This window comes from Scyliorhinus torazame, chromosome 31 (assembly GCF_047496885.1).
Source record: "Scyliorhinus torazame isolate Kashiwa2021f chromosome 31, sScyTor2.1, whole genome shotgun sequence".
Taxonomy (NCBI): Eukaryota; Metazoa; Chordata; class Chondrichthyes; order Carcharhiniformes; family Scyliorhinidae; genus Scyliorhinus; species Scyliorhinus torazame.
The window spans coordinates 8,267,921-8,340,009 of record NC_092737.1 but is presented as its reverse complement, the minus strand read 5'-3'; the positions used below and the strand labels follow the sequence as shown (position 1 = coordinate 8,340,009).

At 53.2% G+C, this 72,089-nt stretch overlaps 1 protein-coding gene across 1 annotated transcript; it reads left to right on the top strand.

The window, feature by feature from the left end:
• The first annotated feature begins 38,232 nt into the window (after positions 1-38,232).
• Positions 38,233-55,396, top strand: LOC140404652 (monocarboxylate transporter 13-like). The gene is made up of 4 exons (XM_072493269.1): positions 38,233-38,437; positions 39,959-40,102; positions 46,399-47,187; positions 53,201-55,396. Exons 1-4 carry the CDS (start codon positions 38,233-38,235, stop codon positions 53,437-53,439), a joined length of 1,377 nt encoding a protein of 458 aa, XP_072349370.1. The 3' UTR covers positions 53,440-55,396.
• Positions 55,397-72,089: the final 16,693 nt, after the last annotated feature.

The window sequence follows — 72,089 nt, the reverse complement described above, 5'->3', positions numbered from 1 at the left end:
GTAAACGTGTATGCCCCGAACTGGGATGATGCCAACTTTATGAGGCGAATGCTAGGACGCATCCCGGACCTAGAGACGGGAAAGCTGATAATGGGGGGAGACTTTAACACGGTGTTGGAACCAAGGCTGGATAGGTCGAAGTCCAGGACTGGTAGGAGGCCGGCAGCAGCCAAGGTGCTTAAGGATTTTATGGAGCAGATGGGAGGTGTGGACCCGTGGAGATTCAGTAGACCTAGGAGTAAGGAGTTCTCCTTTTTCTCCTATGTCCATAAAGTCTATTCGCGCATAGACTTTTTTGTGTTGGGTAGGGCATTGATCCCGAAGGTGAGGGGAACGGAATATACGGCTATAGCCATTTCGGATCATGCCCCACACTGGGTAGACTTGGAGATAGGGGAGGAAACAGGAGGGCGCCCACCCTGGAGAATGGACATGGGACTAATGGCGGATGAGGGGGTGTGCCTAAGGGTGAGGGGATGTATTGAAAAGTACTTGGAACTCAATGACAATGGGGAGGTTCAGGTGGAAGTGGTCTGGGAGGCGTTGAAGGCGGTGGTTAGGGGGGAGCTGATATCAATAAGGGCACATAAAGGGAAGCAGGAGAGTAAGGAACGGGAGCGGTTGCTGCAAGAACTTTTGAGGGTGGACAGACAATATGCGGAAGCACCGGAGGAGGGACTGTACAGGGAAAGGCAAAGGCTGCATGTGGAATTTGACTTGCTGACTACAGGCACTGCAGAGGCACAATGGAGGAAGGCGCAGGGTGTACAGTATGAATATGGGGAGAAGGCGAGCAGATTGCTGGCACACCAATTGAGGAAAAGGGGAGCAGCGAGGGAAATAGGGGGAGTGAGGGATGAGGAAGGAGAGATGGAGCGGGGGGCGGAGAGAGTGAATGAAGTGTTCAAGACATTTTATAAAAAATTGTATGAAGCTCAACCCCCGGATGGGAGGGAGAGAATGATGGATTTTTTGGATCGGCTGGAAATTCCCAAGGTGGAAGAGCAGGAAAGGGTGGGACTGGGAGCACAGATCACGGTAGAAGAAGTGGTGAAAGGAATTAGGAACATGCAGACGGGAAAGGCCCCGGGACCGGACGGATTCCCAGTTGAATTTTACAGAAAGTATTTGGACTTGCTCGCCCCGGTACTGACGAGGACCTTTAACGAGGCAAAGGAAAGGGGACAACTGCCCCCGACTATGTCTGAAGCAACGATATCGCTTCTCTTAAAGAAGGAAAAGGATCCGCTACAATGCGGGTCCTACAGACCAATTTCCCTCCTAAATGTGGATGCCAAGGTCCTGGCCAAGGTAATGGCAATGAGAATAGAGGAATGTGTCCCGGGGGTGGTTCACGAGGACCAAACTGGGTTTGTGAAGGGGAGACAGCTGAACACGAATATACGGAGGCTGTTAGGGGTAATGATGATGGCCCCACCAGAGGGTGAAACGGAGATAGTAGTGGCGATGGATGCCGAGAAAGCATTTGATAGAGTGGAATGGGATTATCTGTGGGAGGTGTTGAGGAGATTTGGTTTTGGAGAGGGGTATGTTAGATGGGTGCAGCTGTTGTATAGGGCCCCAGTGGCGAGTGTGGTCACGAATGGACGGGGATCGGCATATTTTCGGCTCCATAGAGGGACAAGGCAGGGATGTCCTCTGTCCCCATTACTGTTTGCACTGGCGATTGAGCCCCTGGCGATAGCGCTGAGAGGTTCCAAGAGATGGAGGGGAATACTTAGGGGAGGAGAAGAACACCGGGTATCTTTATATGCGGATGATCTGCTACTATATGTGGCGGATCCGGCGGAGGGGATGCCAGAAATAATGCGGATACTTGGGGAGTTTGGGGATTTTTCAGGGTATAAATTGAACATGGGGAAGAGTGAGCTGTTTGTGGTGCATCCAGGGGAGCAGAGTAGAGAAATAGAAGACCTACCGTTGAGGAAGGTAACAAGAGACTTTCGTTACCTGGGGATCCAGATAGCTAAGAATTGGGGCACATTGCACAGGCTAAATCAAGAGATGGGATATGGTAGCACTGTCAATGGCAGGGAGGGTGCAGGCGGTTAAGATGGTGGTCCTCCCGAGATTCCTCTTTGTGTTTCAGTGCCTCCCGGTGGTGATCACGAAGGCTTTTTTTAAAAGGATAGAAAAGAGCATCATGGGTTTTGTTTGGGCCGGGAAGACTCCGAGAGTGAGGAAGGGATTCTTACAGCGTAGTAGGGATGGGGGGGGCTGGCATTACCGAGCCTAAGTGAGTATTATTGGGCCGCTAATATTTCAATGGTGAGTAAGTGGATGGGAGAGGAGGAGGGAGCGGCGTGGAAGAGATTAGAGAGGGCGTCCTGTAGGGGGACCAGCCTGCAGGCTATGGTGACAGCCCCATTGCCGTTCTCACCGAGGAACTACACCACGAGCCCAGTGGTGGTAGCTACACTGAAGATTTGGGGACAGTGGAGACGACATAGGGGAAAGACCGGAGCATTGGGGGGGTCCCCGATAAGAAACAACCATAGGTTTGCCCCGGGGGGAATGGATGGGGGATATGGAATGTGGCAAAGAGCAGGAATAACGCAACTGAAAGATCTATTTGTGGACGGGAAGTTCGCAAGTCTGGGAGCGCTGACCGAGAAATATGGGTTGCCCCAAGGGAATGCATTCAGGTACATGCAATTGAGGGCTTTTGCGAGGCAACAGGTGAGGGAATTTCCGCAGCTCCCGACACAAGAGGTGCAGGACAGAGTCATCTCAAAGAAATGGGTGGGGGATGGTAAGGTGTCGGATATATATAGGGAAATGAGGGACGAAGGGGAGACTATGGTGGACGAACTAAAAGGGAAATGGGAAGAAGAGCTAGGGGAGGAGATCGAGGAGGGGCTGTGGGCAGATGCCCTAAACAGGGTAAACTCGTCGTCCTCGTGCGCCAGGCTAAGCCTGATTCAGTTTAAGGTATTACACAGGGCACATATGACTGGAACACGGCTCAGTAAATTTTTTGGGGTGGAGGATAGGTGTGCGAGGTGCTCGAGAAGCCCAGCGAATCATACCCATATGTTTTGGTCATGCCCGGCACTACAGGGGTTTTGGGTGGGGGTGACAAAGGCACTTTCAAAAGTAGTAGGAGTCCGGGTCGAACCAAGCTGGGGGTTGGCTATATTTGGGGTTGCACAAGAGCCGGGAGTGCAGGAGGCGAGAGAGCCCGATGTTTTGGCCTTTGCGTCCCTAGTAGCCCGGCGCAGGATATTGCTAATGTGGAAAGAAGCCAAGCCCCCGGGGGTGGAGACCTGGATAAATGATATGGCGGGGTTCATAAAGCTAGAGCGGATTAAGTTCGTCCTAAGGGGGTCGGCTCAAGGGTTCACCAGGCGGTGGCAACCGTTCGTCGAATATCTTGCGGAAAGATAGATGGGGGAAAAAAGAAGGCAGCAGCAGCAGCCCAGGACTTGGGGGGGGGGGGGGGGGGGAGAGGAGGGATGGGGGGGGGGGGGGGTATAGCCTGTGACAAGGCAGTTGCCAATTAGGGCTAGTTTTCATTTTTGTTATTTAATATTTATTTATTTGTTGTTTTTTGTTTATATAAAAAAGGTCATTATTATCTGTATTGTTATAATGTTGTGTAAAGGATGCACAATGTACTGTGTTGGTTGACCAAAAATTTTCAATAAAATATTTATTAAAAAAAAAAGAGTATTGAAAGTCAAAGAGATCTAGGAGTACAGGTCCACAGGTCATTGAAAGGGGCAACACAGGTGGAGAAGGTAGTCAAGAAGGCATACGGCATGCTTGCCTTCATTGGCCGGGGCATTGAGTATAAGAATTGGCAAGTCATGTTGCAGCTGTATAGAACCTTAGTTAGGCCACACTTGGAGTATAGTGTTCAATTCTGGTCGCCACACTACCAGAAGGATGTGGAGGCTTTAGAGAGGGTGCAGAAGAGATTTACCAGAATGTTGCCTGGTATGGAGGGCATAAGCTATGAGGAGCGATTGAATAAACTCGGTTTGTTCTCACTGGAACGAAGGAGGTTGAGGGGCGACCTGATAAGAGGTATACAAAATTATGAGGGGCATAGACAGAGTGGATAGTCAGAGGCTTTTCCCCAGGGTAGAGGAGTCAATTACTAGGGGGCATAGGTTTAAGGTGAGAGGGGCAAGGTTTAGAGTAGATGTACGAGGCAAGTTTTTTACGCAGAGGGTAGTGGGTGCCTGGAACTCGCTACCGGAGGAGGTAGTGGAAGCAGGGACGATAGGGACATTTAAGGGGCATCTTGACAAATATATGAATAGGATGGGAATAGAAGGATACGGACCCAGGAAGTGTAGAAGATTGTAGTTTAGTCGGGCAGTATGGTCGGCACGGGCTTGGAGGGCCGAAGGGCCTGTTCCTGTGCTGTACATTTCTTTGTTTGTTCTTTGTTTGTTCTATGCTTTCGGCAATTGAAGGACTAGGGATCACCCAGAAGGCCCACGAGGTAAAGATCCAGGAGGTACAGAAAAGAGTTAGTGAGAATGAGGAAGAGCTCTTGGGCCTGGCGGTGAGAGTGGAGCAGCACAAGGCGCTACACAAGAGGTGGGTGGGATGACTCGAAGACCTGGAGAACAGGTCAAGGAGAAAGAACCTGCGGATCCTGGGTCTCCCTGAAGGGGTGGAGGGGGCCGATGCCGGGGCATACGAGAGCACGATGCTCGGGGCGATGATGGGCGCGGAGGCCCCTTTGAGGCCGCTGGAGCTGGACGGGGCACACCGGGTGCTGGTGAGGAAGCCCAAGGCAAATGAGCCGCCAAGGGCGATGGTGGTGAGATTTCACCGGTTAACGGACAGAGAGAGGGTCCTGAAATGGGCCAAGAAGGAGCGGAGCATTAAGTGGGACAATGCAGAGATCCGAATATACCCAGACTGGAGCACGGATGTTGCAAAGCGGAGAGCGGGTTTCAACCGGGCCAAAGCGGTGTTGCACCGGAAAGGAGTGAAATTCGGAATGCTGCACCCAGCGCGACTGTGGGTCACATACAAGGACCAACACTATTACTTCGAAACGCCTGAAGAGGCGTGGACCTTCATACAAACCGAAAAGTTGGACTATAACTGAGGGTTTGTGAGGGTGGGGGGCGGATGTTTGAGGTTTGATGTGTGATGGTTGTTGTATATAGGGGGTTAATCACGCGCAGGAAATGTTACATGGGCTGGGGGAGAGAGACAAGGCCGCGACAGGAGCTGCGCCAGAGGGGACGGAGCAGGCTTTGGAAAGCGCAGGGTTTTTCCCGCAGGCGGGAAGAAAGGCGGGAAGGGGAACGAAGGAATGCATATTGATTGGGAGACTCCCACACGGGGAGGTCAATGGGACGGCGGGGGAAGCCGGGGTTAGCAGGTGACATCTGACTTACGGGTGTGACATGGGGGGAGCAAAAAAGCTAGACATGGGTCTAGCGGGGGGGGAGGGGGGGGGAAAAGGGTTGCTGCTGCACTGGCCGAAAGGGAATGGGACACAGAAGAGGTGGTCGGGACGGGGGTCCCCCATCTGGGGGACTGGAGGGTGAGGGAGGCGCGGACACGGGACTGGCCCAGAAAAGGCTAGTCGGCGGGGGGGTGAGAGCCCCTCCAATCCGGCTGATAACGTGGAACGTGAGGGGCCTGAATGGGCCGGTGAAGAGGGCCCGAGTGTTCGCGCACCTAAAGGGACTGAAGGCAGACGCGGTCATGCTCCAAGAGACACATTTGAAGGTGGCGGACCAGGTCAGGTTAAGAAAGGGATGGGTAGGACAGGTATTCCACTCGGGACTGGACGCGAAGAATAGAGGGGTGGCAATATTGGTGGGAAAGCGGGTGTCAAAGAACAAAGAACAAAGAAATGTACAGCACAGGAACAGGCCCTTCGGCCCTCCAAGCCCGTGCTGACCATGCTGCCCGACTAAACTACAATCTTAAAGAACAAAGAAATGTACAGCACAGGAACAGGCCCTTATTGTCATTTGAGGCCAAGACTATCGGAGTGGACAATGGAGGGCAATATGTGATGGTGAGTGGTAGGCTGCAAGGGACGTGGGTGGTGTTGGTAAACGTATACGCCCCGAACTGGGATGATGCAGGATTCATGAAGCGCATGTTGGGGCGCATTCCGGACCTGGAGATAGGAGGCCTGATAATGGGAGGGGACTTCAATACAGTGTTGGATCCAGCACTGGACCGCTCCAAATCAAGGACTGGAAAGAAGCCGGCGGCGGCCAAGGTGCTTAGGGGGTTTATGGATCAGATGGGGGGAGTGGATCCATGGCGGTTTGCAAGGCCGCAGGCCAGGGAATTTTCTTTTTTCACCCATGTGCACAAAGCCTACTCCCGGATAGATTTTTTTGTTCTGGGCAGGGCGCTCATCCCGAAGGTGGAGGGGACGGAGTATTCGGCCACAGCCGTTTCGGACCACGCCCCGCACTGGGTGGAACTGTAGCTGGGAGAGGAGGGACCAACGCCCGCTGTGGCGGCTGGATGTGGGACTGCTGGCGGATGAGGTGGTGTGTGGGAAGGTGAGGGGGTGCATCGAAAGGTACTTGGAGGCCAACGACAAAGGGGAGGTGCGGGTGGGGGTGGTGTGGGAGGCGGTGATCAGTGGAGAGCTAATCTCCATCAGGGCTCACAGGGAGGAGACAGAGGGCATGGAAAGGGAGAGGTTAGTAGGGGAGATTTTGAGAGTGGACAGAAGATACGCAGAGGCCCCGGAGGACAGATTGCTTGAGGAAAGACGACGGCTCCAGACGGAGTTTGACCTGTTGACCACAGGGAAGGTGGAGGCACAGTGGAGGAAGGCGCAGGGGGGCGACCTACAAGTATGGGGAAAAGGCCAGTCGGATACTGGCACACCAGCTCCGTAAGAGGATGGCAGCGAGGGAAATAGGGGGAGTCAAGGATGGAAGGGGAGACACGGTTCGGAGTGCGACAAAAATAAACGAGGTATGTAAGGCCTTCTATGAAGAGCTGTACAGATCCCAGCCCCCAGCGGGGGAAGAGGGGATGAGACGATTCCTAGACCAACTGAGATTCCCGAGGGTGGAGGAGCAAGAGGTAGCTGGTTTGGGGGCACCAATTGGGTTGGAGGAGCTGAGCAAGGATTTGGGGAGTATGCAGGCGGGGAAGGCCCCGGGACTGGACGGGTTCCCGGTGGAGTTCTACAGGACGTACGTAGATCTGTTGGCCCCGCTACTAGTGAGGACCTTTAATGAGGTAAGAGGAGGGGACCCTGCCCCCGACAATGTCGGAAGCGACAATTTCTTTGATCCTAAAGCGGGACAAGGACCCACTGCAATGTGGATCGTAAAGGCCGATCTCGCTCCTCAATGTGGATGCTAAGTTGCTGGCAAAAGTGCTGGCCACGAGGATCGAGGACTGTGTCCCGGGGGTGATCCACGAGGACCAGACGGGATTCGTAAAGGGCAGGCAATTAAACACTAATGTGCGGCGGCTCTTAAACGTGATGATGATGCCATCGGAGGAGGGAGAGGCGGAGATAGTGGCAGCTATGGACGCGGAGAAGGCCTTTGATCGAGTAGAGTGGGAGTACCTCTGGGAGGTGCTGCGTAGGTTTGGGTTCGGGGATGGGTTTATCAGTTGGGTTAAGCTCCTTTACAGAGCCCCGATGGCAAGTGTAGTGACGAACCGGCGGAGGTCGGAGTACTTTCGACTGTACCGAGGGATGAGGCAGGGGTGCCCCCTGTCCCCCCTGTTGTTTGCATTGGCGATCGAACCATGGGCCATGTCATTGAGAGAGTCTAATAAATGGAGGGGGGTGGTCCGAGGGGGAGAAGAGCATCGGGTGTCGCTATATGCGGATGACCTGCTGCTGTACGTGGCAGATCCAATGGAGGGGATGGTGGAGGTCATGCAGACTCTAAGGGAGTTTGGGGAGTTTTCGGGCTATAAGCTCAATGTAGGGAAGAGTGAGCTATTTGTATTACAGGCAGGGGACCAAGAAAGAGGGATAGGGGACCTACCGCTGAGGAGGGCGGAGGGGAGTTTTCGGTATCTGGGGATCCAGATAGCCAGGAGTTGGGGGGCCCTACATAAACTGAATCTGACGAGGCTGGTGGAGCAAATGGAGGACTTCAAAAGATGGGACATGTTACCGCTCTCGCGGGCGGGTAGAGTGCAGTCGGTCAAAATGGTGGTCCTTCCGAGGTTTCTATTTGTGTTTCAGTGCCTTCCCATCGTGATCACCAAGGCCTTTTTTAAGAGAGTAGGTAGGAGTATTATGGGGTTTGTGTGGGCGAATAAGACCCCGAGGGTAAGGAGAGGGTTCCTGGAACGCAGTAGGGACCGAGGATGGTTGGCGCTGCCAAACCTAGGGAGCAACTACTGGGCAGCAAATGGGGCGATGAGGTGGGTTATGGAGGGAGAGGGGGCGGCATGGAAGAGGATGGAGATGGCATCCTGTAAAGCAACGAGCCTGGGGACGTTGGTGACGGCACCGCTGCCGCTCTCGCCGTCAAAGTATACCACGAGCCCGGTGGTGGCGGCAACGCTAAGGATCTGGGGCCAGTGGAGACGGCACCGGGGTGCAATGGGGGCATCGGTGTGGTGCCCGATCAGGGGTAACCACCAGTTTGTCCCGGGGAAGATGGACAGGGGGTTCCAGAGCTGGCATCAGGCGGAGATTAGAAGAATGGGGGACCTGTTCATTGACGGGACGTTTGCGAGCCTAGGGGCACTGGAGAAGTTTGAGTTATGCCCGGGAAATGCCTTTAGATATATGCAGGTGAGGGCTTTTGTGAGGCGACAGGTCAGGGAATTCCCGTTGCTCCCGGCACAAGAAATTCAAGACAGGGTGATCTCGGATGTATGGGTCGGGGAGGGCAAGGTGTCGGCAATACACCAGGAGATGAAAGAGGGGGAAGCACTGGTAGAAGAGTTGAAGGGTAAATGGGAGGAGGAGCTGGGGGAGGAGATCGAGGAAGGTCTGTGGGCTGATGCCCTAGGTAGGGTTAATTCCTCCTCCTCGTGTGCCAGGCTCAGCCTGATACAATTTAAGGTGGTTCACAGAGCCTACTTGACGGGGGCGAGGTCGAGCAGGTTCTTTGGGGTAGAGAACAGATGTGGAAGGTGCTCAGGGAGTCCGGCGAACCATGTCCATATGTTCTGGTCATGCCCAGCGCTGGAGGGGTTCTGGAGAGGAGTGGCGGGAGCAATATCTCAGGTGGTGAAAGTCCGGGTCAAGCCAAGCTGGGGGCTAGCAATATTTGGAGCAGTGGACGAGCCGGGAGTGCAGGAGGCGAAAGAGGCCGGCATTCTGGCCTTTGCGTCCCTAGTAGCCCGGCAAAGGATCTTGCTAATGTGGAAGGAGGCGAAGCCCCCCAGCGTGGAGGCCTGGATAAGCAATATGGCTGGGTTCATAAAGCTGGAGAGGATTAAGTTTGCCTTGAGAGGGTCTGCGCAGGGGTTCTACAGGCGGTGGCAACCGTTCCTGGACTATCTTGCGGAGCGTTAGAGGAAGGTCGGTCAGCAGCAGCAGCAACTTGGGGGGGGTCACGTCCTGGGGGGGTGAATGGGGGACTGCCTGGGAGGGTGGATGAGCAAGAGATAACATGAAGGGTTGGGAAAACTGGCACGTATGGGAGAGAGCCAGTGTACAAAGCTATGTAAACATATCATTTTGCCATGTATATATCTTGCTCTGTGCGATTTCTTGTTATTTTGTTACGGGGGGGGGGTTATTGTTTGTAAGGGAGAAAAATTGTGTTAAAAAACTTTAATATATATATTTTTTAAAAATAACATTCCAAATATACTAAATAATCACGGGGCAGAAGGGGGCAGGAAATAAATGCAATAATTATCACTAAAGAAAAAGTACTAGGAAACTAACGAGTTTAAAGATCAGTGCGCCCCCTGTACCTGATGGGTTACATCTTAGGATATTAAAGGATCTACAGAGATATTGAATGCACTGGAAGTAATCTTTAACAAACCTTAAATTCTGGAAAAGTCCCAGAGGGTTGGAAAACCGCCAATGTAACACCTTTATTCAGGATAGATGAAGCTGAACCAGTAGATGTAATACATTTGGATTTCCAAAAAGCATCCGAAAAGGTATCACACAAAAGGCTACTTAATAAGACGTTGGGGATAGTATATTAGCATGGATAGAGGATTGACTAACGGATAGAAGACAGAGAATTGGGGTAAGAGAGGTATTTTCAGGATGGCAACCTGTAACTAGTGATCAGAGCTGGGACCACAATTATTCACAACATATATTAATGACTTGGATGAGGGAAATGAATTGTTGCTCTATAATGTTGGTGAACCACAAGCCTTCCCTGATATCGATCAAATGACCACACAACCAGTTAGTTAGTTCAAAAGGTGTATTTACATACACAAGAGTTATCTCGACATGCAAACACAATATCTACTACGAGTTAAACTACACCTATCAGCTACAATCATCTATATAAGGCCTTTATCTAGATTTCACTTGGCTGGTTCGAAGAAAATGGCTCTGTCTCTGCTGGGCTCATCCGTCAGGTAGCGATCGTTGGTCTTGAACTTGGCTGTCTGTTCCTGCTACGATTGGGTTGGCACAGGCCGGATCCAAAAGAGACAGAACACGTGGCTGTGTCCTCTTTTATCCCTCTGGGATTTCGCGCTCTTTGGGGCGGTCCTTAACTTGGACCCAATAGTTCGACAGGTCTCTGATCACTGTCTTCAATTTCGGCCGATAAAGGGGCGGGTGCCTAGGTGGCTGGGCGGGTCCTTAGCGGTCATTTACCTTGGCAGTTGGGCTTTCTGAGTAAGGGGAGTGGCGCCGATCAGTCTGTGGCTGTACCGGTTGCTTGATTGGAGTTCTATTGTCCTGGGAAAATGGGTCATTAAAATGCAAACGAGCGGGGGTTTCGATCAGGCCTGGTTACCTGTGTTTCAGATACACATAGGTTCTGTATCTGTCTGAGTCCTGGGTTGGCCATAATTCCCATGGTCCTTTGCAGGTGGCCATCTTAGATGGCTACAGAATGTACCATTGCCAAGTTTGCGGATGACACAAAGATAGGTGGGAAGGCAAGTAGTGAGGATGACAGAAATATTCTCCAGAGAGATATAGACTGGTTAGGTAAGTGGGCAAAAACTTTGCAAATGGAATATATTGTCAGAAAATGTTAAGTTATCCACTTTGGGGGTCCTTGTGCATGAATCACAAAAAGCTAGCATACAAGTTCAGCAGTTAATAGGGATGGCAAATGGAATGTTGGCCTTTATTTCAAAGGGAATAGAATATAAAAATATGGAAGTGCTGCTAAAACTATACAAGGCACCAGTTAGACCACACTTGGAATACTTTGAACAGTTGTGGTCCCCTTATCCAAGGAAACATACACTGGCATTGGACGCAGTCTAGGAAAGGTTCACTCGGTTGATCCCGGGTAGGGAGGGATTTTCTTATGAGGAGAGGTTGAGTAGGTCGGGCCTGTCCTCATTGGGAGTTTAGAAGAATGAGAGGCGGCCTTATTGAGACAGATCGGATTCTCGGGGGGTTTGACAGGGTCGATGCTGAGAGGACGTTTCCCCTTGTGGGAGAGTCTAGGACCAGAGGGCAGGATCTCAGAGTGAGGAGGGGTCACCCATTTCAGACAGAGGTGAGGAGGAATTTCTTCTCTCAGAGGGGAGTGAATCTGTGGAATTTTTTCCTGCAGAGAGCTGTAGAGGCTGGGTCGTTAAGTATGTTCAAGGCAGGCAGCACGGTGGCACAGTGGTTAACACTCCTGTCTCACGGCGCTGAGGTCCCAGGTTCGATCCCGGCCCTGGGTCACTGTCCGTGTGGAGTTTGCACATTCTCCCTGTGTTTGCGTGGGTTTCGCCCCACAACCCAAAGATGTTCAGGGTAGGTGGATTGGTCATGCTAAATTGCCCCTTAATTGGAAAAATCAGTGACGGAATCGAGGGTCACGGGGATAAGGTGGGAAAGTGGAGTTGAGGATTATCACATTAGATCAGTCATGATCTCATTGAATGGCAGAGCAGATTCGATGGGCCGAATGGTCTACGTCTACCGGTCTTTTTTTTTAATCCATCCTTTGAGTTGCTGGATTTCATAAATGGGGTTAAGAAACTCTACTCCTATATTCTTTAGAGTGTAGAAAAAAAGAGAGGTGATCAAATTGAAACATTTAAAAATTCTTAAGGTGCTTCACGAGGTTGGTGATGAGTGGATGCTCCCCACCCTTCCCCCTTCCCCCCACCTGAAATGGGAAGTCAACAGGGGAGGTCACAGTCTCAGAATAAGAGGTCGGCCATTTATTACTGAGCTGAGGAGAAGTTTCTTCACTGTAAGGGTGTCTTTAAGACAGAGATAGATAGGCTTTTGATTAAAAAGAGGATCTGGGGTTGTGGGGAGAAGGCAGGAGAAACATTTTTGTTCTTTATTCGCTCACGGAATATGGGCATCGCTGACTGACTTTTTATTGCCTAAATCTGAGGGCAGTTAAGAGTCTACCACATTGCTGTGAGTCTGGAGTCACATGTAGGCCAGACCGGGTAAGGACAGCACATTTCCTTCCCTAAAGAACATTAGTAAGCCTGATGGGTTTTTACAACAATCAACAATGGTTTCATGGTCATCATCAGACTTTTAATTCCAGGTTGTTATTGAATTCAAAATCCACCATAGAATCATAGAATTTACAGTGCATCTACCCTGGTGGAATTCAAAACTGAGGTGACCAGAGCATTACCCTGGGTCTATGTTACTAGTCCAGTGACAAACCACTAAGCCATTACCATTATCGAATGGCGGAGCAGACTCGATGGAATGAATGGCCTAATTCTGCTCCTGTGTCTTATGGAATGATTGAAATCTGCTGCTGTGGATGCTCACTCATTGAGATTTACCAGAATGTTGCCTGGTATGGAGGGAAGATCTTATGAGGAAAGGCTTAGGGACTTGAGGCTGTTTTCGTCAGAGAGAAGGTTAAGAGGTGACTTAATTGAGGCATACAAGATGATCAGAGGATTGGATAGGGTGGACAGTGAGAGCCTTTTTCCTCAGATGGTGATGTCTAGCACGAGGGGACATACCTTTAAATTGAAGGGAGATAGATATAAGACAGATGTCAGAGGTAGGATCTTTACTCAGAGAGTAGTAAGGGCGTGGAATGCCCTGCCTGCAACAGTAGTGGACTCGCCAACACTAAGGGCATTTAAATGGTCATTGGATAGACATAGGGACAATAAGGGAATAGTGTAGATGGGCTTTAGGGTGGTTTCACAGGTCGGTGCAACATCGAGGGCCGAAGGGCCTGTACTGCGCTGTAATGTTCTATGTGTGCCAGACCCAGAGCAACCGATTGCTGGATGCTGAGGGCATTGGATTTTTTTAAAATTTAGACTACCAATTTTTTTTTCCCAATTAAGGGGCAATTTAGCGTGGCCAATCCACCTACCCTGCACATCTTTGGGTTGTGGGGGCGAGATCCATGCAGACACAGGGAGTATATGCAAACTCCACATGGACTGTGACCCGGGGCCGAACCCGGGTTCTCGGCGCCGAGGCAGCAGTGCTAACCACTGCGCCAAGAATACAACTTTCATCTTGAATTGGTTTCAAAGCTGCTGAGGGCATCGGTGATCATGGATGCACAGGAGGTGGATAGACACGCCTGTATGTACTTTTGAGTGGCAGGAGGGGCTAAATGGTCGACTCATGCTCCCATTTGTTTCATTGGTTCCCCGGCGCGGCCGCCAGGGGGCTCCAAGGTGGGCAGAGCTGCTGAGGAGCAATGGCGGCCGCTGCTCCCACACTGCCCCGCGCCGGGAAAGGCCTCTACCCAGCCACGCGGCCGCGCTGCATCCCGGGAGGGCGGCGAGGGCCCCCCTCCCCGTGCGGGCCCAGAGCGCTTGCTGCACCCGCGGCGGCCTGTCCTCCGTCCTCGCCGTTATTATTATTCACCTCCTCGCCGGGCGAGACGCTGGGCTCCCTCTCTGTCCCGAAGAGTCGCCTCCTCTTCCCGCCATTCGGTTTGAAATGAGAAACCCAAGATGGCGGGTCCGCGCGTGCGCACTGCCCGGGAGCGTATCGGTGACGTCATTGGCGCCTGCGCGGTTGCCAGAATGGGGGAAGTTTGAGGAAGAAAGTTAACTCTTAAATTACCCAGGGCTAGTTACCCCTCCCAATTCAAATGTCTCTCCATCCAAACTCCAGGAGCAGTTGGGTTTCCTCAATTGGGGAGTCACTGAATATATTTAAGAAGGAAGCGGATAGATTTCCAGCGATTCAGGCCACTCAGCCCATCGAGTCCCCACCGGCCCCCCAAAAGAGCACCCCATCCCCACGCACAGCCAAGCCAGCCCGCCTAAGCTGCACATCCCCGGACACCATAGGGCATTCCCTCTGCGCACACCTGGGTTTCCTGAACTGAACTGGCCTTTGGGAAGGGGTCTGTGCCCGCTGCTGTTTCCTCCCCCTCCGCAAGGGGCCGCCAGCTCTTTTGTCCAACTCCAGCATTGAGGCAACTGTCATGGAGCTGTAGAGTTTCACAGCTTGGAAAGAGGCCCTTCGGCAGGTCATGTCTGTGCCGGCCATCAAGCCTGTTCCCATTTCCCAGCACTTGGTCCACAGCCTGTTTGCTGCGGAGTTTCAATCGCTCATCTAAATGCTCAGAACATAGAACAGTCGAGCACAGTACAGGCCCTTCAGCCCACGATGTTGTGCCGACCATTTATCCTAATCTAAGATCAACCTAACTTACACCCCTTCAATTTACCACTGCCCATGTGCCTGTCTAAGAGTCACTTAAATGTCCCTAATGACTCTGACTCCACCACCTCTGCTGGCAGTGAATTCCACACACCCACCACCCTCCGTGTAAAGAACCTACCTCTGACACCTCCCCCATACCTTCCTCCAATCACCTTAACATTATGTCCCCTTGTGACAGCCATTTCCACCCTGGGGAAAAGTCTCTGGCTATCCACTCTATCAATGCCGCTCAGCACCTTGTACACCTCTATCAAGTCACCTCTCTGCCTTCTTCGCTCCAGTGAGAAAAGGCCTAGCTCCCTCAACCTTTCTTCATAAGACATGCCCTCCAGTCCAGGCAGCATCCTGGTAAATCTTCTCTGCACCCTCTCCAAAGCATTCACGTCCTTCCTATAATGAGGCGACCAGAACTGGACACAATATTCCAAGTGTGGTCTAACTAGAGTTTTATAAAGCTGCAGCAAAACCTCGTGGCTCTTAAACTCAATCCCCCTGTTAATGAAAGCCAACACACCATACGCCCTCTTAACAACCCTATCGAAATGAAAATGAATGAAATGAAAATTGCTTTTTGTCACAAGTAGGCTTCAAATGAAGTTACTGCGAAAAGCCCCTAGTTGCCACATTCCGGCGCCTGTTCGGGGAGGCTGGTACGAGATTTGAACCGTGCTGTTGGCCTGCTTTCAAAGCCAGCGATTTAGCCCAGTGTGCTAAACCAGCCCCATTCAACCTGGGTGGCAACTTTGAGGGATCTATGTATGTGGACCCCAAGATCCCTCTGTTCCTCCACACGTCCAAGAATCCTGCCTTTTACCCTGTATTCAGCATTCAAATTCGACCTTCCAAAATGAGTCACTTCACATTAATCTAGGTTGAACTCCATCTGCCACTTCTCAGCCCAGCTCTGCATCCCGTCAATGTCCTCTTGTAACCTGCAACAACCTCAACACTGTCTACAACTCCACCAACCTTCGTGTCATCGGCAAACTTACTAACCCACCCTTCCACTTCCTCATCCAAGTCATTTATAAAAACCACAAAGAGCAGAGGTCCGCGAACAGATCCCTGCGGGACACCACTGGTCATCGACCTCCAGGCGGAATACTTTCCATCCACTACCACTCGCTGTCTTCTCTCGGCCAGCCAATTCTGTATCCAGACAGCCAAATTTCCCTGTATCCCATGCCCCCTAACTTTCTGAATGAGCCTACCATGGGGAACCGTATCAAATGCCTTACTGAAATCCATTTACACCACATCCACTGCCCGACCTTCATCAATGTGCCTCGTCACATCCTCAAAAGAATTCAATGAGGCTTGTGAGGCATGACCTGCCCCCCACAAAGCCATGCTCACTATCTTCAATCAAACTATGTTTTTCTAAATAACCATAAATCCTATCTCTCAGAAACCTTTCCAATATTTTGCTCACCACAGACGTAAGACTGAGAGCTCTGTAATTCCCAGGATTTCTCTATTCCCTTTCTTGAATAGGGAAACACCATTCGCCTCCCTCCAATCATCCGGTACTACTCCAGTGGAGAGTGAGGATGCAAAACTCATTGCCAACAGCACAGCAATCTCCTCCCTTGCTTCCCGTAGTAACCTTGGGTATATCCCGTCTGGCCCGGGGACTTATCTATCCTGATGCTTTTCAAAATTTCCAGCACATCCTCCTTCTTAATATCAACCTGTTTGAGTCTATTAACCTGGGCAACAAGGTCCCTGTCTCTAGTGAATACTGAAGCAAAGTATTCATTTCGAGCCTCCCCCATCTCTTCAGACTCTAGGCACAAGTTCCCTCCACTATCCCTGATTGGCCCTACTCTCACTCTGATCATCCTCTTATTTCTTACATAAGTGTAGAACGCCTTGGGGTTTCCCCTAATCCTTCCCGCAGGGCTTTTTCATGCCACCTTCTAGCTCTCCTCAGTCCATTTTTGAGTTTCTTCCTGGCTACCTTGTAACCCTCTAGAGCTGAGTCAGATCCTTGCTTCCTCAACCTTACGTAAGCTTCCTTCTTCCTCTTGACTAGAAGCTCCACTTCTCTTGTCATCCAAGGCTCCTTCACCTTCCCATTCCTTCCTCGTCTCAGTGGGACAAAACTATCCAGCACTCGCAGCAAGTGCTCCTTAAACAACCCCCACATTACTGTTGTGCATTTCCCCAAGAACAATTGTTCCCACTTCATACTCCTCAGCTCCTGTCTAATAGAGGTATAATTATCCCTCCCCCGATTAAATACCTTCCCATACTTTGTGTTCCTATCCCTTTCCATAGGTAAAGGTAAAGGAGTTGGGGTCGCTGTCACCAAAATGCTCTCCCACTGAGACATCTGACACCTGGCCTGGTTCGTTGCCGAGCACCAAGTCCAATATGGCTTCCCCCCCTAGTCGGCCTATCTACATATTGAGTCAGGAATCCTTCCTGTACACACCTGACAAAATCTTCTCCATCCAAACCATTTGCACTAAGGAAGTTCCAGTCAATATTAGGGAAGTTGAAGTCACCCATGACAACAACTCTGTTACTTCTGCACTTTTTCAAGATGTGCCCCCAATCTGTTCCTCTATCTCTCTGCTACTATTGGGGGGTCTATAGAAAACTCCCAATAAAGTTACTGCTCCTTTCTTGTTTCTGACTTCCACCCATACTGACTCAGTAGACAAACCCTCCTCAACTACCTCCTTTTCTGCAGCTGTGGTGCACTCCCTAATTAACAGTGCCAGCCCCCCTCCTCTTTTACCTCCCTCCCTATTATTCTGAAAACATCTAAACCCCGGAACATCGAACAACCATTCCTGCCCCTGTGAAATCCATGTCTCTGTAATGGCCACAACATCGTAGTTCTAAGTACTGACCCATGCTCTAGGTTCATTTCCCTTATTCCTGACACTCCTTGCATTGAAACAGACACACTTTAACCCATTCCACTGAGTGCAACTTTGCCCTATCAACTGTCTGCATACTATTTTTGCCTGTTCAACAGCTACCCTATCCTCTGATCCATAGCTCTGGTTCCCATCCCCCTGCCAAACTAGTTTAAACCCTCCTGAAGAGCTCGAGCAAACCTCCCACCCAGGATATTGGTGCTCCTCCAGTTTAGGTGCAATCGGTCCTTCATGTACAGGTCCCACCTTCCCCAGACTCGGTTTGATTGGATTTGGCTGCTGGCCAATGAATTGGCCCAAAAGGCTGTGCTCTGCCCGGTAACAGGTGGCAATTGAATCCTATTCCACTGGCATGTTGTTCAGAGTCCCGAGGTTTGAGTTTGGTTTCAGTTTTGATTCTGACAGCACAGTGAAGGGATCCAGCTGATTCTCTCCAGAAAGATCCAGCTAACTCTTCAGAAGGCCACTGTGAGGGCTGACTCTCTCCAGGAAGTCTCTGGGTGCTGTTTTCCTGGAACTACAGAGGCTGAAGACAAACCATGAAATGAAAGCACAGTTTGATGAGAAATAAGGGACGAGATTCTCCGACCCCACCGCCGGGTCGGAGAATCGCCGGGGGCTGGCGTGAATCCCGCCCTCGCCTGTTGCCGAATTCTCCGGCATTGGATATTCGGCGGGGGCGGGAATCGCGCCGCGCCAGTTGGCGGGCCCCCCCCCCGCGATTGAAGTCCCGCTGCTAAAATGCCTGTCCCGCCGGCGTAGATGAAACCACCTACCTTACCGGCGGGACAAGGTGGCGCAGGCGGGCTCCGGGGTCCTGGGGGCGGCGCGGGGCGATCTGGCCCCGGGGGGTGCCCCCACGGTGGCCTGGCCCGCGATCGGGGCCCACCGATCCGCGGGCGGGCCTGTGCCGTGGGGGCACTCTTTCCCTTCCGCCTTCGCCACGGTCTCCACCATGGCGGAGGCGGAAGAGACTCCCTCCACTGCGCCTGCACGGGAATGCCATCAGCGGCCGCTAACGCTCCCGCGCATGCGCCGCCCGGAGGTGTCATTTCCGCGCCAGCTGGCGAGGCACCAAAGGCCTTTTCCGCCAGCTGGCGGGGTGGTAATTCGTCCGGCGTGGGCCTAGCCCTTTAAGGTTGGGGCTCGACCCCCCAAGATGCGGAGCATTCCGCAACTTTGGGGCGGCGCGATGCCCGACTGATTTGCGCTGTTTTGGGCGCCAGTCGGCGGACATCGCGCCGATACCGGAAAATTTCGCCCAAGGTGTCTCTCCAGGGAAAGCTGTGACTAATGTATTTCTAACCCACAGAGTACCTGAATGAAAAATCTACAAAGATCATTGCAGACTGTAAACCAAATACTTTAATCTGCAAGCTCGCTGTGAAGAAAAGTGCACTAAAACCATCATCTGGAGCCAAGATTCTTTCTTCCTCCACTTATGATTTTTACTCCTTTCCACCCCTCTCTGTTTGTCTGTCTTGTGTGTGTTTGTGTGCGTAGAGGATGGGGCAAGTCAAAATGGCTATTAGGTATTAACTTGTCATTAACCAGTTGTATTTACTGCATAATTCATGATAGTTCTTGTTATAAATCGGTTCCAAGGGTTTTGAGGGCGTCGTGCTTACATTTACAAACCTGGTGAGTGTGATTATTGGCCAGTCAAGGGCCAAAGACTGCTGGCATTTTTAGAAGAATTATTGTTTCATTCACTTGTGTTGTGACTCGGGACCTATGGGGCTGGAATTGACCACACACTGTCCCAGGGGGTCATAACAAATGAATCTTTGCTACACTCTCTCTAAGGTTGACACATCCTTCCTTAGTTAAGAAGACCCCAACTGTACGTAAGTCCCCGGATGTGACCGCAACATGACGCTACACAATTGCAGTAAGCCTTCTTTACTCTTGTATTGCAGTCTCTTTGTAATGAAGACCAACATGCCATGATTGTTTTAATTGCTTACCTCCTCGTTCCCCTTGATTTTTTACCAATCTCAGGCTGCTTTTCTGGATTCTGCGGCAAAGATAGATCGAACATACTTGTTCAAAGTCTCTGTCATTTACTGGTAATCCATTGGCAGGGAGTGAAAGGGTTAAACAGGTTTATTCCAAACTCAAAAGTAAAGCTGTACACCGGGACTCCCAGGCCGGTTCGAAGATGGCATTTAAAGGGCTCAGTTACCATGGGAACTCATACTTCATGGGCCCCATGGGAAGATCGATAAATCATTCACCGTGAGGGTTATCATATCCCCCTCTATTCCCCCAAGTCCAGGTCCTTAATAATTTAATAATCTTTATTATTGTCACAACAGAGGCTGTTTAGCACACTGGGCTAAATCGCTGGCTTTGAAAGCAGACCAAGGCAGGCCAGCAGCACGGTTCAATTCCCGTACCAGCCTCCCCGAACAGGCGCCGGAAGGTGGTGACTAGGGGCTTTTCACAGTAACTTCATTTGAAGCCTACTTGTGACAATAAGCGATTTTCATTTCAAGTAGGCTTACATTAACACTGCAGCGGAGTCACTGTGAAAATCCCCTAGTCGCCACATTCCGGCGCCTGTTCGGATATACAGAGGGAGAATTCAGAATGTCCAATTCACCTAACAGCATGTCTTTCAGGACTTGTAGGAGGAAACCGGAGCACCTGGAGGAAACCCACGCAGACACGGGGAGAACAGTGACCCAAGCCGGGAATCGAACCTGGGACCCTGGCGCTGTGAAGCAGCAGTGCTAGCTACTGCGCCGGTTTCACTGCCCCTCACTCCCAGGACAATGAGGCCACCTTTGCCTCTTTGCGCACAGCCTCGAGTCTACCGTTAGCGGAGCGAGATGTGGAGGCATGAAACGGATGGGGGATCGGTACTTCCTACCCGAGCGTCGCCAGGGCCACTGATGGGAGCTATTCCCCGATGGTACCTTCCGGATGCTGGTCAGCCACCTGAGTCTCCATTCCTGAGCCCGGGTCTTGAGGGATGATTCTCGGGTTTAACATGGGTCATGCCCCCTGCCTGGCGGGAGGTTCCAAGGGCGCTGAGGGCATAGTCCCGTCTGGGAAACAGTAGGCAGTCTGGTCCAAATGTTTCAGCCCATCAGCATTTCCACTGTCCTGTACAGGTTTCCCACAACGCAAGGACAATTTCATGCAGTTTTGGCATTGGGAATGAAATATCTGAAGTCACGTCAAAACCAGCAGGCTGCTACAATGGTGGATCTGTTATCTCTGGGTGAAGGGTTGAATGAATGACAGAAAACCTGTTTCTCTACCTTGAGATTGAAGTGATACACTGCCACCCTCTGCTGGCAGATCGCTGCTACCACAGGCGATGGTCTTAAGTCTCAGAGAGATGTTCAGTCGCTGGATGGGCTGCACCTGGAGACAGTATGATATTGCGAGGAATTGAAGTTCGAAGCGGGAACATTGTCTGGAGATTGGGGATTATTTCAGGCTGCAAAGATGTACACTTGGTACAGTTATTGGACGCTAAGTCCCACTCGGAATTTTGCTAATCGCTAATCCTTCTGCAATGCATTGGCAATCTTTAACCCTCCACGCTAGATCATGCCAAACATTTTCTTGAAAATATGTCTCCAAGATAATTTACTCAGTTTCTCAAGCATATGAGTAAGGAGGAGGCCACTCGGCCCCTCGAGCCCTGCTGCCCCGCTCAACATGATCGCGGCCGATCTGATTGTAAGCTCAAGCCCACATTTCTGCCGACCCTCGGTAACCCTTTACCCGATATAACCTTTCACCCTGATAACCTTTCACCCCGATGTAGCCTTTCGCCCCGATAACCTTTCACCCCGATGTAGCCTTTCGCCCCAATAACCTGTCATCTCCCCCTCATTCACCAAGAATCTATCTAGTTCTGCCTTAAAAATATTTGAAGATTCTTCTTCCACTGCCATTTGAGGAAGAGATTTGCAGCGACTCACCACCCTCCCTGCGAAAAGCATTCTCCTCATCTCCGTTTGAAATTTGGAAACCAGTTACTTTTAGACCGTGAATCCCACCCCCCACCCCTACCCCCACCTCCCCAGTACTAGATTCCCCCCTTTTCCCTGTTGTCTGGTTGTGTTTGCTACTCAGAACACAAGTGGGACCCCCAGCAAGACTTGCAAATCAAGATATGGATGTCGGAATTTATATAGTTGGTGCAGTAAAAACCTGGGTTAGTGCGTAACTGCCGCAGTCATGGTTTTTTCAAATCCTGGTTTGAAAGACAGCCAGGCTTTGTGGAGACAGAGGTGCAATTAAAACATCGTACAAGTTGGGCTAATGCACTTTTGTTTGTATGAAGAAGGTTCTCTGGGAATTAGATAATTAGAGGCATTGTGTTCAGCTTAGTAAGATGATGTAGTTAATTTGAGGAGCCAGGGCTGAAGCAGTCAGGTGTTAAGTTTCAGTTTTGAAATTCACATAAAGATTTGACTTAAATGCTGCTGTTGTACCTGCTCCCACCACCTCACCAGACAGCGCGTTCCATATATTTAGCACCCTCTGTATAAAAAACTTGCCTTGCACATCTGTTCTAAAGATTTCCCCACGCACTTTAAACCTATGTTCCCTAGTACTTGACTCCTACGCCAGGAAAGAGCATCTGACTATCTGCTCTGTCTATGCCAATCATAATCTTGTTGACCTCTATCAGGTCGCCTCTCAACCTCTGTCGTTCCAGTGAGAACAGACCAAGTTTATCTAACCTCTCCTCATAGCTAATGCCCTCCATACCAGGCAACATGCTAGTAAATCACTTCTGTACCCTCTCCAAAGCCTCCACATCCTTCTGGTAGTGCGGCGACCAGAATTGTACACAATATTGCAAATGAGGCCTAACTAAGGTCCTGTACAGCTGCAACATGACTTGCCAATTTTTATATTCAATGCCCTGACCGATGAAGGCCAGCATGCCGTATGCTTTCTTGACCACCTTATCCACATGTGTTGCCACTTTCAATGATCGGTGGACATGCACGCCCAGATCTCTCTGCCTGTCAATACTTCTACCATTTACTGTGTAATTCCTACATGCATTGGACCTTCCAAAGTGCATTACCTCACACTTGTCCGGATTGGACTCCATCTGCCATTTCTCCGCCCAAGACTCCAAACAGTTTATATCCTGCTGTATCCACCTCCTCCTCCACTATCCTCGCTAAGACCGCGAACACTCCCGCCCAGAATCTTCCCAACTTTTCGCAAAGCCAAAATGTGCGTGTGATTCACTGGCCCCCGCCCACACCTCTCTCACTCATCTGCTACCCCCTGAAAGAACCCACTCATTCTCGCCTGAGTCATATTCACCCTGTGCACCACCTTAAACTGTATCAGGCTCATCCTTGCACAAGAGGAGGTCCCGTTTACCCTTCGCAGTGCCTCGCTCCATACTCCCCAATTGATCTCCCCCTCCCATCTCCGCTTCCCATTTCTCCTTGACCTTCACCACCCGCTCGCCTCCCTGCTCCCCCAGCCACTTGTATATATCCCCAATTCCTCCCTCCCCTTCCACATCTGGAAGCAACATTCACTCCAGCAGGGTGTATCCCGGCAACCTAGGGAACCCCTTCCAGACCTTTCGTGCAAAGTCTTTCAAATCATTTATATACACCACGAACAACAAAGGCCCCACAACTGAACCCTGTGGAACGCCGCTAGTCACAGCCTTCCATTCATAAAAGCACCCTTCTACTGCTACCCGTTGTCTTCTGTGCTCAAGCCAGTTCTGTATCCAACTTGCCAGCTATCCTCTGATCCCATGTCAAAGGCTTTACTGAAGTCCATTTGTTTCCAAATGTGAGTAAATCCTATCTTTAAGAATCTTTTCCAATAATTTCCCTTCCACTGTTGTAAGACTCACCGGTCGATAATTTCCTGGATTATCCCTGCTACTCTTCATCAACAATGGAACATCATTGGCTACTCTCCAGTCCTCTGGAACGTCACCTGCAGCGAATGAGCATAAAGATTCATGTCAAGGCTGTTATACGTTTTAGTTACCGTTGTATGAAGAGTCTTTTGTCCTGTTCCTTTTCACCAAAAACCATTTATTTCACTTCCACAGCCTCAGCACAAAACTCTTAACACACCACCTGACACAAGGGCCACCTGAAGCCCCTTTACATATCAGTGTCAATCACTGGATACTTAACATAAATGAGACAACTAATTGCAATGTTTCTTAATGCATTACTGAACCCATTACTTAACAGTACCCTACCTTGGAGAAAAAAATAATTAGGTGAAAACAAAATTTAAAGAAACTCAAAAACACACACAATTTCCCCCCCCCCCCCCCTTTTAAAAAAAATTTTTTTTTTTTTGAAAACAAAATCACAGAAACAATATCCAAAAGTTACATTTCTGTCAATATCTGAGATATATAAAAGGCCATATCCACCGCCTCTACAAAGCTTAACGTCTCACCAGCCAAAGTGCTTTCGACCACTTTCCTTATTTTCTTTGTTTCCCACACAAGTGGGCAACATTTACCATTGTTTCCCAAGAGGAAAATTATAAAACCTCCTGTGCTTGATTTGTATCAGACGCAACACTATAAACTATGAGTTTCAAGTGCCTAAGGTCACCTAAAACTGGGAACCTCAAAACACACTCCTGCATTTTTAGTTTGGCCAAATGCTTCATTTGCTCTTATTATGTCTTCCACTTTGGGATCATTCATTTTTTGTACTCAACTCTAAGACAACATAACTCATGACCGGTCTAGTCTGTCTACCTAACCAATACAGTTGCCCAATTAAAACTCTTTTTCCATCTTTGAAACCATTGCGTCTTTTTGTGAAACCCGACCACGACTAATTGCTATTGGGGTGATGCTTTCCAAATATGATTGCTGACGTAAAGTTGCCCCGAACTTAGTCTGTTCAATTTCCAGTCCAATATATTTAAATGCACCGGAAGCCTGACTTCCAACCCTGAATTCTTTCCTCAAACCAGAGATTACAAAGACTTCAAAATCACTAGTCCCACCCCACAAAAAATCATCGACATGCATCATAAAGATGCCAGAAAGATTTCCTTTATAGTGCCAGTAAAACATTGCAGGATCTGCTTTCAACTGGCAGCAGCCTAACTTTAACAAAACTGACCTTACTGAAAAATACCAGACTCTAGATGCATCATTTAATCCATATACACATTTGTTTAACTTCCAGAGTACCCCTTCTGTGTTAGCTGCTTCTTTAGGAGGACGGAGAAAAATGTCTCTCTGGAGCTGATGCCCCTGGAAAAAAGGCAGCTTTTATATCTATAGATTTGCATTCCCATGCCTTTGTGGCTAATAGAGCCAAGAAGATCTTTAAAATAACCTTTCCTGCTGTAGGTGAATCTACCCTTAAATCCTGATCTTCTAAGTTTTCTTCAAATTTCCTTGCCACAAGCCTGGCCTTTGCCTTATAAGTTCCATCCGGAAGAACCTTTTCCATGCAAATCCATCTGTGGGAGAGAGCTCTTTGACCCTATCCGGTACTTCCGTGTATACCCCAAATTCACTCCAACAATGCAATTCTTGCTCTTTAGCTTCTTTGATAACCTTTTTCATCTTAATTCATTTGAAGCCACCAAAATCTCATGTGCATGTGGGCTTCTACTCCTATTAGTATTCCTAGTCTTACTCATGTTCCGAGACCTTGATAAACTACGTCCCCTCTCCCGCCTGGTAACTTGTTCTATACTGCTCTGCTTGATCTTTCCGATCTGCTGTGGGATGTCCTTTCAAAATTCTCGATCTTTTCCTGCGGACCTGTTCACTAACCAATGTACTATCTGAACTGGCACTGCGTTCCTGTGACCTCCGTTTTTGAACTTCGTGTTCCCAATCCATTGTCTTAACTCCCTCCCCTGAATGCTGCACATTCAACCAATGTTTATACTTTCCAGTGGCCTTCCCTGCTCTAATAACAATTGCATCCTTCCATTGACTAGACCCTTCAGGCAAATATGTGACCTTTGTACCAACTTTTGGTAGTTGCCCGTTTGGAAAAATGGCCTTATCCCAGATCTTAAGGTCCACAGCCACAATGTTGTTAAAATCCATGGCCAAAGGTAGAATTACTATCGGTCGTGCTGGTGTCCTTCTGTACTTCCTACAAACTTCACAGCAATCACTAACCTGTTCTATCAGTTTAGTATAGTCTTCATCCCTTACCCCTGCACCTTTAATAAAATTTTCAGCCTCCGAGGAGACGGATGTGCAAATTGCCTATGCAGTTTTAATACAACAAGCTTTTTATCAGCGAAAGTCCCATTTTCAACTGCCATTAACACATCCTTAACCACTCTACTTGAAATATTATTTTTCAGTAATGGAATACAATAGTGTCCCGACTGTGTAAATTGTAAGTCCACCGTCTTTCCAAAAACTGTTGCCTTATCCTGTTCCATATCCAGTTTCATGTGTGCTTTCTTCATCGATGGTCTGCTCATAAGCAAAGGTATCTCACTTGATACAACATCCGTGCTAATGAAATGATTCACTCCGGCAATATTGCAAGGGATCACCACTCTTTTCAGCGACTTCAGAGTATTATCATCCCCAAACCTGAAACTTGTGGAACTTTCAAATTCTTTAACCTTGTTACGACTTTCAGCATTCAAGGAGTCCAGGTAACATTTTAACCAGTCAATTCCACACACAGTAGATGTGCAGCCACTGTCCAATACAGCACAATTGAAGGATTCTGCAACCAACACCCTCATTACTGGCATAAAACTGCTTTTTAATAGGACAATGTCTTCTCTCTGAACACTATCTTTTTCCTCTTCTGACTCTTCCGTATCATGTGTCGCTTCAAACAATCTATCATAACGTTTTGGACAGTTGAAAACAAATGGTATTGCGAGTCACATCAAAAACATCGATTTATCATGCCCCGTGCATTTCTGGGGTTCATCTTCCTACTGTAAGTTCTAACTGGGTTTCTGTCTTCATAATTTCCTTGTCTCAATCTCCTTCTATAGTCTTGGGCCCTGTTCGTAGCCGTACAATTTCGCCATCCTGTTAGTAGTGTATCTTCCATATTGTGCTTTATAGCAGACTGACCTATTTGAATCATCAGAGCCATTGGAATCGAATGTTTCCCCAGAAACCTCTTTAAAGCTTTTGTCAACTGATCGAATAAGGTATCCTCATCCGTAAACTGAACTCCTGTCAAAACCAGGAGCCTATCCATGTCGCTCACTCTAGCACAGTCAAGTAATTTAAAGGCCAACACAGACTGTGGAAATTCCAGGTTGTGTTTCTGCAGCCTTTTATATAGTCTGCCAAATTCCATTATTTAGTCTTCCATGGAGATATCCTCCATTTTCCGGAACTTATCAAAATCCGACCATGCTTCATACGCACTTAATAAGTCATCTTTCTTGTAAATCTTATCCATATAATGTTATAAAGTCTCCAGACCTTCTTCTGAGTCTAACTCTTCCAATTCCAGCTCAGAAAGCACTTTGTTTCGGATTTTACTGCCGTATGGTAGAGAAAGAGCCAATGCCATACCTTGTTTTCTCTTTCCCAAAGCAGTTACTCTAGTCCACATAACTACTGCACTTCTCCATTGGTCATACGATTCCCTTTCAGAAAATAAGGGAGGATAATTATATCCAGCCATCTTTATCCTGGGTTCAGCCATGTATCTTTTTTTTTTCCTTCTCACTCACTCCTTGGTTTGATCAGGAAAAGTTGTATCTTTCAAACCTTCGCATTTGCACAGCAACCATCCTCTGCTACCATTGTTAGACGTTTTAGTTACCGTTGTATGAAGAGTCTTTCGTCCCGTTCCTTTTCACCAAACACCATTTATTTCCCTTCCACAGCCTCTGCACAAAACTCCAACAACACACCACCTGACACAAGGGCCACCTGAAGCCCCTTTACATATCAGTGTCAATCATTGGATACTTAACATAAATGAGACAACTAATTGCAATGTTTCTTAATGCATTACTGAACTCTTAACCCATTACTTAACAAAGGCCACAGTAATTTCCTCCCTTGCCTCCCTCAGTATTCTGGGGCAGATCTCATCAGGCCCTGGGGACATATCTACCTTAATGTTTCTTAAGATGCCCTCTTTATTAATATCAACATAACCTATACTCCTCATCCACCAAGTCCTTCTCTTTGGTGAATACTGAGGCAAAGTATTCATTTAGTATCTCTCCCATTTCCTCTGGTTCCAAAGAACAAAGAACAAGAAAAGTATAGCACAGGGACAGGCCCTTCGGCCCTCCAAGCCCATGCCGACCATGCTGCCCGACTAAACTACAATCTTCTACACTTCCTGGGTCATTATCCCTCTATTCCCATCCTATTCATGTATTTGTCAAGATGCCCCTTAAATGTCACTATCGTCCCTGCTTCCACCACCTCCTCCGGCAGCGAGTTCCAGGCACCCACTACCCTCTGTGTAAAATACTTGCCTCATACATCTACTCGAAACCTTGCCCCTCGCACCTTAAACCTATGCCCCCTAGTAATTGACCCCTCGACCCTGGGGAAAAGCCTCTGACTATCCACTCTGTCTATGCCCCTCATAATTTTGTAGACCACTATCAGGTCGCCCCTCAACCTCCGTCGTTCCAGTGAGAAAAAAATGAGTTTATTCAACCGCTCCTCATAGCTAATGCCCTCCATACCAGGCAACATCCTGGTAAATCTCTTCTGAACCCTCGCTAAAGCCTCCACATCCTTCTGGTAGTGTGGCGACCAGAATTGAACACTATACTCCAAGTGTGGCCTAACTAAGGTTCTATACAGCTGCAACATGACTTGCCAATTCTTATACTCAATGCCCCGGCCAATGAAGGCAAGCATGCCGTATGCCTTCTTGACTACCTTCTCCACCTGTGTTGCCCCTTTCAGTGACCAGTGGACCTGTACTCCTAGATCTCTTTGACTGTCAATACTCTTGAGGGTTCTACCATTCACTGTATATTCCCTACCTGCATTAGACCTTCCAAAATGCATTCCCATGCATAGATTCCCTCCAATATCCTTGAATAGACCAACCCTTTCTCTGGCTATCCTCTTGCTCCATACATATGAGGAATAATGGAAATCCTAAGAGAGTTTGGCCATGATTAATGCCGCAGTAGAGCTAAAGGATCGATATTTCAAAATCACGCTGCTCCCACCAGGAGTGCACATCCTCAAAAACTGGGCTCTTAAATGGCAAAATAGTGTATTGAGCAAGCCCAGGTTTCATTGACAGTTCTTTAAGCTCACTAAGACCAGTAAATGCTACGGATGATTTTCGTTAGTTCTATGTTTCTGAGAACAACATGGGTTAATAAACCCATATCATACAGGAAAGGTAAAGGGCACGATCCAATGGACAAAAAAAAAGTCCGATTTTGGCGCATTTAATGTGGTGCTTCTCGGCAGCTACAGCGCCAAGAAACACCCGCTATTCACCGGCACTTGCTCAGCTCGTCAGTGCAGGAAGATAAGTCGCGGATCAGGGCATCATTTTTAAAGGCAGCCCCGATCTATCAGCCCCCCTCAGCGACCCCACTGCGTTGCACAATTCTACAATCACCTGAAGTTGCTGCCGCATTATTTGCATGAATTCTGTGCCAACAGCTGAACAAAACTGTTTTACAGCAACAAAAAATATATGGTATAATTCATAGACTCATAGAATTCCTACAGCGCAGAACCAAGCCATTCCACCTATCGAACCTGCACCCACCCTCCGAAAGAGCGCACTTACCTCCATCCACTTCCCTGCCCACATCCAGAACTAATTTGCACATCCCTCGACACTAAAGGGCAATTTTAGCACGGCCAATCCACTAACCTGCACATAAGAACATAAGAACTAGGAGCAGAAGTAGGCCATCTGGCCCTTCGAGCCTGCTCCACCATTCAATGAGATCATGGCTGATCTTTTGTGGACTCGGCTCCACTTTCCGGCCCGAACACCATAACCCTTAATCCCTTGATTCTTCAATAAACTATCTATCTTTATCTTAAAAGCATTTAATGAAGGAGCCTCTACTGCTTCACTGGGCAAGGAATTCCATAGATTCACAACCCTTTGGGTGAAGAAGTTCCTCCTAAACTCAGTCCTAAACCTACTTCCCCTTATTTTGAGGCTATGCCCCCTAGTTCTGCTTTCACCCGCCAGTGGAAACAACCTGCCCGCATCTATCCTATCTATTCCCTTCATAATCTTATATGTTTCTATAAGATCCCCCCCATACTTCTAAATTCCAATGAGTACAGTCCCAGTCTACTCAACCTCTCCTCGTAATCCAACCCCTTCAGCTCTGGGATTAACCTAGTGAATCTCCTCTGCACACCCTCCAGCGCCAGTACGTCCTTTCTCAGGTAAGGAGACCAAAATTGAACACAATACCCCAGGTGTGGCCTCACTAACACCGTATACAATTGCAGCATAACCTCCCTAGTCTTAAACTCCATCCCTCTAGCAATGAAGGACAAAAAACATCTTTGGACTGTGGGAGGAAACCGGAGCGCCCGGAGGAAACCCACGCAGACACGGGGAGAATATACAGACTGCGCAGACAGTCACCCGAACCCGGGTCCCTGGCGCTGTGAGGCAGCAGTGCTAACCATTGTGCCACCCTATATACAGCTGATCCTTGTTCTAAACAAAAGCAAAACTGGTAACGATAAATTTGGAACTAAAACGGTCGTAGTGCAACAGTGGCTAAGTGGTGTTGTCGCTGGACTAGTGATCCAGAAACCCAGAGTCATGCTCTGGAGACCGAGGTTCGAATCCCGCCTTGGCAGATAGTGAAATTTGAATTCAATTAAAACATATCTGGAATTAATACCCTAATAATGACCATGAAACCATTGTTGATATTTATAAAAACCCATCTATCCTTTCGGGCAGGAAATCTGCCGCCCGTACCCGGTCTGGCCGACATGTGACTCCAGACCCCACAGCAATGTGGTTGACTCTGAAATGGTCTTGGGGATGGGTCCAGCGATGGCCACATCCCGTGAACAAATAAAAACAAAATCGGAGCGGGGCAAGCGGCCGTTTAAGCTGCTCCAAACCAAATTCCGATGCCTGGGGATCCAAATAGCCCACAACTGGACACGGATCCACAAGTGGAACCTATCGAGTCTGGTGGAGGAAGTAAAGAGAGACCTCCGGAGGTGGGACTCGCTCCCCCTCTCCCTGGTGGGAAGATTGCAGACAATCAAAATGAACGTGCTGCCTCTTCAGACTCAGGTCACTCCCGATCCTCATCCCCAACGCACTCTTCACCAAAGGAGACAAATTTTGAAATATGGATCCTTCAGCTCTACTGTGGTATTTGCATTGTTGAAAGCATTGTAAATGAAAGACGGTTTGGCAATTGAATATGGTAAATATAATAATAATCTTTATTGTCACAAGTAGGCTTACATTAACACTGCAATGAAGCTACAGTGACAATCCCCTTGTCGCCACATTCCGGCGCCTGTTCGGGTACACAGAGAGAGAATTCAGAATGTCCAATTCACCTAACAGCACGAATCCTCAAGTACAAGTTGCCTTATAGCAGCTGGCCCACCGTTCACAGACTGTAAACCCCACTCACCCGCCCCCCACCCGCCCCCGCCCCCACCCCCGCCCAACGCCCCCACCCGACGGGCTATCTTGAAGCACAAAATTGGCAACAACGCCAACTGCTAAACCCCTCCCAGTCACTCGCCAGCCCGACTCGGAAATATATCGGCCGTTGCTTCGCCGTCGCTGGGTCAAAATCCTGGCGCTCCCTCCCTAACAGCACGATGGGTGTACCTACACCTCGGGGACTGCGGCGGTTCGAGAAGGCGGCTCACCCGCCACCTTCTCACGGGGGCAATTAGGGAGGGGGAGGGGACGTCAAGGGAAAGGATTGCGATTGAGTTACGGGAGGGGGTTGAGAAACTGATCTATTACACTCTGACCCTGAATATTTCTTATTTTCCATTTCACTCTGGTTGGAGGTGATTTGGACACGATCCCTAACTCTACTGCTGGTTTGGTTACTCTTTAACCAGCCTAATCTCTTTTTAACCAGCACTTATTCCAGGGGACAGTATCTTCTGGACTATTGACCAAAGCTATTGTGTAAACAGTGTCTGTGAGTTCAGTGACCCTCGCACCCCCTCCCTACATTTGTTGAGTTGTACCTACAGGTCAGTCGCATTTGCTCAATTTGTAAAGGCCTTGCTCAGAATCCAAGAACAGGTTCCGCAGGTAACCACATTATTCAGAGGGTGAGAGTGGGGAGTTTACACGCGCAACGCTGCTATTATTTCAGGTAACGTCATTGCCTTGCTTTATCTTGTCACAGAGAGGGTGTAGTTCGCAGTTAAGCAGCTCAGCCCTGCCCCAGAGGCGAGCGATGTCTACTCGCGTTCAGTCAAAAGATTGGAGTTTGAGCTCCACTCCACATGTTTCAGCCATAATCCCAGCAGAGAATCCCAGTGCACTGCTGAGGGAGTGCCGCACTGTCAGAGGGTCAGTACTGAGGGAGTGCCGCACTGTCAGAGGGTCAGTACTGAGGGAGTGCCGCACTGTCAGAGGGTCAGTACTGAGGGAGTGCCGCACTGTCAGAGGGTAAGTACTGAGGGAGTGCCGCACTGTCAGAGGGTCAGTACTGAGGGAGTGCCGCACTGTCAGAGGGTCAGTACTGAGGGAGTGCCGCACTGTCAGAGGGTCGGTACTGAGTGAGTGCCGCACTGTCAGAGGGTCAGTACTGAGGGAGTGCCACACTGTCAGAGGGTCAGTACTGAGGGAGTGCCGCACTGTCAGAGGGTAAGTACTGAGGGAGTGCTGCACTGTCAGAGGGTCAGTACTGAGGGAGTGCCGCACTGTCAGAGGGTAAGTACTGAGGGAGCGCCGAACTGTCAGAGGGTCAGTACTGAGGGAGTGCCGCACTGTCAGAGGGTCAGTACTGAGGGAGTGCTGCACTGTCAGAGGGTCAGTACTGAGGGAGTGCCGCACAGACAGAGGGTCAGTACTGATGGAGTGCCGCACTGTCAGAGGGTAAGTACTGAGGGAGCACCGAACTGTCAGAGGGTCAGTACTGAGGGAGTGCCGCACTGTCAGAGGGTCAGTACTGAGGGAGTGCCGCACTGTCAGAGGGTCAGTACTGAGGGAGTGCCACACTGTCAGAGGGTCAGTACTGAGGGAGTGCCACACTGTCAGAGGGTCAGTACTGAGGGAGTGCTGCACTGTCAGAGGGTCAATACCGAGGGAGTGCAGCACTGTCAGAGGGTCAGTACTGAGGGAGTGCAGCACTGTCAGAGGGTCAGTACTGAGGGAGTGCTGCACTGTCAGAGGGTCAGTACTGAGGGAGTGCTGCACTGTCAGAGGCTCAGTACTGAGGGAGTGCCGCACTGTCAGAGGGTCAGTACTGAGGGAGTGCCGCACTGTCAGAGGGTCAGTACTGAGGGAGTGCCGCACTGTCAGAGGGTCAGTACTGAGGGAGTGTCGCACTGTCAGAGGGTCAGTACTGAGGGAGTGCCGCACTGTCAGAGGGTCAGTACTGAGGGAGTGCCGCTCTGTCAGAGGGTAAGTACTGAGCGAGTGCCGCACAGTCAGAGGATCAGTACTGAGGGAGTGCCGCGCTGTCAGAGGGCCAGTACTGAGGGAGTCCTGCACTGTCAGAGGGTCAGTACTGAGGGAGTGCCGCACTGTCAGGGGGTCAGTATTGAGGGAGTGCCGCTCTGTCAGAGGGTAAGTACTGAGCGAGTGCCGCACAGTCAGAGGATCAGTACTGAGGGAGTGCCGCGCTGTCAGAGGGCCAGTACTGAGGGAGTCCTGCACTGTCAGAGGGTCAGTACTGAGGGAGTGCTGCACTGTCAGGGGGTCAGTATTGAGGGAGTGCCGCATTGTCAGAGGGTCAGTACTGAGGGAGTGCCGCACTGTCAGAGGGTCAGTACTGAGGGAGTGCCCCACTGTCAGAGGGTCAGTACTGAGGGAGTGCTGCACTGTCAGAGGGTCAGTACTGAGGGAGTGTCGCATTGTCAGAGGGTCAGTACTGAGGGAGTGCCGCACTGTCAGAGGGTCAGTACTGAGACAGTGATGCACTGTCAGAGGGTCAGTACTGAGGGCATGCAGCACTGTCAGAGGGTCAGTACTGAGGGAGCGCTGCACTGTCACAGGGTCAGTACTGAGGGAGTGCCGCACTGTCAGAGGGCCAGTGCTGAGGGAGTGCTGCACTGTCAGAGGGTCAGTACTGAGGGAGTGCAGCACTGTCAGAGGGTCAGTACTGAGGGAGTGCTGCAGTGTCAGAGGGTCAGTACAGAGGGAGTGCCGCACTGTCAGAGGGTCAGTACTGAGGTTGTGCCGCACTGTCAGAGGGTCAGTACTGAGGGAATGCCGCACTGTCAGAGGGTCAGTACTGAGGGAGTGCCGCAATGTCAGAGGGTCAGTACTGAGACAGTGATGCACTGTCAGAGGGTCAGTACTGAGGGAATGCCGCACTGTCAGAGGGTCAGTACTGAGGGAGTGCCGCAATGTCAGAGGGTCAGTATTGAAGGAGTCCCGCACTGTCAGAGGTTCAGTACTGAGGGAATGCCGCACTGTCAGAGGGTCAGTACTGAGGGAGTGCCGCAATGTCAGAGGGTCAGTACTGAAGGAGTCCCGCACTGTCAGAGGGTCAGTACAGAGGGAGTGCCGCACTGTCAGAGGGTCAGTACTGAGGGAATGCCGCACTGTCAGAGGGTCAGTACTGAGGGAGTGCCGCTCTGTCAGAGGGTTAGTACCGAGCGAGTGCCGCACAGTCAGAGGATCAGTACTGAGGGAGTGCCGCGCTGTCAGAGGGCCAGTACTGAGGGAGTCCTGCACTGTCAGAGGGTCAGTACTGAGGGAGTGCCGCACTGTCAGAGGGTCAGTACTGAGGGAGTGCCCCACTGTCAGAGGGTCAGTACTGAGGGAGTGCTGCACTGTCAGAGGGTCAGTACTGAGGGAGTGTCGCATTGTCAGAGGGTCAGTACTGAGGGAGTGCCGCACTGTCAGAGGGTCAGTACTGAAGGAGTCCCGCACTGTCAGAGGGTCAGTACAGAGGGAGTGCCGCACTGTCAGAGGGTCAGTACTGAGGGAATGCCGCACTGTCAGAGGGTCAGTACTGAGGGAATACCGCACTGTCAGAGGGTCAGTACTGAGGGAGTGCCGCTCTGTCAGAGGGTAAGTACCGAGCGAGTGCCGCACAGTCAGAGGATCAGTACTGAGGGAGTGCCGCGCTGTCAGAGGGCCAGTACTGAGGGAGTCCTGCACTGTCAGAGGGTCAGTACTGAGGGAGTGCCGCACTGTCAGAGGGTCAGTACTGAGGGAGTGCCCCACTGTCAGAGGGTCAGTACTGAGGGAGTGCTGCACTGTCAGAGGGTCAGTACTGAGGGAGTGTCGCATTGTCAGAGGGTCAGTACTGAGGGAGTGCCGCACTGTCAGAGGGTCAGTACTGAGACAGTGATGCACTGTCAGAGGGTCAGTACTGAGGGCATGCAGCACTGTCAGAGGGTCAGTACTGAGGGAGCGCTGCACTGTCACAGGGTCAGTACTGAGGGAGTGCCGCACTGTCAGAGGGCCAGTGCTGAGGGAGTGCTGCACTGTCAGAGGGTCAGTACTGAGGGAGTGCAGCACTGTCAGAGGGTCAGTACTGAGGGAGTGCTGCAGTGTCAGAGGGTCAGTACAGAGGGAGTGCCGCACTGTCAGAGGGTCAGTACTGAGGTTGTGCCGCACTGTCAGAGGGTCAGTACTGAGGGAATGCCGCACTGTCAGAGGGTCAGTACTGAGGGAGTGCCGCAATGTCAGAGGGTCAGTACTGAGACAGTGATGCACTGTCAGAGGGTCAGTACTGAGGGAATGCCGCACTGTCAGAGGGTCAGTACTGAGGGAGTGCCGCAATGTCAGAGGGTCAGTATTGAAGGAGTCCCGCACTGTCAGAGGTTCAGTACTGAGGGAATGCCGCACTGTCAGAGGGTCAGTACTGAGGGAGTGCCGCAATGTCAGAGGGTCAGTACTGAAGGAGTCCCGCACTGTCAGAGGGTCAGTACAGAGGGAGTGCCGCACTGTCAGAGGGTCAGTACTGAGGGAATGCCGCACTGTCAGAGGGTCAGTACTGAGGGAATGCCGCACTGTCAGAGGGTCAGTACTGAGGGAGTGCCGCTCTGTCAGAGGGTAAGTACCGAGCGAGTGCCGCACAGTCAGAGGATCAGTACTGAGGGAGTGCCGCGCTGTCAGAGGGCCAGTACTGAGGGAGTCCTGCACTGTCAGAGGGTCAGTACTGAGGGAGTGCCGCACTGTCAGGGGGTCAGTATTGAGGGAGTGCCGCTCTGTCAGAGGGTAAGTACTGAGCGAGTGCCGCACAGTCAGAGGATCAGTACTGAGGGAGTGCCGCGCTGTCAGAGGGCCAGTACTGAGGGAGTCCTGCACTGTCAGAGGGTCAGTAGTGAGGGAGTGCCGCACTGTCAGAGGGTCAGTACTGAGAGAGTGCCGCACTGTCAGAGGGTCAGTGCTGAGGGAGTGCCGCACTGTCAGGGGGTCAGTATTGAGGGAGTGCCGCATTGTCAGGGGGTCAGTATTGAGGGAGTGCTGCACTGTCAGAGGGTCAGTACTGAGGGAGTGTCGCATTGTCAGAGGGTCAGTACTGAGGGAGTGCCGCACTGTCAGAGGGTCAGTACTGAGACAGTGATGCACTGTCAGAGGGTCAGTACTGAGGGCATGCAGCACTGTCAGAGGGTCAGTACTGAGGGAGCGCTGCACTGTCACAGGGTCAGTACTGAGGGAGTGCCGCACTGTCAGAGGGCCAGTGCTGAGGGAGTGCTGCACTGTCAGAGGGTCAGTACTGAGGGAGTGCAGCACTGTCAGAGGGTCAGTACTGAGGGAGTGCTGCAGTGTCAGAGGGTCAGTACAGAGGGAGTGCCGCACTGTCAGAGGGTCAGTACTGAGGGTGTGCCGCACTGTCAGAGGGTCAGTACTGAGGGAATGCCGCACTGTCAGAGGGCCAGTACTGAGGGAGTCCTGCACTGTCAGAGGGTCAGTACTGAGGGAGTGCCGCACTGTCAGGGGGTCAGTATTGAGGGAGTGCCGCATTGTCAGAGGGTCAGTACTGAGGGAGTGCCGCACTGTCAGAGGGTCAGTACTGAGGGAGTGCCCCACTGTCAGAGGGTCAGTACTGAGGGAGTGCTGCACTGTCAGAGGGTCAGTACTGAGGGAGTGTTGCATTGTCAGAGGGTCAGTACTGAGACAGTGATGCACTGTCAGAGGGTCAGTACTGAGGGAATGCCGCACTGTCAGAGGGTCAGTACTGAGGGAGTGCCGCAATGTCAGAGGGTCAGTATTGAAGGAGTCCCGCACTGTCAGAGGGTCAGTACTGAGGGAATGCCGCACTGTCAGAGGGTCAGTACTGAGGGAGTGCCGCAATGTCAGAGGGTCAGTACTGAAGGAGTCCCGCACTGTCAGAGGGTCAGTACAGAGGGAGTGCCGCACTGTCAGAGGGTCAGTACTGAGGGAATGCCGCACTGTCAGAGGGTCAGTACTGAGGGAATGCCGCACTGTCAGAGGGTCAGTACTGAGGAGTGCCGCACTGTCAGAGGGTCAGTACTGAGGGAGTGCCGCAATGTCAGAGGGTCAGTACTGAGACAGTGATGCACTGTCAGAGGGTCAGTACTGAGGGAATGCCGCACTGTCAGAGGGTCAGTACTGAGGGAGTGCCGCAATGTCAGAGAGTCAGTACTGAAGGAGTCCCGCACTGTCAGAGGGTCAGTACTGAGGGAGTGCAGCAATGTCAGAGGGTCAGTACTGAAGGAGTCCCGCACTGTCAGAGGGTCAGTACTGAGGGAATGCCGCACTGTCAGAGGGTCAGTACTGAGGGAGTGCCGCAATGTCAGAGGGTCAGTACTGAAGGAGTCCCGCACTGTCAGAGTGTCAGTACTGAGGGAGTGCCGCACAGTCAGAGGGTCAGTACTGAGGGTGTGCAGCACTGTCAGAGGGTCAGTACTGAGGGCATGCAGCACTGTCAGAGGGTCAGTACTGAGGGAGTACCGCACTGTCAGAGGGTCAGTACTGAGGGAGTGCTGCACTGTCAGAGGGTCAGTACTGAGGGAGTGCCGCAATGTCAGAGGATCAGTACTGAGGGAATGCCACACTGTCAGAGGGTCAGTACTGAGGGAGTGCCGCACTGTCAGAGGGTCAGTACTGAGGGAGTGCCGCAATGTCAGAGGGTCAGTACTGAGGGAGTGCCGCACTGTCAGAGGGTCAGTACTGAGGGAGTGCCGCACTGTCAGAGAGTCAGACACAGAAGCATTTGCACACGTACATACAGACACACACACACACATAAATGGTGTAGATATTCAAATCCACTGACACGCAGGCACACACCCATACACATGCAAAGCAACATTCAAATTAGGAGCGGAAGAAGGCCATTCGGCCCCTCGGGCGTGTTGCACCGTTGAACACGATCTCAGCTGATCTGACTTCTCTCCGTTTCCGTCTTTCTGAGAACTCTCCCACCCCCCCTCGTTATTCCAGAATCTATCTAGCTCTGCCTTAATAGTATTCAAAACACTGCTTCCACTGCCTTGCCCATTAACCCTTTGGCCGCTGTGTTGTCTCCCCAGGTGCGATGGCGCAGCCTGCCTTCGGCGAGCAGCCGGATGGAGGCTGGGGGTGGATGATCGTTTTGGCGGGATTCCTGAGTAACTGCCTCCTGGTGGGCGTCACCCGCTCCTTTGGAGTTTTCTTCGCCCACTTCACCCGACACTTCCAGGAGTCATCCAGTCGCGTCTCTTGGATCAGCTCCATCGCCATGGCGACCCAGCAGTTTGCGAGTGAGTGCCGTCTCCGCTCCCGTTGCTCACGCCGTGTATCAGGGCGGTCCCGGTGAGCAAACGGCCCGATCACGGTGGTCACGAGGAGGCAGATCCTGCCCCTTGAATCTGTTCCGTCCCGTCCAGTTAGATAGGGGCTGCGCGATAACTCGACTTAATTCCATTTTTACCCAACAGAAAATCTAGTGAGCCCAACTCTGACCTTTCAATGAAACCCCGGCCTCTTGGCGGGTGTGGGGTTGGGAGGGGGGCGGCAGGACACTCTCTGCGTGAAGAAGTGCTTCCTGACATGACCCCTGGACGGCCTGGCCCTGATTCCTACGGTTCAACCCCTCACTCCGGACGCCCCGCCCCCACCCAGCAGGGAACTGTGCTCCTCTCCATCCCTTCCATCACCGTCTGATTACGGGGCGAGGCGCTGGCGTCTCTGGTCATCCAGAGGCCCCAGGCTGACCCTCCGGGAGGCGGGTTCGAACCCCACCCCGGCCAATTGAGCAATCTGGAGTTGAAGATCTGGTCTTCGCGATGATGACTGCCAATGATTCCTCCACAAACCCAATTCTTCACTCGTGTGTTACGGCATCCGGACCAGACCCCGATTTATATTCGGAAACCGGATGTGACCCGCCAACAATTTTTCCATGTGTAAACTGCGAGGAAAGGAGGCTTCACCCCCAGGGGCGATTCCACTGACACCGAGCGACCTTTCACATTAAAGCAAACTTCATTATTATCATAGAATTTACAGTGCAGAAGGAGGCCATTCGGCCCATCGAGTCTGCACCGGCTCTTGGAAAGAGCACCCTACCCAAGGTCCACACCTCCACCCTATCCCCATAACCCAGTAACCCCACCCAACACTAAGGGCAATTTTGTTCACTAAGGGCAATTTATCATGGCCAATCCACCTAACCTGCACATCTTTGGACTGTGGGAGGAAACCGGAGCACCCGGAGGAAACCCACGTGCACACGGGGAGGATGTGCAGACTCCGCACAGACAGTGACCCAAGCCGGAATCGAACCTGGGACCCTGGAGCTGTGAAGCAATTGTGCTAACCACAATGCTACCGTGCTGCCCTTATTATTACAGGATTATTAACACGCGATTAATCCCCATTCACATGCAAGTGGAAAAAAACAGCTTTTCAAGGAACAGTGAAACAGTTCCAACCATAAAGGTTGACTTTCCCATCCACATCATGGGCTGGATTCTCTGTGTCAGGGACTAAGTCCCGAGGCCATCGTGAAAACTGTGGCCTTTCACTGTGGCGTGAAAAGGCCACATAATCACAGCCCTGCAGGGGGCTAACAGGGACCCGTAGTAAGGCTCGCACTCCCGCTGCAGCTACGCCCCCCCCCCCCCCTCCCCGCACTCCCCTACATTAATCACAGCGGGGAAGTGGAGTTGAGGACTACCCCCTCAGATCGGTCATGACCTCTGTGGATGGCATGCGCGCTGAGCCGAACGGCCTACTGCTGCTCCTAATGTCTTGTGGTCTTCTTGTGTTTCCTTTGGCAGGTCCGGTGGGCAGTGTATTTGGGGTGCATTACGGTGCCCAGCCCGTGGTGATGGCCGGTGGGATTTTGGCGTCCTTGGGGATGCTAGCAGCCTCCTTTGGACAGGAACTCCTGCACATGTATCTCTCCATTGGACTCCTGACAGGTCAGACCATTAGAATTAACCTGGGCCCTCTTCCAGGCCTAAGAGCCTGAGTTTATTTCCCCTCCCTCTCTCTCTCTCTCTCTGTTGCTCTCTGAGCTCCCTGTCAGCTCTATGATGGAAAATGAGGCCTCGTTCCGGGTGCGGCGATGACCAGCTGAGTCGCACGTTTCGGCAGCTCCCTGTGAAACGGACTTTTGGGCTCTTGATAGGAGCCCCAACGGCAATTTTGACGGCTAAAAACACTGTGTGGTAAACCAGAAGGGAATCCCCCCTGGATACGGATGGAAAAAGGAGGAGAGAGTGGCCAGATTGCAGTGGATCCTTTAGAACAGCGGCAAGGAAGGCAAGCAAAAACCAAGATGGCGTCGGAAGGTGGCAGTTTAACATGGGGCCCTGAACAACAAGAGTTCTTGAAATGCTGTGTGGAAGAGATCAAAAAGGAAATGAAGAAAGAGCTGTTGGCCCCGATACTACAGGCGATCGAAGGGCTAAAGGAGGAACAAAAGACCCAGGAGCGGGAGCTTCGGGTCGTGAAGGCAAAGGCAGCCGAGAATGAGGACGATATACAGGGCCTGGTGGTGAAGACGGAGACGCAGGAGGCACATCAGAAACGATGTGTGGAAAGGTTGGAGGCACTGGAAAACAACGCAAGGAGGAACAACCTGAGGATTCTTGGTCTTCCTGAAGGTGTGGAGGGAGCGGACGTCGGGGCATATGTGAGCACGATGCTGCACTCGTTAATGGGAGCGGAGGCCCCGACGGGTCCGTTGGAGGTGGAGGGAGCATACCGAGTGATGGCGCGAGGACCGAGAGCAGGAGAAATTCCCAGAGCCATAGTGGTGAGATTCCTCCGTTTTAAGGATAGAGAAATGGTCCTTAGATGGGCGAAGAAAACTCGGAGCAGTAAATGGGAGAACGCGGTGATCCGCGTTTATCAAGACTGGAGTGCGGAGGTGGCGAGAAGGAGGGCGAGCTTTAATCGGGCCAAGGCGGTGCTTCATTAAAAGAAGATAAAATTTGGAATGCTGCAACCGGCAAGACTGTGGGTCACATATCGAGGGAGGCACCACTACTTTGAGACGGCGGATGAAGCGTGGACTTTTATTGTGGAAGAAAAACTGGAATGAGCGGGTTATTAAAAAGAACGTTCGAACAAAGTGGTGGGGCGAATGTGGGGGGCAAAGAGGGGTTTTATGTACTAATCCTGCGATGTGGTAACTTTTCTCTCTCCCACAGGCGGTGATGGGGGGAGGAGGGGAGGTGGAGGAGATGGGGCGTTGGCCATGGGGGCGGGGCCAAGGGAGAAGCGCGGGCTTGGTTCCCGCGCTATGATAATCATGGCGGGAATAGAGAAGCAGGAAGGAGGGGGCGTCGCACGGTGCGAGCCGAGGTCACGGGGGGAAGCCGAGGTCAGCCAGAGTTTGCTGACTTCTGGGAGCAACATGGGGGGAGTAATTACGCTAGCGGGGGATCTAGCGGGGGGGGTGGGAGGGGGGAATTACTGGGTTGCTGCTGCTGGGGAGAGGGGGGAGCTGGTATGGGAGAGGATGAGCGGGGGGGCACCGCCTGGGGGAGATACAGCTGCGTGGGAACCGGGTGAGGAGCTGGAAAAAGGTGATGGCTAATCGACAAGGGGGGGGGTAGGAAGCCCCCCAACTCGGCTGATCACGTGGAACGTGAGAGGGCTGAACGGGCCGATAAAGAGGGCACGGGTACTCGCACACCTTAAGAAACTTAAGGCAGATGTGGTTATGTTACAGGAAACGCACCTGAAACTGATAGACCAGGTTAGGCTACGCAAAGGATGGGTGGGGCAGGTGTTCCATTCGGGGCTAGATGCGAAAAACAGGGGGGTGGCTATATTAGTGGGGAAGCGGGTAATGTTCGAGGCAAAGACTATAGTGGCGGATAACGGGGGCAGATACGTGATGGTGAGTGGCAAACTACAGGGGGAGACGGTGGTTTTGGTAAACGTATATGCCCCGAACTGGGATGATGCCAATTTTATGAGGCGGATGCTAGGACGCATTCCAGACCTAGAGATGGGAAAGCTGATAATGGGGGGAGATTTTAATACGGTGTTGGAACCAGGGCTGGATAGGTCGAAGTCCAGGACTGGAAGGAGGCCGGCAGCAGCCAAGGTACTTAAAGATTTTATGGAGCAGATGGGAGGTGTAGACCCGTGGAGATTTAGCAGACCTAGGAGTAAGGAGTTCTCGTTTTTCTCCTATGTCCATAAAGTCTACTCGCGAATAGACTTTTTTGTGCTGGGTAGGGCATTGATCCCGAAGGTGAGGGGAACGGAGTATACGGCTATAGCCATTTCGGATCACGCTCCACACTGGGTGGACTTGGAGATAGGGGAGGAAACAGGAGGGCGCCCACCCTGGAGAATGGACATGGGACTAATGGCAGATGAGGGGTGTGTCTAAGGGTGAGGGGGTGCATTGAAAAGTACTTGGAACTCAATGATAATGGGGAGGTCCAGGTGGGAGTGGTCTGGGAGACGTTGAAGGCGGTGGTTAGAGGGGAGCTGATATCAATAAGGGCACATAAAGGGAAGCAGGAGAGTAAGGAACGGGAGCGGTTGCTGCAAGAACCTTTGAGGGTGGACAGACAATATGCGGAAGCACCGGAGGAGGGACTGTACAGGGAAAGGCAAAGGCTACATGTAGAATTTGACTTGCTGACTACAGGCACTGCAGAGGCACAATGGAGGAAGGCACAGGGTGTACAGTACGAATATGGGGAGAAGGCGAGCAGGTTGCTGGCACACCAATTGAGGAAAAGGGGAGCAGCGAGGGAAATAGGGGGAGTGAGGGATGAGGAAGGAGAGATGGAGCGGGGAGCGGAGAGAGTGAATGGAGTGTTCAAGACATTTTATAAAAAATTATATGAAGCTCAACCCCCGGATGGGAGGGAGAGAATGATGGGCTTCTTGAATCGGCTGGAATTTCCCAAGGTGGAAGAGCAGGAAAGGGTGGGACTGGGAGCACAGATCGAGGTAGAAGAAGTGGTGAAAGGAATTAGGAGCATGCAGGCGGGAAAGGCCCCGGGACCGGATGGATTCCCAGTCGAATTCTATAGAAAATATGTGGACTTGCTCGCCCCGGTACTGACGAGGACCTTTAATGAGGCAAAGGAAAGGGGACAACTGCCCCCGACTATGTCTGAAGCAACAATATCGCTTCTCTTAAAGAAGGAAAAGGACCCGCTACAATGCGGGTCCTATAGACCTATTTCCCTCCTAAATGTAGATGCCAAGGTCCTGGCCAAGGTAATGGCAATGAGAATAGAGGAATGTGTCCCGGGGGTGGTCCACGAGGACCAAACTGGGTTTGTGAAGGGGAGACAGCTGAACACGAATATACGGAGGTTGTTAGGGGTAATGATGATGGCCCCACCAGAGGGAGAAACGGAGATAGTAGTGGCGATGGATGCCGAGAAAGCATTTGATAGAGTGGAGTGGGATTATTTGTGGGAGGTGTTGAGGAGATTTGGTTTTGGAGAGGGGTATGTTAGATGGGTGCAGCTGTTGTATAGGGCCCCAGTGGCGAGCGTGGTCATGAATGGACGGGGATCTGCATATTTTCGGCTCCATAGAGGGACAAGGCAGGGATGCCCTCTGTCCCCATTATTGTTTGCACTGGCGATTGAGCCCCTGGCGATAGCGTTGAGGGGTTCCAAGAAGTGGAGGGGAGTACTTAGGGGAGGAGAAGAGCACCGGGTATCTTTGTATGCGGACGATTTGCTACTATACGTGGCGGACCCGGCGGAGGGGATGCCAGAAATAATGCGGATACTTGGGGAGTTTGGGGATTTTTCAGGGTATAAATTGAACATGGGGAAAAGTGAGTTGTTTGTGGTGCATCCAGGGGAGCAGAGTAGAGAAATAGAGGACCTACCGTTGAGGAAGGTAACAAGGGACTTTCGTTACCTGGGGATCCAGATAGCTAAGAATTGGGGCACATTGCATAGGTTAAATTTAACGCGGTTGGTGGAACAGATGGAGGAGGATTTCAAGAGATGGGATATGGTATCCCTGTCAATGGCAGGGAGGGTGCAGGCGGTTAAGATGGTGGTCCTCCCGAGATTCCTCTTTGTGTTTCAGTGCCTCCCGGTGGTGATTACGAAGGCTTTTTTAAAAAGGATTAAAAAGAGCATCATGGGTTTTGTGTGGGCCGGGAAGACCCCGAGAGTGAGGAAGGGATTCTTACAGCGTAGCAGGGATAGGGGGGGGCTGGCACTACCGAGCCTAAGTGAGTATTATTGGGCCGCTAATATTTCAATGGTGAGTAAGTGGATGGGAGAGGAGGAAGGAGCGGCGTGGAAGAGATTAGAGAGGGCGTCCTGTAGGGGGACTAGCCTACAGGCTATGGTGACAGCCCCATTGCCGTTCTCACCGAGGAACTACACCACAAGCCCGGTGGTGGTGGCTACACTGAAGATTTGGGGACAGTGGAGACGGCATAGGGGAAAGACTGGATGGAGCCTTGGGGGGGTCCCCGATAAGAAACAACCATAGGTTTGCCCCGGGGGGAATGGATGGGGGATATGGAATGTGGCAAAGAGCAAGAATAACGCAACTGAAAGATCTGTTTGTGGATGGGAAGTTCGCGAGTCTGGGAGCGCTGACCGAGAAATATGGGTTGCCCCAAGGGAATGCATTCAGGTATATGCAACTGAGGGCTTTTGCGAGGCAACAGGTGAGGGAATTCCCGCAGCTCCCGACACAAGAGGTGCAGGACAGAGTGATCTCAAAGACATGGGTGGGGGATGGTAAGGTGTCAGATATATATAGGGAAATGAGGGACGAAGGGGAGACTATGGTAGATGAACTAAAAGGGAAATGGGAAGAAGAGCTGGGGGAGGAGATCAAGGAGGGGCTGTGGGCAGATGCCCTAAGCAGGGTAAACTCGTCGTCCTCGTGTGCCAGGCTAAGCCTGATTCAGTTTAAGGTATTACACAGGGCACATATGACTGGAGCACGGCTCAGTAAATTTTTTGGGGTGGAGGATCGGTGTGCGAGGTGCTCGAGAAGCCCAGCGAATCATACCCATATGTTTTGGTCATGCCCGGCACTACAGGGGTTTTGGATGGGGGTGACAAAGGTGCTTTCAAAAGTAGTAGGAGTCCGGGTCGAACCAAGCTGGGGGTTGGCTATATTTGGGGTTGCACAAGAGCCGGGAGTGCAGGAGGCGAGAGAGGCCGATGTTTTGGCCTTTGCGTCCCTAGTAGCCCGGCGCAGGATATTGCTAATGTGGAAAGAAGCCAAGCCCCCGGGGGTGGAGACCTGGATAAATGACATGGCAGGGTTTATAAAGCTAGAGCGGATTAAGTTCGTTCTAAGGGGGTCGGCTCAAGGGTTCACCAGGCGGTGGCAACCGTTCGTCGAATACCTCGCAGAAAGATAGACGGAATGGAAAAAAGAAGGCAGCAGCAGCAGCCCAGGATCGGGGGGGGGGGGGGGGGGGGGGGGGGAGGAGGAACCAGAAGGACTCTCGGTTGTTAATATATACTGTATTGTATGTATAGGTCGTTGCTACAGATAATTATATATTGGACTGTTAAATTATATTTTTGGAGAGTGTTACTTGTGACAAGGCAGTTGCCAATTAGGGCTAGTTTTTATTTTTGTTATTTATTATTTATTCATTTTTTGTTTATAAAATAGGTCATTGTTATTTGTGTTGTTATAATATTGTGTAAAGGATGCACAATGTACTGTGTTGGTTGACCAAAAATTTTCAAAAAAATATTTAATAAAAAAAAGAAAATGAGGCCTCAGCATCAACAATGGGCCATCAGAGATACCAGGAGGCTTGGCCTCCATGTTTTGTATCACTGTTGGTCCATCTCTTTCCTGGAGCGAGTGCCTCCCTCATTGGGCTGTGGGCTCCACGGGGCGTGTGGCCCTCTTCCACGTCCTTGCCCGAGTGGCTGTTATTGCCCACGGAGCCTCGATATTGAGTGGTGCCTGACTATCCCATCATCACCCACCGAAACCCCCCTCACCGCCAGCCACAGCCCTGGCTACGCCCACCACTCGCCCACCCACCATACAATGTCCTGCTGCTCACTGAGGCTTCCGACTCCGATTGGACGTATCCCCGGAGGTCACTGGGAATCTGATGGCACGGGAAGGAGACCATTTGGCCCATCACCCTGTGTCAGCTCTTTCCAAGAGCTGCCCAATTGGCTTCGCCCCCTCACTCTTCACCCGGAGTAGCAGACTGTGAAATGGGCGCACGCTAATCGAGAGAACGTGCTTCACTGTTCCGCATTTTGCTCTCCAGGTTTCGGCTGGGCCTTGGTCTTCACCCCCACAGTATCCATGATCGCCAAATACTTCAAGAGGCGCAGATCCCTGGCGACCGGTTTGGCCTTTACTGGAGTGGGAGTCGCGTCTTTCTTCTTCTCTCCGCTGTTTCAGCTCCTGATCGATGGGTATGGTTGGCGCGGGGCCCTCCAGATCCTGTCCGCCATGATGCTGAACCTCTGTGTCTGTGCGGCCCTGCTCAGACCCATCACGCTCACCGAGGACCTTCCCGCTGCCCCGGGGGCGCTTCCCGACAATGGGGCGAAAAGAACTGCGTGTTGGGGTAAAGCGACCTCTGCCTTCGACTTGACCCTTTTCCTGCACCGTGGGTTCATGGTGTACAGCTTCGCAATGACTCTGATGACCACCGGTTTCTTTGTCCCCTACATCCACCTGGTGCCCCATGGGAAGAACCTTGGATTGAGCGATTACGAGGCGGCCTTCCTGATGTCGGTCAGTGCCATTACGGAGACCGTGGCCCGGCTGTTTTCCGGCTGGGTTGCTGACATCCAGCTGATTCGGAAGATCCACATGCTATTCCTCTGGAGTGTTCTCACCGGAGTCAGCCTCCTGCTCATTCCCTCAGGGAACTCGTACTCCAGTCTCATAGGACTCAGTCTCCTCTATGGCTTCTGCAGTGGAGGCCTTGCTCCTCTCTTCTTCTCCACGCTCCCGGAGATCGTAGGAATTGGACGGATCCTCAACGCGACTGGGCTTTTCCTGATGATCATGAGTATTGGCGGTCTCCTCGGGCCTCCCCTCTCAGGTAATGTGGCTCGTTGGGCCTTTCAGTCCGCTCCAGGCCTTATTCCCGACCTCTGAAGGCTACATTGACTCTTGCTGGCTACAACTCCCAGGCACCTTGTCCCTACTGCGCTGCCTCAGCCGAGTAATCAATGACTGCCCTTCCACGTAAGATAGTCCGGGAATAAATCCAATTGGGAATGCTGGAGAGTGGCAAAGATGTGGTAGTCACACTGTGGCTTCATTCAATTTTCCCAGGTGTTTTTGAGGGGAATCTATTTGAGAGAGAAGTGAGGGATCTATTGGTGGGGTGAGATGAATGGGGCAGGGGGTGAGGAGGGGAATTGCGTGGGGCATAAACACCAGCTCGCAGGAGGTGGGCCAAAAGGGCCTGACTCGGTGATGTGATTCTGATGCAGTTCTTCAAGGAGGCGGCAGCAAACCTCTCAATCTCTGGGGGCATCGCAGTTCTGTCTCCATGTATGTCGCTGGAGGTGATCCAGAGGCCCGGTACTCTGGATCAAATCCCACACCGGGTGGAATTTAAATCCGATTGGCAAATCTGGAATTATAAAGCCCGTCTCAGTAATGGCTGCCACGGCAACGCTCGTCGGTTGTTGTAAAAATCCATCGGGTTCACTAATGTCCCTTTCGGGGAGAAAATCTGCCACCCTTACCCGGTCTGGCCTACACGTGACTCCAGACCCACAGCTAATGTTGACTTTTTTTTTTAGAAAATATTTTATTGAGGCATTTATAATTTGAATATTTTCACATTTTAAACAACAGAGATCCATCACACGCAAAAAAAAAACGCACACTAACACACCCAACTCCCCCCAGCCCTAAACCCTAACTACCCATACATTAGATTCCCTGCCCTTATTCCTCATTTCCATGCCTCCCCTTCCCCCCCATCACCCCCACCCCCTGCTGAGGGTCAGATTTTCTTGAAGAAGTCAATGAATGGCTGCCACCTCCGAGCGAACCACTGTAATGATTCCGTTAAGACGAACTTAACCTTCTCTCGTCTAAGAAACCCTGCCATGTCCCCCAACTTTGGGGCTCCAAGTCCCTACATCCCAGCAAAATCCGTCTCCGGGCCACCAGGGAAGAAAAGGCCAAAACGTCGGCCTCTCTCTCCCCCCCCCCCGCTGGGCTCCCGGATCTTCCGACACTCCAAATATTGCCACCTCTGGACTCGGAGTCACCCTCCCTCCCAGGGCCTCTGACATGACATCTGCGACCCCCTGGCAAAATCCCCTCCGCCTCGGGCACGCCCAGAACATATGTACATGGTTCGCCGGACTCCCCCCACACCTGTCCCCCACTTCCTCAAAAAACCTACTCATCCAGGCCACAGTCATATGAGCCCCGTGGACCGCCTTGAGCTGGATCAGGCTGAGCCTGGCACACGATGAGGATGCATCGACTCTCCTCAGGGCCTTCTCCCATAGCCCGACTCCCAACTCCCCTCCCAACTCATCCTCCCACTTCCTCTTCACCTTCCCCAAGTGGGACCCCTCCCCACTCCATCAGTTCCTTATACATTTCCGAGACCCTCCCCTCCCCAACCCCTGTTTTAGACATCACCCTATCCTGTAGCCCCCTTAGAGCGAGGCGAGGAAAGCTCGGGACCTTCCTCCGGACAAAATCCCGTACCTGCAGATTCCGGAACCCGTTCCCACCCAGCAACTCAAACTCCTCCAGGCCTGGGAAACCCTCCTCAATGAAGAAATGAAAATGAGATGAAAGTCGCTTATTGTCACAAGTAGGCTTTAAATGAAGTTACTGTGAAAAGCCCCTAGTCGCCACATTCCGGCACCTGTTCGGGGAGGCTGGTACGGGAATTGAACCGTGCTGCTGGCCTGCCTTGGTCTGCTTTCAAAGCCAGCGATTTAGCCCTGTGCTAAACCATCCCTAAGAGATCCCCAAATCTCTCAATCCCTGCCCGCTGCCACCTCTTGAAGCCCCCGTCCAGCCCCCCGGAGACCAGTGACCACATCGACGCCCCATCCAGTCTCATGTGCTGCCTCCATTGCCCCCACACTCTCAGGGCTGCCACTACCACTGGGCTTGTGGAGTACCGAGCCAGCGAGAGCGGCAGAGGTGCCGTTAACAAAGCCTTCAGACTCGTGCCCTTGCAAGATGCCAACTCCACTCGCTCCCACACCGACCCCTCCCCCACTACCCATTTCCTAACCATCGAAATATCGGCCACCCAGTAGTAATTAATTAAGTTCGGAGGGGCCTCCCAAAATGCATCACCTCACTCCAGGGTTAAATTCCATCTGCCACCAGTCTGCAAATTCCATTCTCGCCGCAGTGCCCCACCCCAGCGTCACACAAACCAGGAGACAAACTCTCAAAAATCAAGAGATTCGGTAAAAAAGAAATCCTTTTATTTTCAAACGTAAAACTATGTCGATTGACAGTTGGTTTCGACATTTCGTTCGTGGTGATTTTAATCGTTAACAGCTCAGAACGCTTTGTTGGAATCTATATTACTGCCTTATTTGTTGTAGCGAGACCTAACTTCATCCTGCGGCCTAGGGAACATCTAAGGCGGGATTGAGTCAGATTTGAAGCAACCAAAATGACTGCCTGAGTCCCTTGCAGGGACCAATGAGGGACCTAAATCCGAGGTGTTTCAGAGTCAGAATGTCATTCCTGCGAGAGCACGTCTAGAATCTAAAGAAATCTATTTGGGACGTGGTAAAACAGGAAATAATTTGGCTCCAAAGTTAGAAAGATGCCACAAGAATTAGAACATGTGTTTATCTACGAAGCATTTGGTTTTGGAACTTGAGGCCAGCAGGAAGCAGGCCATAGCTGGGCCTAGCTCCCGCAAGATCGAGGGGAAGACGCCCAGTCCTGGGCCTCAGGGAATGGCCCTTGGCCGCTAGTTGTCAATGTTCCCCAGCTCCTTGCGTGAGCAAACGCCAAGCATCTCTCCTCTTCCTCCGGGCCTCTTCCCTTCCCCGAATGACACGGGGTGGGTGTCCCGAATTCAGCCAACCGCTCCTTTCTGTCCAATTCAAACACAGACCTTGGGTAGGCCAACTTACAATCACGAGATTCACCAGCCCTCTCACAGGATGGTGAGCGAGGCTGAATTTGAGCGAGCGATCGGGCCTCTCTCAACCAGTTTGCCAGAGATCGTCTGCCACGTGACGACAATTCAAAAGTACTTCGAGTAAAACACTTTTGGACATCCATTCTGTGGAAAGTGCTGTCAAAATGTGTATTTTCTTTCCTCTCATTTGTCCAGTTTTGAATTGAAGTTGAACCATTTAGATCAGTATTCTGGGAGAGTAACTCACCTCCTGACTCCCCAAAGCCTGTCCACCATCTACAAAGCACAAGTGATGGAATACTCTCCACTTGCCTGGATGAGTGCAGCTCCAACAACACTCAAGAAGCTCGACACCATCCAGGACAAAGCAGCCTCGCTTGATTGCTCCCCGCTTCCACAAACATTCACTCCCTCCACCACCGACGCACAGTGGCAGCCGTGTGTACCATCTACAAGATGCACTGCAGCAACTCACCAAGGCTCCTCAGGCAGCACCTTCCAAACCCACCCCCTCTACCATCTAGAAGGACAAGAGCAGCAGATACCTGGGAACCCCACCACCTCCGAGTCACTCACCACCCCGACTGGGAAATATATCGGCCGTTCCTTCACTGTCGCTGGGGAAACATCCTGGAACTCCCTCCCTAACAGCACTGTGGGTGTACCTACACCTCAGGGACTGCAGCGGCTCAAGATGGCGGCTCACCCACCACCTTCTGAAGGGGCAATTAGGGATGGGCAATAAATGCTGGGCCCGTTCAGCGACTCACATCCCGTGAATGAATGTTTTAAAGTACCAGTGTGATACAAACTTATCAAACCAGCACTTTACAGATAGAATTTAATTTGAATATGATTTTGACTGACTCCGTCCAGCTCGATCCGTGTTAGATTTATACAATACTGTTTTAGTTAACTTGCTGGATGTTATTGGTGGTGCCTAGTCAGAGAATCCTGTCATTCACCACCTCTTGATCTATTTAGATTCCCCCGACCAAAGGTGAGATGCTGAATCCAAGCAAAAAGAATGTTTAAAATTTGGAATTTTACAGCGTAGAAATCTATTTGGCCAGTGCCCAATATCCAGTTAGTCCCATTCCACCTGCTCTTTCCCCAGAGCTGGGAAAATCCTCCCCCCTCTAGGATTTGTTCTATTCCCTTTTGAAAGTTAATTATTGAATCAGCTTGCACCTCCCTTTCAAACAGAGCTTTCCCAGATCAGGTTCTTTTGCTATTTATCTTCAATCTCCTCCGTATCCTGTGGTTTTCGAACCTCCTGCCGGTAGAGTTTCTTCCTCTTTCTCTTTCTGTAGCCTTGATATCACGAAGGGGCAAGGTGAGGAGGCAGGCCCCAAGAACTAGCACAGGCCCCAAGAACTAGCGCAGGCCCCAAGAACTAGCGCAGGCCCCAAGAACTAGCGCAGGCCCCAAGCGCTACCACAGGCCCCAAGAACTATAACAGGTATAAGAAATACCACAAGCCACCAGAATGATCATAGTCCCCAAGAACTAGCACAGGCCCCAAGAACTAGCGCAGGCCCCAAGAACTAGCGCAGGCCCCAAGAACTAGCGCAGGCCCCAAGCGCTACCACAGGCCCCAAGAACTATAACAGGTATAAGAAATACCACAAGCCACCAGAATGATCATAGTCCCCAAGAACCAGCACAGGCCCCAAGAATTGCCACAGACCCCAAGATCTATGACAGGCCCCAAGAACTACCACAGGCCTCAAGAACCATCACAGGCCCCGAGAACTACTACAGGCCCCAAGAACTGCCACAGGCCCCAAGAACTATAACAGGTCGAAGACCTACCACAGGTGGCAAGAATTAGCACAGGCCCCAAGAACTAGCACTGGCCCCAAGAATTACCACAGGCCCCAAGAACTACCACAGACCCCAAGAACTACCACAGGCCCCAAGAACTATAACAGGTCGAAGAACTACCACAAGCCACAAGGATTATCACAGGCCCCAAGAACTACGACAGGCCCCAAGAACTATAACAGGTCTAAGAACTACCACAAGCCACAAGAATTACCACAGGCCCCAAGAACTACCACTGCCCTCAAGAACTGTCACAGGCCCAAGGACCACAGGCCCCAAGAACTATAAACGGCCTAAGAACTACCATAGACCCTAAGAACTATCAGAGGCCCCAAGAACTGTCACATGCCAAAGAAAGGCCTCCAAAGCTACCACAGGCCCGAAGAATTATCAGAGGCCCAAGAACTACCGCAGGCCCCAAGAACTACCTGAGTGGTACTGGTGAGATTGAACCCATGCTATCAGCGTCATTCTCTAACTAAGCTCAACAAGCTCTTTCTCCTCATTTACCCTCTCAAAGCCCTTGATAATTTTGAGCACCTCGATTAAATCCCCCCGTAATCTTTTCTGCCCTCTCGAGAACAGTCCCGGCGTTTTCAGTCTCTCCACATGACGGGCGTCCCTCTTCATTCTGATAATACCCTCTGCATCCTCCTTGGCAACCTTCCTGAATTGTGATGCCCCGATGCAGACACTAAAGACTCCAGTTGGGGCCTAACTAAAGGCTGAGCATCACTTTTTTGTTTTTTCCAAACTACGCCTCGATTTTTAAAGCCAGGTTTTGCTGTTGCAACAGCCTTCGAGGAGGCCTGGGCCTTGAGCCAGCAGAACCCAGGGAGGTGTTGGTTCAATCCCCAGGTATACCCAAAATAATTGACCTCAGGATGAGGCAGATAAAGGAGCGACGATCCCAGCTCTTTGCTCTGTGTGTGGTGGCATTTTATAGAAAATGTTTGGCCTGGGCTTCTGGCCCAACCGGGCTCAGGGCAGGTTGTGATGCCACCTGTAGTTCACTAGCTCACTCTCTGAGCCCAAACATGCAGGGGCGGGGGGGATGGAAACTGTTGCCATGGAAAAGACGCAACTATGAATCTGGGGACTGACGATTCCAACTTGTCTCTCCTTCTCTCAGGGTTTCTGGAGGATGTGACGGGTAGCTACACCGTCTCCTTCATGACTGCGGGCAGCTTCATCCTGGCCGGATCTCTCACCCTGTTCTTCCTGCCGGGTTTCCTCGTCTGCGCCGCAGCCCTGCCCGAGCGGCGGGCTGCCGTTCCAGCCGGCGCCGTGGGTGACGGAGATCGCCCGGCCCCAGCCGCCGTCGCGGGCTGTCCGCGCCGAGGAGCGACTGAGGCGGGAACTGTTTGCTGATTGCGGAACTGTCGGCGGCAGCGCGGCACGCTTTACGGCCAGTGGCTTTGGAGAGCTGCCGCTGCTGCAATGTGGGAGGCGGGGCCTCTGATCTGCGCACAGCACGATCCCACAAGACGACACCGATCAAGGCCTGATAATCCGTTGCTGCGATGTGAGGCTCAGGGCTCTATTTCCTCGCGCTGCTAATTTCTCTCTTCCATCAATCCCGGAGTGGGCGAGTTCTCCCTGGGGCCCTGGGTCAAGAATTATCTTCCCACATCTCGGAAGACAGGCAATCCGGGTCACTCCTGTTGCGTGCGGGATTCATCCCGATAAACTGAGAAACAAACAGTACCTGTAGATGGAGCCCTGGAGCTGCATCACTCAAACAACCACACACACAAAACACTGGCCAATGTTCCAAGTTCAATTGATTAATCTAGGACAAAGGTTCGGCACAACATCGTGGGCCAAAGGGCCTGTTCTGTGCTGTATTTTCTATGTTCTATGTTCAATGCTCACCCCAGGTCCAATGCTCTGCAATTCGCCGCAGCCTGGGCGGACTACTTTAATCAGAGCGAGAGGGTTCCCCAACTCGGAGCTTGCCCTTGTTTTTGGAAACCGTGGGGGGGGTGGCCTACACCCAACCTGGCAGTGCCCATGCCAGCTGGCAATGCCACCTGGGAATGCCAGGGTACCACCCTGCGCAGAGGGCATGCAGCTGGGGGCCCCCCATCCCCTGGGAGACCCTGTGCCATTCCGTCTGGTCCCCGCTTGTGGGGAGCAGCGCTGAACGACCCTTGCCCGAGGCCAAGGGGATTGTTCCCAAATCCTCAGGTACCTCGGGAATCTGCACATCAGAGTGAGCCTTACTGTGATTTTACATCGTAACGTCTCGCGACTGGGTAGATCCCGGGAGCGAGCTACTTTTCGGATGCAGCTTGGCCATCAGATCGCGCCCCATGACTGATCTGATGTGATAACCCTCAATTCCACCTTCCCGCCTTATCCCCGTCCCGCACAATCCCCTGACTGATTAACAATCTGTCTATCCCAGCCTTCAACATACTTAACGACCCACAGATTCACTCCCCTCCGAGAGAGGAAATTCCTCCTCATCTCTGTCTGAAATGGGCGCCCCTCCTCACTCTGAGATTCTGCCCTCTGGTCCCAGACTCTCCCACAAGGGGAAACAACCTCTCAGCATCGACCCTGTCAAACCCCCTGAGAATCCGATATGTCTCAATAAGGCTGCCTCTCATTCTTCTAAACTCCCAATGAGGACAGGCCCGACCTACTCAACCTCTCAGAAGAAAATCCCTCCCTCCCCAGGATCAACCGAGTGAACCGTCTCTGGTGGCCCCCAATGTCGGTGTATCCTTCCTGAGATAAGGGGGCCAACACAGTTCACAGACCGTCTTACAGTTCCAGCGGCATGTGACGCAGTGGTTAGCACTGGGACTGCAGCGCTGAGGACCCGGGTTCGAATCAGGGCTCTGGGTCACTGTCCGTGTGGAGTTTGCACATTCTCCCCGTGTCTGCGTGGGTCTCGCCCCCACAACCCAAAGATGTGCAGGGTAGGTGGAGTGGCCACGCTAAATTGCCCATTGATTGGAAAAATAAAATAATTAGGGACTCTAAATTTTCAAAACCATATTACTCAATCAGTACCAACACTTCAATTCAATCTCCTCGGAGACCTCCAGGGTCAGGCTTCCACCTGATAGGCCCCAGATTAGATATCCGCCCGACCCCCGCCAATGCCCACCCCAAAATGGGGCTGGGTACTCTATTGTGACAGATTACTGGAAATGTTCAAGATGGTAGTCAACCTTGTGCACACATCCTCTCCACACCCTCTCCACAGCCACACCCCCTCTCCACCCACACACCCTCTCCACCCACACACCCTCTCCACAGCCACACCCTCTCTCCACCCACACCCCCTCTCCACACCCACACACCCTCTCCACAGCCACACCCCCTCTCCACCCACACCCCCTCTCCACACCCTCTCCACAGCCACACCCCCTCTCCACCCACACACCCTCTCCACCCACACACCCTCTCCACACCCTCTCCACAGCCACACACCCTCTCCACACCCACACCCTCTCCACAGCCACACCCCCTCTCCACCCACACACCCTCTCCACACCCTCTCCACACCCACACCCCCTCTCCACACCCTCTCCACAGCCACACCCCCTCTCCACCCACACACCCTCTCCACAGCCACACCCCCTCTCCACCCACACCCCCTCTCCACCCACACCCCCTCTCCACCCACACACCCTCTCCACACCCTCTCCACACCCACACACCCTCTCCACAGCCACACACCCTCTCCACACACACACCCTCTCCACAGCCACACCCCCTCTCCACACCCTCTCCACAGCCACACACCCTCTCCACACCCACACACCCTCTCCACACCCACACACCCTCTCCACACCCACACACCCTCTCCACACCCACACACCCTCTCCACACCCACACCCCCTCTCCACCCACACCCCCTCTCCACCCACACACCCTCTCCACACCCTCTCCACAGCCACACCCCCTCTCCACCCACACACCCTCTCCACACCCACACACCCTCTCCACACCCACACACCCTCTCCACACCCACACACCCTCTCCACACCCACACACCCTCTCCACACCCACACACCCTCTCCACACCCACACCCCCTCTCCACACCCACACACCCTCTCCACACCCACACACCCTCTCCACACCCACACACCCTCTCCACACCCACACACCCTCTCCACAGCCACACACCCCCTCTCCACACCCACACACCCTCTCCACACCCACACACCCTCTCCACACCCACACACCCTCTCCACACCCACACACCCTCTCCACAGCCACACACCCTCTCCACACCCTCTCCACACCCTCTCCACAGCCACACACCCTCTCCACACCCACACACCCTCTCCACCCACACACCCTCTCCACACCCTCTCCACACCCACACCCCCTCTCCACACCCACACCCCCCTCCACACCCACACCCCCTCTCCACAGCCACACACCCTCTCCACACCCTCTCCACAGCCACACACCCTCTCCACACCCTCTCCACACCCACACACCCTCTCCACCCACACACCCTCTCCACACCCTCTCCACACCCACACCCCCTCTCCACACCCACACACCCCTCCACACCCACACCCCCTCTCCACACCCACACCCCCTCTCCACACCCACACACCCTCTCCACACCCACACACCCTCTCCACACCCACACACCCTCTCCACACCCACACACCCTCTCCACACCCACACACTCTCTCCACACCCACACCCCCTCTCCACCCACACACCCTCTCCACACCCACACACTCTCTCCACACCCACACCCCCTCTCCACCCACACACCCTCTCCACACCCACACCCCCTCTCCACACCCACACACCCTCTCCACACCCACACCCCCCTCCACACCCACACCCCCTCTCCACACCCACACCCCCTCTCCACACCCACACACCCTCTCCACACCCACACCCTCTCCACACCCACACCCACACCCGCTCTCCACACCCACACACCCCTCCACACCCACACCCCCTCTCCACACCCACACCCCCTCTCCACACCCACACACCCTCTCCACACCCACACCCCCCTCCACACCCACACCCGCTCTCCACACCCACACACCCTCTCCACACCCACACCCTCTCCACACCCACACCTTCTACACACCCACAACCCCCTCCACAACCACACGCCCTCTCCACACCCACACACCCTCTCCACATCCACACCCCCTCTCCACACCCACACCCCATCTCCACACCCACACCCCCTCTCCACACCCACACACCCTCTCCACACCCCCTCTCCACACCCACACCCCCTCTCCACAACCACACACCCTCTCCACACCCACACCCCCTCTCCACACCCACACCTCACCCCACACCCACACACCCTCTCCACACCCACACCCCCTCTCCACACCCTCTCCACACCCACACCCCCTCTCCACACCCACACACACTCTCCACACCCACACCCCCTCTCCACAACCACACCCCCTCTCCACAACACACCCTCTCCACACCCACACCCCCTCTCCACACCCACACCCCCTCTCCACACCCACACCCCCCTCCACACCCACACCCCCTCTCCACACCCACACCCCCTCTCCACACCCACACCCCCTCTCCACGCCCACACCCCCCTCCACACCCACACCCCCTCTCCACACCCACACCCTCTCCACACCCCTTCCACACCCATACACCCTCTCCACACCCACACCCCCTCTCCACACCCCCACCCCCTCTCCACACCCACACACCCTCTCCACACCCACACCCCCTCTCCACACCCACACCCCCCTCCACACCCACGCACCCTCTCCACACCCACACACCCCCTCCACACCCACACACCCTCTCCACACCCACACACCCTCTCCACACCCACACACCCTCTCCACACCCACACCCCCCTCCACACCCACACCCCCTCTCCACACCCACACACCCTCTCCACACCCACACACCCTCTCCACACCCACACATCCTCTCCACCCACACACCCTCTCCACACCCACACCCCCCTCCACACCACACCCCCCTCCCCACACCCACACCTCCTCTCCACACCCACGCACCCTCTCCCCATCCACGCCCCCTCTCCACACCCACACACCCTCTCCACACCCACACACACTCTCCCCACCCACACCCCCTCTCCACACCCACACCCCCTCTCCACACCCACACCCCCTCTCCACACCCACACCGTCTCCCCACACCCACACACCCTCTCCACACCCACACACTCTCCACACCCACACACCCTCTCCACACCCACACCCCCTCTCCACACCCACACCCCCTCTCCACACCCACACCCCCTCTCCACACCCACACACCCTCTCCACACCCACCCCCTCTCCACACCCACACACCCTCTCCACACCCACACCCCCTCTCCACACCCACACACCCTCTCCACACCCACACCCCCTCTCCACACCCACACCCCCTCTCCACAAGCACACCCCCTCTCCACACCCTCACCCCCTCTCCACACCCACACCCCCTCCCCACACCCACACGCCCTCTCCACACCCACACCCCCTCTCCACACCCTCTCCACACCCACACCCCCCTCCACACCCACACCCCTTCTCCACACCCACACACACTCTCCACACCCACACCCCCTCTCCACACCCACACACCCCTCTCCACACCCACACACCCTCTCCACACCCACACCCCCTCCACACCCACACCCCCTCTCCACACCCACACCCCCCTCAACACCCACACACCCTCTCAACACCCACACCCCCCTCCACACCCTCACCCGCTCTCCACACCCACACACCCTCTCCACACACACACCCTCTCCACACCCACACCTTCTCCACACCCACACACCCTCTCCACACCCACACCCCCTCTCCACACCCACACCCCCTCTCCACATCCACACACCCTCTCCACACCCACACCCCCTCTCCACACCCACACCCCTCCCCACACCCACACACCCTCTCCACACCCACACCCCCTCTCCACACCCTCTCCACACCCACACCCCCCTCCACACCCACACCCCTTCTCCACACCCACACACACTCTCCACACCCACACCTCCTCTCCACACCCACACCCCCTCTCCACAACAACACACCCTCTCCACACCCACACCCTCTCTCCACACCCACACCCCCTCTCCACACCCACACCCCCTCTCCACACCCACACCCCCTCTCCACACCCACACCCCCTCTCCACACCCACACCCCCCTCCACACACACACACCCTCTCCAAACCCACACCCTCTCCACACCCATTCCACACCCATACACCCTCTCCACACCCACACCCCCTCTATACACCCACACCCCCTCTCCACACCCACACCCCCTCTCCACACCCACACTCTCTCCACACCCACACCCCCTCTCCACACCCACACCCCCTCTCCACACCCACACACCCTCTCCACACCCACACCCTCTCCACACCCACACAACCTCTCCACACCTACACACCCCTCCACACCCACTCCCCCCTCCACACCCACACCCCCTCCCCACACCCACACTCCCCTCCACACCCACACCCCGCTCCACACCCACACCCCCTCCCCACACCCACACCCCCCTCCACACCCACACCCCCTCCCCACACCCACACCCCCCTCCACACCCACACCCCCTCTCCTCACCCACACCCCCCTCCACACCCACACCCCCTCCCCACACCCACACCCCCCTCCACACCCACACCCCCTCCCCACACCCACACCCCCCTCCACACCCACACCCCCTCTCCACACCCACACCCCCTCTCCACACCCACACCCCCTCTCCACAAGCACACCCCCTCTCCACACCCTCACCCCCTCTCCACACCCACACCCCCTCCCCACACCCACACGCCCTCTCCACACCCACACCCCCTCTCCACACCCTCTCCACACCCACACCCCCCTCCACACCCACACCCCTTCTCCACACCCACACACACTCTCCACACCCACACCCCCTCTCCACACCCACACACCCTCTCCACACCCACACACCCTCTCCACACCCACACCCCCCTCCACACCCACACCCCCTCTCCACACCCACACCCCCCTCAACACCCACACACCCTCTCAACACCCACACCCCCCTCCACACCCTCACCCCGCTCTCCACACCCACACACCCTCTCCACACACACACCCTCTCCACACCCACACCTTCTCCACACCCACACACCCTCTCCACACCCACACCCCCTCTCCACACCCACACCCCCTCTCCACATCCACACACCCTCTCCACACCCACACCCCCTCTCCACACCCACACCCCTCCCCACACCCACACACCCTCTCCACACCCACACCCCCTCTCCACACCCTCTCCACACCCACACCCCCCTCCACACCCACACCCCTTCTCCACACCCACACACACTCTCCACACCCACACCCCCTCTCCACACCCACACCCCCTCTCCACAACAACACACCCTCTCCACACCCACACCCTCTCTCCACACCCACACCCCCTCTCCACACCCACACCCCCTCTCCACACCCACACCCCCTCTCCACACCCACACCCCCTCTCCACACCCACACCCCCCTCCACACACACACACCCTCTCCAAACCCACACCCTCTCCACACCCATTCCACACCCATACACCCTCTCCACACCCACACCCCCTCTATACACCCACACCCCCTCTCCACACCCACACCCCCTCTCCACACCCACACTCTCTCCACACCCACACCCCCTCTCCACACCCACACCCCCTCTCCACACCCACACACCCTCTCCACACCCACACCCTCTCCACACCCACACAACCTCTCCACACCTACACACCCCTCCACACCCACTCCCCCCTCCACACCCACACCCCCTCCCCACACCCACACTCCCCTCCACACCCACACCCCGCTCCACACCCACACCCCCTCCCCACACCCACACCCCCCTCCACACCCACACCCCCTCCCCACACCCACACCCCCCTCCACACCCACACCCCCTCTCCTCACCCACACCCCCCTCCACACCCACACCCCCTCCCCACACCCACACCCCCCTCCACACCCACACCCCCTCCCCACACCCACACCCCCCTCCACACCCACACCCCCTCTCCACACCCACACACCCTCTCCACACCCACACACCCTCTCCACACCCACACCCCCCTCCACACCCACACCCCCTCCCCACACCCACACCTCCTCTCCACACCCACGCACCCTCTCCACACCCACGCCCCCTCTCCACACCCACACACCTTCTCCACACCCACACACACTCTCCCCACCCACACCCCCTCTCCACACCCACACCCCCTCTCCACACCCACACCCCCTCTCCACACCCACACCCTCTCCCCACACCCACACACCCTCTCCACACCCACACACCCTCTCCACACCCACACCCCCTCTCCACACCCACACCCCCTCTCCACACCCACACACCCTCTCCACACCCACCCCCTCTCCACACCCACACACCCTCTCCACACCCACACCCCGTCTCCACACCCACACCCCCTCTCCACAAGCACACCCCCTCTCCACACCCACACCCCCTCTCCACACCCACACACCCTCCCCACACCCACACCCCCTCTCCACACCCACACCTCCCTCCACACCCACACCCCCTCTCCACACCCACACCCCCTCTCCACGCCCCTTCCACACCCACACCCCGTCTCCACACCCACACCCCCTCTCCACAAGCACACCCCCTCTCTACACCCACACCCCCTCTCCACACCCACACCCCCTCTCCACACCCACACCCCCTCTCCACACCCACACACCCTCTCCACACCCACACCCCCCTCTCCACACCCCCTCTCCACACCCACCCCCACTCTCCACACCCAAACACCCTCTCCACACCCACACACCCTCTCCACACCCACACCCCCTCTCCACATCCAAACACCCTCTCCACAGCCACACACCCTCTCTACACCCACACCCCCCACACCCTCTCCACGCCCACACCCCCCTCCACACCCACACACCCTCTCCACACCCACACCCACTCTCCACAACCACACCCCCTCTCCACACCCACACCCCCTCTCCACACCCACTCCACACACCCTCTCCACACCCACTCCACACACACACCCACACACCCTCTCCACACCCACACACCCTCTCCACACCCACACACCCTCTCCACACCCACACCCCCTCTCCACACCCACACCCCCTCTCCACACCCACACACCCTCTCCACACCCACACCCCCTCTCCACACCCACACACCCTCTCCACACCCACACCCTCTCCACACCCACACCCTCTCCACACCCACACCCCCCTCCACACCCACACCCCCCTCCACACCCACACCCCCTCTCCACACCCACACCCCCCTCCACACCCACACCCCCTCTCCACACCCACACCCCCTCTCCACACCCACACACCCTCTCCACACCCACACACCCTCTCCACACCCACACCCCCTCTCCACACCCACACACCCTCTCCACACCCACACCCTCTCCACACCCACACACCCTCTCCACACCCACACCCCCCTCTCCACTCCCACACCCCCTCTCCACACCCACACAGCCTCTCCACACCCACCCCCTCTCCACACCCACACACCCTCTCCACACCCACACCCCCTCTCCACACCCACACCCCCTCTCCACAAGCACACCCCCTCTCCACACCCACACCCCCTCTCCACACCCACACCCCCTCCCCATACCCACACCCCCTCTCCACACCCACACCCCCTCTCCACACCCTCTCCACACCCACACACCCCTCCACACACACACCCCCTCTCCACACACACACCCCCTCTCCACACCCACACCCCCTCTCCACACCCACACCCCCCTCCACACCCACACCCCCCTCCACACCCACACCCCCTCTCCACACCCACACCCCCTCTCCACACCCCTTCCACACCCACACCCCCTCTCCACACCCACACCCCCTCTACACACCCACACCCACTCTCCACACCCCCTCTCCACACCCGCACCCCCTCTCCACACCCAAACACCCTCTCCACACCCACACCCCCTCTCCACACCAACACCCCCTCTCCACACCCACACCCCCTCTCCACACCCACACCCCCTCTCCACACCCAAACACCCTCTCCACAGCCACACACCCTCTCCACACCCACACCCCCTCTCCACACCCACACACCCTTTCCACACCCACACCCCCCTCCACACCCACACACCCTCTCCACACCCACACCCCCTCTCCACACCCAATCCGCACACCTTCTCCACACCCACTCCACACCCACACCCACACACCCTCTCTACACCCACACCCCCTCTCCACGCCCACAACCCCTCTCCACACCCACACCCCCTCTCCACACCCACTCCTCACCCACACACCCTCTCCACACCCACACCCCCTCTCCACACCCACACCCCCTCTCCACACCCACACCCCCTCTCCACACCCACACCCTCTCCACACCCACACCCCCTCTCCACACCCACACCCCCGCTCCACACCCACACCCCCTCTCCACACCCACACCCCTTCTCCACACCCACACCCCCCTCCACACCCACACCACCTCTCCACACCCACACCCCCTCTCCACACCCCTTCCACACCCACACCCCCTCTCCACACCCACTCTCCACACCCACATCCCCTCTCCACACCCACACCCTCTCCACACCCACACACCCTCTCCACACACCCTCTCCACACCCACACCCCCTCTCCACACCCAAACACCCTCTCCACACCCACACACCCTCTCCACACCCTCTCCACACCCACACCCCCTCTCCACACCCAAATACCCTCTCCACAGCCACACACCCTCTCCACACCCACACCCCCTCTCCACACCCACATCCCCTCTCCACACCCACACACCCTCTCCACACCCACACACCCTCTCCACACACCCTCTCCACACCCACACCCCCTCTCCACACCCAAACACCCTCTCCACACCCACACACCCTCTCCACACCCACACACCCTCTCCACACCCACATCCCCTCTCCACACCCACACCCCCTCTCCACACCCAAATACCCTCTCCACACCCACACACCCTCTCCACACCCACACCCCCTCTCCACACCCAATCCACACACCCTCTCTACACCCACACCCCCTCTCCACACCCACACCCCCTCTCCACACCCACACCCCCTCTCCACACCCACTCCACACCCACACACCCTCTCCACACCCACACCTCCTCTCCACACCCACTCCACACCCCCTCTCCACACCCACTCCACACCCACACCCTCTCCACACCCACACCCCCTCTCCACACCCACACCCTCTCCATACCCACCCCCTCTCCACACCCACACCCCCTCTCCACACCTACACCCCCTCTCCACACCCACACCTCCTCTCCACACCCACACCCCCTCTCCACACCCACACCCCCTCTCCACACCCACACCCCCTCTCCACACCCACACACCCTCTCCACACCCACACACCCTCTCCACACCCACACCGCTCTCCACACCCAAACACCCTCTCCACACCCACACACCCTCTCCACACCCACACCCCCCTCCACACCCACACCCCCTCTCCACACCCACACACCCTCTCCACACCCACACCCCTCCACACCCACACCCACACCCCCTCTCCACACCCACACACCCTCTCCACACCCACACCCCCTCTCCACACCCACACACCCTCTCCACACCCACCCCCTCTCCACACCCACCCCCTCTCCACACCCACACCCTCTCCACACCCACACCCCCTCTCCACACCCTCACCCCCTCTCCACACCCACACCCTCTCCACACCCACACCCCCTCTCCACACCCACACCCCCTCTCCACACCGACACACCCTCTCCACACCCACAGTCCCTCTCCTCACCCACACCCTCTCCACACCCACACCCCCTCTCCACACCCACACACCCTCTCCACACCCACACCCCCTCTCCACACCCACACCCCCTCTCCACACCCAAACACACTCTCCACACCCACACCCCCTCTCCACACCCCCTCTCCACACCCACATCCCCTCTCCACAGCCACACCCCCTCTCCACACCCACACCCCCTCTCCACACCCACACCCCCTCTCCACACCCACACCCCCTCTCCACACCCACGCCCCCTCTCCACACCCACACACCCCTCCACACCCACACCCCCTCTCCACACCCACACACCCTCTCCACTCCCACACCCCCTCCACACCCACACACCCTCTCCACACCCACTCTTCACACCCACACAACCTCTCCACACCCGCTCCACACCCTACACATGGGGGCAGTGTAGAGGGAGCTTTACTCTGTATCTAACCCCGTGCTGTACCTGTCCTGGGAGTGTTTGGTGGGGACAGTGTAGAGGGAGCTTTACTCTGTATCTAACCCCGTGCTGTACCTGTCCTGGGAGTGTTTGATGGGGACAGTGTAGAGGGAGCTTTACTCTGTATCTAACCCCGTGCTGTACCTGTCCTGGGAGTGTTTGATGGGGACAGTGTGGAGGGAGCTTTACTCTGTATCTAACCCCGTGCTGTACCTGTCCTGGGAGCGTTTGACGCGGACGGTGTAGAGAGAGCTTTACTCTGTATCTAACCCCATGCTGTACCTGTCCTGGGAGCGTTTGACGGGGACGGTGTAGAGAGAGCTTTACTCTGTATCTAACCCCGTGCTGTACCTGTCCTGGGAGTGTTTGATGGGGACAGTGTGGAGGGAGCTTTACTCTGTATCGAACACCGTGCTGTACCTGTCCTGGGAGTGTGATGGGGACAGTGTGGAGGGAGCTTTACTCTGTATCGAACACCGTGCTGTACAGGCCTCACATTTGTTGCCCCCGGCTCCGCGGCAACAGGACGCCCCCCTGCCGCCGGCGCTGACGCCGCGCAAACCAGGTCCTCCTTCAGGGTCAGGGGTCGGATCAGAGCGCCGCAGACCATGAGGTTGAGCATCATGCCAGCGATGATGAGCAACGCCCCCCTCCACATGTACTCGTCAATCAGGTACTGGAAGAGAGGGGAGAAGACGAAAGAGCCAATGCCAACCCCGGTGAAGGACATCCCCATTGCCAGGGTCCGCCTCTTGTTAAAGTAGCGGCTAACTGAAGCAACGGCTGGGGTGAAGACCAAAGCCCAGCCAAAACCTGCCAAACAACAAGAGATATTTACACACAGACAATTACAAACACCACTGAGATTCTCGAGGTGTCGACGGATCTCGGCGCTCTCGTACTTGAGTCACAAAAGTTAGTATGCAGGTGCAGCAAGTAATTCAGACGACTAATGGAATAGATGTTTACAGCATGGAAACAGGCCCTTCAGCCCAGCTTATCAATGCCGCCCAGTTTCTATCACCAAGCTAGTCCCACTTGCCCACATTCTGCCCATATCCCTCTATACCCACCCTGCCCATGTAACTGTCTAACTGCTTTTTAAAAGACAAAATCATCCCTGCCTCTGGCAGCCCGTTCCAGATGCTCACCACCCTCTGCGTGAAGAAATGTCCCCTCTGGTCTATTTTGTATCTCTCTCCTCTCACCTTAAACCTCTGCCCTCTAGTTCTAGACTCCTCTACCTTTGGGAAAAGATGTTGACCATCTACCTTATCGATGCCCCTCTTTATTTTATAGACCTCTATAAGATGGGCAGCACGGTAGCATAGTGGTTAGCACAATTGCTTCACAGCTCCAGGATCCCAGGTTCGATTCCCGGCTTGGGTCTCTGTGTGGAGTCTGCACATCCTCCCCGTGTGTGCGTGGGTTTCCTCCGGGCGCTCCGGTTTCCTCCCACAGTCCAAAGATGTGCAGGTTAGGTGGATTGGCCATGATAAATTGCCCTTAGTGTCCAAAATTGCCCTTAGTGTTGGGTGGGGTTACTGGGTTATGGGGATAGGGTGGAGGTGTGGGCTTGGGTAGGGTGCTCTTTCCAAGAGCCGGTGCAGACTCGATGGGCCGAATGGCCTCCTTCTGCACTGTAAATTCTATGATTCTATGAAGATCACTCCGAGGCCTCCTACACTCCAGGGAAAAAAGTCCCAGCCTATCCAGCCTCTCCTTATAACTCAGACCTTCAAGTCCTGGTAGCATCCTCGTAAATCTCTTCTGCACTTTTTCTAGTTTAACAATATCCTTCCTAGAATAGGGTGACCAGAACTGGACACAGTGTTCCATGTGTGGTCTTACCAATGTCTTGTACAACTTCAACAAGACGTCCCAACTCCTGTACCAGGGGTAAGCCATGGGGTACGGGCCTCTGGCACAGAGTCTGTCCCTGTTGCTCAGAAGGGAAGGGGGGAGAGGAGCAGAGCATTAGTAATTGGGGACTCGATAGTCAGGGGCACAGATAGGAGATTTTGTGGGAGCGTGAGAGACTCACGTTTGGTATGTTGCCTCCCAGTTGCAAGGGTACGTGATGTCTCGGATCGTGTTTTCCGGGTCCTTAGGGGGGAGGGAGAGCAGCCCCAAGTCATGGTCCACATTGGCACTAACGACATAGGTAGGAAAGGGGACAAGGATGTCAGGCAGGCTTTCAGGGAGCTAGGATGGAAGCTCAGAACTAGAACAAACAGAGTTGTTATCTCTGGGTTGTTGCCCGTGCCACGTGATAGTGAGATGAGGAATAGGGAGAGAGAGCATTTAAACACGTGGCTACAGGGATGGTGCAGGCGGGAGGGATTCAGATTTCTGGATAACTGGGGCTCTTTCTGGGGAAGGTGGGACCTCTACAGACAGGATGGTCTACATCTGAACCTGAGGGGCACAAATATCCTGGGGGGGAGATTTGTTAGTGCTCTTTGGGGGGGTTTAAACTAATGCAGCAGGGGCATGGGAACCTGGATTGTAGTTTTAGGGTAAGGGAGAATGAGAGTATAGAGGTCAGGAGCACAGATTTGACGTCGCAGGAGGGGGCCAGTGTTCAGGTAGGTGGTTTGAAGTGTGTCTACTTCAATGCCAGGAGTATACAAAACAAGGTAGGGGAACTGGCAGCATGGGTTGGTACCTGGGACTTCGATGTTGTGGCCATTTCGGAGACATGGATAGAGCAGGGACAGGAATGGATGTTGCAGGTTCCGGGGTTTAGGTGTTTTAGTAAGCTCAGAGAAGGAGGCAAAAGAGGGGGAGGTGTGGCGCTGCTAGTCAAGAGCAGTATTACGGTGGCGGAGAGGATGCTAGATGGGGACTCTTCTTCCGAGGTAGTATGGGCTGAAGTTAGAAACAGGAAAGGAGAGGTCACCCTGTTGGAGTTTTTTATAGGCCTCCTAATAGTTCTAGGGATGTAGAGGAAAGGATGGCGAAGATGATTCTGGATATGAGCGAAAGTAACAGGGTAGTTATTATGGGAGACTTTAACTTTCCAAATATTGACTGGAAAAGATATAGTTCGAGTACAATAGATGGGTTGTTTTTTGTACAGTGTGTGCAGGAGGGTTTCCTGAAACAATATGTTGACAGGCCAACAAGAGGCGAGGCCACGTTGGATTTGGTTTTGGGTAATGAACCAGGCCAGGTGTTGGATTTGGAGGTAGGAGAGCACTTTGGGGACAGTGACCACAATTCGGTGACGTTTACGTTAATGATGGAAAGGGATAAGTATACACCGCAGGGCAAGAGTTATAGCTGGGGGAAGGGCAATTATGATGCCATTAGACGTGACTTGGGGTGGATAAGGTGGAGAAGTAGGCTGCAAGTGTTGGGCACACTGGATAAGTGGGGCTTGTTCAAGGATCAGCTACTGCGTGTTCTTGATAAGTATGTACCGGTCAGACAGGGAGGAAGGCGTCGAGCGAGGGAACCGTGGTTTACCAAGGAAGTGGAATCTCTTGTTAAGAGGAAGAAGGAGGCCTATGTGAAGATGAAGTGTGAAGTTTCGGTTGGGGCGATGGATAGTTACAAGGTAGCGAGGAAGGATCTAAAGAGAGAGCTAAGACGAGCAAGGAGGGGACATGAGAAGTATTTGGCAGGAAGGATCAAGGAAAACCCAAAAGCTTTCTATAGGTATGTCAGGAATAAGCGAATGACTAGGGAAAGAGTAGGACCAGTCAAGGACAGGGATGGGAAATTGTGTGTGGAGTCTGAAGAGATAGGCGAGATACTAAATGAATATTTTTCGTCAGTATTCACTCAGGAAAAAGATAATGTTGTGGAGGAGAATGCTGAGCCCCAGGCTAATAGAATAGATGGCATTGAGGTACGTAGGGAAGAGGTGTTGGCAATTCTGGACAGGCTGAAAATAGATAAGTCCCCGGGACCTGATGGGATTTATCCTAGGATTCTCTGGGAGGCCAGGGAAGAGATTGCTGGACCTTTGGCTTTGATTTTTATGTCATCATTGGCTACAGGAATAGTGCCAGAGGACTGGAGGACAGCAAATGTGGTCCCTTTGTTCAAAAAGGGGAGCAGAGACAACCCCGGCAACTATAGACCGGTGAGCCTCACGTCTGTAGTGGGTAAAGTCTTGGAGGGGATTATAAGAGACAAGATTTATAATCATCTAGATAGGAATAATATGATCAGGGATAGTCAGCATGGCTTTGTGAAGGGTAGGTCATGCCTCACAAACCTTATTGATTTCTTTGAGAAGGTGACTGAACAGGTAGACGAGGGTAGAGCAGTTGATGTGGTGTATATGGATTTCAGCAAAGCGTTTGATAAGGTTCCCCACGGTAGGCTATTGCAAAAAATACGGAGGCTGGGGATTGAGGGTGATTTAGAGATGTGGATCAGAAATTGGCTAGCTGAAAGAAGACAGAGGGTGGTGGTTGATGGGAAATGTTCAGAATGGAGTACAGTCACAAGTGGAGTACCACAAGGATCTGTTCTGGGGCCATTGCTGTTTGTCATTTTTATCAATGACCTAGAGGAAGGCGCAGAAAGGTGGGTGAGTAAATTTGCAGACGATACTAAAGTCGGTGGTGTTGTCGATTAGTGTGGAAGGATGTAGCAGGTTACAGAGGGATAAAGATAAGCTGCAGAGCTGGGCTGAGAGGTGGCAAATGGAGTTTAATGTAGAGAAGTGTGAGGTGATTCACTTTGGAAGGAATAACAGGAATGCGGAATATTTGGCTAATGGTAAAGTTCTTGAAAGTGTGGATGAGCAGAGGGATCTAGGTGTCCATGTACATAGATCCCTGAAAGTTGCCACCCAGGTTGATAGGGTTGTGAAGAAGGCCTATGGAGTGTTGGCCTTTATTGGTAGAGGGATTGAGTTCCGGAGTCGGGAGGTCATGTTGCAGCTGTACAGAACTCTGGTACGGCCGCATTTGGAGTATTGCGTACAGTTCTGGTCACCGCATTATAGGAAGGACGTGGAGGCTTTGGAGCGGGTGCAGAGGAGATTTACCAGGATGTTGCCTGGTATGGAGGGAAAATCTTATGAGGAATGGCTGATGGACTTGAGGTTGTTTTCGTTGGAGAGAAAAAGGTTAAGAGGAGACTTAATAGAGGCATACAAAATGATCAGGGGGTTGGATAGGGTGGACAGTGAGAGCCTTCTCCCGCGGATGGATATGGCTGGCACGAGGGGACATAACTTTAAACTGAGGGGTAATAGATATAGGACAGAGGTCAGAGGTAGGTTCTTTACGCAAAGAGTAGTGAGGCCGTGGAATGCCCTACCTGCTACAGTAGTGAACTCGCCAACAGTGAGGGCATTTAAAAGTTTATTGGATAAACATATGGATGATAATGGCATAGTGTAGGTTAGATGGCTTTTGTTTCGGTGCAACATCGTGGGCCGAAGGGCCTGTACTGCGCTGTATTGTTCTATGTTCTATTCAATATTCTGACCAATAAAACCTAGCATGCTGAATGCCTTCTTCACCGCCCTATCCACCTGCGGCTCCACCTTCAAGGAGCTATGGGCCAGGTGTAGAGAGAGCTTTACTCTGTATCTAACCCCGTGCTGTACCTGTCCTGGGAGTGTTTGATGGGGACAGTGTAGAGGGAGCTTTACTCTGTATCTAACCCCGTGCTGTACCTGTCCTGGGAGTGTTTGATGGGGACAGTGTAGAGGGAGCTTTACTCTGTATCGAACCCCGTGCTGTACCTGTCCTGGGAGTGTTTGGTGGGGACAGTGTAGAGGGAGCTTTACTCTGTATCTAACCCCGTGCTGTACCTGTCCTGGGAGTGTTTGATGGGGACAGTGTAGAGGGAGCTTTACTCTGTATCGAACCCCGTGCTGTACCTGTCCTGGGAGTGTTTGATGGGGACAGTGTAGAGGGAGCTTTACTCTGTATCTAACCCCGTGCTGTACCTGTCCTGGGAATGTTTGATGGGGACAGTGTAGAGAGAGCTTTACTCTGTATCTAACCCCGTGCTGTACCTGTCCTGGGAGTGTTTGATGGGGACAGTGTAGAGGGAGCTTTAGGCTGTATCTAACCCCGTGCTGTACATGTCCTGGGAATGGTTGATGGGGACAGTGTAGAGGGAGCATTACTCTGTATCTAACCCCGTGCTGTACATGTCCTGGGAATGGTTGATGGGGACAGTGTAGAGGGAGCATTACTCTGTATCTAACCCCGTGCTGTACATGTCCTGGGAGTGGTTGATGGGGACAGTGTAGAGGGAGCATTACTCTGTATCTAACCCCGTGCTGTACCTGTCCTGGGAGTGGTTGATGGGGACAGTGTACAGGGAGCTTTACTCTGTATCTAACCCCGTGCTGTACCTGTCCTGGGAGTGTTTGATGGCGACAGTGTAGAGGGAGCTTTACTCTGTATCTAACCCCGTGCTGTACCTGTCCTGGGAGTGTTTGATGGGGACAGTGTAGAGGGAGCATTACTCTGTATCTAACCCCGTGCTGTACATGTCCTGGGAGTGGTTGATGGGGACAGTGTAGAGGGAGCATTACTCTGTATCTAACCCCGTGTTGTACCTGTCCTGGGAATGTTTGATGGGGACAGTGTAGAGGGAGCTTTACTCTGTATCTAACCCCGTGCTGTACCTGTCCTGGGAGTGGTTGATGGGGACAGTGTAGAGGGAGCTTTACACTGTATCTGACCCCGTGCTGTACCTGTCCTGGGAGTGTTTGATGGGGACAGTGTAGAGGGAGCTTTACTCTGTATCTAACCCCGTGCTGTACCTGTCCTGGGAGTGTTTGATGGGGAGTGGAGAGGGAGCTTTTTAC

What these genes read in the sequence shown, in the direction of transcription:
- LOC140404652 (XM_072493269.1), top strand. Translation starts at nt 38,233, where the DNA reads ATGGCGCAGCCTGCCTTCGGCGAGCAGCCGGATGGAGGCTGGGGGTGG. An exon ending in GGCGACCCAGCAGTTTGCGA is followed by an intron (nt 38,438 to 39,958) that starts GTGAGTGCCGTC and finishes TTCCTTTGGCAG; the next exon opens with GTCCGGTGGGCAGTGTATTT. An exon ending in CTCCATTGGACTCCTGACAG is followed by an intron (nt 40,103 to 46,398) that starts GTCAGACCATTA and finishes TTTGCTCTCCAG; the next exon opens with GTTTCGGCTGGGCCTTGGTC.